Source organism: Lepisosteus platostomus, chromosome 28 (genome assembly GCF_059453375.1).
Source record: "Lepisosteus platostomus isolate fLepPlt1 chromosome 28, fLepPlt1.hap1, whole genome shotgun sequence".
Classification (NCBI taxonomy): Eukaryota; Metazoa; Chordata; class Actinopteri; order Semionotiformes; family Lepisosteidae; genus Lepisosteus; species Lepisosteus platostomus.
Genome location: NC_142638.1, coordinates 118,002 through 168,860, shown reverse-complemented (window position 1 = coordinate 168,860; position 50,859 = coordinate 118,002). Strand labels below are relative to the sequence as shown.

At 40.8% G+C, this 50,859-nt stretch overlaps 1 protein-coding gene across 1 annotated transcript; it reads right to left on the bottom strand.

The window, feature by feature from the left end:
- Positions 1 to 620: 620 nt before the first annotated feature.
- Positions 621 to 49,353, bottom strand: mrc2 (mannose receptor, C-type 2). The gene is made up of 30 exons (XM_088623241.1): positions 48,949 to 49,353; positions 41,293 to 41,691; positions 38,093 to 38,266; positions 33,026 to 33,190; positions 32,743 to 32,856; positions 31,639 to 31,782; positions 30,430 to 30,618; positions 29,542 to 29,696; positions 28,805 to 28,909; positions 23,399 to 23,514; positions 22,939 to 23,087; positions 22,032 to 22,249; positions 18,521 to 18,663; positions 17,502 to 17,598; positions 16,897 to 17,032; positions 16,108 to 16,140; positions 15,484 to 15,650; positions 14,954 to 15,021; positions 13,304 to 13,404; positions 12,618 to 12,754; positions 11,460 to 11,574; positions 10,249 to 10,412; positions 9,882 to 9,990; positions 9,335 to 9,570; positions 8,228 to 8,393; positions 7,691 to 7,840; positions 7,260 to 7,379; positions 6,426 to 6,605; positions 5,312 to 5,335; positions 621 to 4,858 (listed from the first exon to the last, which is right to left on the bottom strand). Exons 1-30 carry the CDS (start codon positions 49,058 to 49,060, stop codon positions 4,638 to 4,640), a joined length of 4,407 nt encoding a protein of 1,468 aa, XP_088479367.1. The 5' UTR covers positions 49,061 to 49,353; the 3' UTR covers positions 621 to 4,637.
- Positions 49,354 to 50,859: the final 1,506 nt, after the last annotated feature.

Sequence of the window (50,859 nt, the reverse complement as noted above, 5' to 3'; positions counted from 1 at the left end):
CCTCAAAATGATATAGGTTGTATGGGATGTGAGTGAACCTCACTTAACCCTGACCTAAAAAACAATTTGGGCATGGAGGTAAATTCTTCAGAATTATGATTTTCAAAGGCCAGTTTTTGGATCATAGTAAGCAGTGACAATTTCATTGTAAAAAAAGGGTTAGGATCACAAAAGTCTTCACATTGATGATAACTGGGGGGCGGTCAGGACAGAAATCCCTAGCAATAGTTTTAATTTGCTGTTTTTTGCAAAGATAAACAGCTGTTTAAGAGTGAAAGAAATTTGAAAACCCAGGCCACAGACCTTGTAATCTCTACCAAGATTGGCTTACAAGCTGCTCCTTTGGTTTGATTAAACATGCTACAGAATAGGAAAAAATATCAACTAGCTTAGTGCTACGTGTCTTGGTGTACACATGTGTTTTCCTGTAATGCACTCTCAATATTTGCCATTTGCCAGGGATACTTGGATTTCCAGAGAAGTCTGAAACCTTCTGAAACTTTAAGCAGTACTTAGATTAATTGACAAAAGGTCCACCTTGAAGCTAAACGAAACATAAAAAAGCATTTGTAAACACTGCTGATCCCATGTGTCCAGAGAAACAAAAACAAGTGCAAATATTTTTAATAAAGCGAATATATTTTAATCATTTATTTAAAAAAAGGTAATTGTTTATCAGTAAATTGACTTTACAGAGACACAAAATGTACAAAAAAGCACCCTGCATTACAGTCCCAGACTGAAGTGCAGGGATGAGCTGGAAACAGTCCAGTACTGCCCCTGAACGAGTAACCTTGGAGTAATGCAGAGTACCAGTCAGGGCTGTACAGCACTGTTCTTGAGCAGAAAAAACTGCAATCTTCACTGCAAATTTCTTTCAGTCCAGTTCTTATTCTAAAGAGTTGGATGTTCCTAGGGAATAGATGCTGCGCAGTAAAGTTAAGTCTTCCAACAATCAGAACCTCACAAACCACTGTGAACACATCCACAAGAGCAATCACAGAAATTACATCTTCCCTTCCAGAGAAACAGTTACCAGATATTCTCGTCCCACCTTGACTGAGTCTGATTTTTCTTTTATCATGAGATGTGCCCTTAAACTTGTAGCATATTTGTATAAAATTACTGTAATCATTCTGAGCAACGGAAATACTTTAGCAAAATAAATCAAGACAACGGCCACCTTCTATTCTGTGGGCCCTTTTCCAGTTTCTTTAATATAACAAAAAATAAAGCCAGTATCAAAATCTTTTTTGGCCTCCATTTAAAAGTCTAAACAGAAAAATCAGAGGAACTAGTGATTAAAGAGAAGAATCTCACGCAAATCCCTTTGGTCCATGTTCAGTTACTAACGAGCTGGACACATTCAAACTATTTCTCACACCAGAGCAGGATCCAATTCAGTGTTTCAAGCATTAGTTATCTGAACGTAGTGTCTTTATTCCCAACTGACAGTACTCCAGCAGTAAGTTCATTTCTTTTTGGGGAACTATAGCTGTCACTGCTTCAACAAAGTCCATCTTTCACACTCCTAAAAATGTTTAAAGGAAAGGAATCCTGAAAAGCTCTACACTGTATTTTCAGATGCAATGCAACCACACAACAACACCAAAGCCCTGTAGAGACTCTGTCTGTCTGACATTTAAAAGGTCTCTTAAAAACCTTCCAAGCTTTCAGAAAATGGACGTTTTGATTCATACCACTGTCTTTTAATAAATTGCATTTATAGTCAATTTTAAAATGATAATTCTTTCCCGGGAGCCCAGAGGAACTGCAGGGGCCATGTGACCAATGTCCAGTGTTGAACCACTGTGACTCTGCCACATCACTCCTAAGCTTCTCTTTTAATGCTTCAAAAGTGCTCCCCAAAAAAACATTCCATTACATTGCAGATTAAAGACTGGCATTTTACATTAGGCTTTGTCTGTGTGAGTGAGTGTACTAGCCACACAGAGTTGCAGCCTAGGCATGTTTCCAGGGGATGTTTTACGTGGAGATGTTTCTAGAGTAACTCTTGATTACAAATTAAACGGCAATTTTATCATACAAAAAGCAAGCATTGTGATATGCCGGAAATTTTTCTACAGGTTAATGGGATTCAATAAGTATAGTGAGTAAACATTTAGCTGGGTAATAAGAGAAATGTCACATTGAACTACAATTACGAGAAGGTTCTGCTATATGTCCGCATGTGTTGAGTGCAAAGGAAAAAGTAAAGAGCCGAAACATTGCATTTTAAATTCCTACTTTAAATTGTGAACTTGACCTTTACTTGTACCAAGTTCAGCTGTTGCACAGAAAAGTGGAATTCTGATTCTAATCAGAACATCCTTTCTAAAATACTCTCAAAAACTCATTTTAATAATGTTACCAATAAACCAATAATATCAGTGGTCATCCCTTCCACTGAAAACAACACATTGCTCACTGCACACCCCCAAAACAGCTGCTACAAGAAACTCAGAAGATTAGGGAGATCAATCCGTTAAATCAGTAATCCCTCCCAGAAAGGTTAAATGATTTCATTTAGCACAATAAAACAAGAACATCTAGTCCTCTCAAGGCTTAACAATATTCAAACAAAATATTTCAAGTATGTCTCACTTTTTTGTTGCATTTTGGAAACTGCCCCAGTTGACAAGATGATCAAGAATGTGCTACTGTCCTGCTCAGATACACACCGACTGCCAGTAAGAATCCTTCATGCCATCTACACTGTCAATAGGAAATACACCACTCAAATTGTTTTAAAAAAGCAATGCATAATGGAAAATCCTTGCAAAAATCCTGTGCATATAAAATGTATAATACTTGGCATGCAGAGGCAAAATCATAGCTCAGATCTGGGTTCTTGTGTTTCATATTTAAATGATTTATTTGTTAGAAATGTGTACCCTTTTACGTACTCTAAGAAATCATTTATTCAGAATTCACTTTTCCTTTCTGCACTATAGTTATTCATGAGATTAATCCAGAGAGATATCCTTTCAAGCTTGAAAGAGCTAACCAGCCTTGAATCTGGAAGAATTTCCACAACACACCCAACACATCAGGAAATCCAGGCAAATCAAGACGTTTTATTTTCAAGGAAGTAATTCTTCATCAGGAGTAGCTGCTTTAGCTAATAGCCGCTTCATGAAAAATGTATTACTCCTCATAACGTCAGAATAGACCCTGAAGTATTCCAACAGGTTCTCCATCACAGGGAACAAGCACAAAGCTCGGCTATCGTTTTCAACTGTATTAAACTTTTCCTCAAGTTACACTGGAAGCCAGCTTCTGTGTGTGCTGAATAAGTTCAGTGTTTTACATCTGTCTGGTAATTGTATGCTCCTGATCTTTTTTCATTACATATCAGAGTTTGCCTCCTACCCACACAGTTTCATTGAATTATTTTCACAGAACTGTAAATCCATTTAAAATTCAAATCCATAACATAGCCCTCTACTTGTAGTACTGCCAGTTCCCCAACCTTTAATAATTTATATTGAATTTGTTGCGAGTATGATCAAACGCAGAGTGTTAATGTCTTGATCTGATTATTTGTAAGAACAAGCAAAACTAAAATAGCTGGTCTTTTTTACAGATTCAACACTTCTATGACAAATATGGAATTTAATTCTTATGTTTCCCCCATCAGGATCAAAGGAGAGTGACAGATATCTGAAATTATATGCTTATCTCACAAATGGATTGCTGTGAAAAAAGTTATTAATTATCTGAGTGAGAAGCTGCAAAGGTATATCATGAAAATGTAGAATACAAGCTCAAGTCTTTGTGCAGCCTTGACCGTAAAGATAACATGACGGGACTTGATGTTTCAGATGGCATTCTGACAGGCATGGTATTCCCAATAACATCCGTAATCCCTACAGCACCTTGTACTAGCACAAACTGCCCCCAGAGCACAAAAAATACAGAGGGTTAATGTCACACGGTAGAACACCGCTAACACTCCACAGGCTTGGTGGTCCTCTGGAATCACAGAACAAACTTTCCACCAAAGGCCTGCATGAATGCTGGGCTTGTACCTCAGCCTCTGAGCACAGTTTTACCTCCAGCAGGTGCTGTACACCCGAGAACCCACACTTCCTTTCCAGTCACAGAGGCAATGGATGCACAGCACATACTACACAATAAAACTGAGCATTAAAATGTGGGCTATTTATGTAACCAGTCAATCCAGATTAGGAACAGGCAACAGTATCGAAATTCACCAAAGCCATAACAAAGCTGCTTCTAAAAAGGAAAGCAAAAGCAAAGCGAAATAACAGAAAAAATACCCTCTAATGTAGAATGCATGTTTAAACATAACAAATTAGAATTTTTTTAAAAAGTTATAAGCAAGTATAACAATATATACATCACGTGTTATACTTGCCATCAAACCTTAAAAAACACTTCAGTACACAACCTGAAATAACACATTATGTTTAGAGCAGAAAGCGAGAGAATTCTGGAGCTGCTCTTGCCCGTGCTGGGGGAGTGTCTGAAAGGGCCGTTTCCCCCTGCTCAGCGCAGGGGTTGGTTCTCGTCCATGTGCCGGCTGTGGGTGAGTTTGTGAAGTTGCTGTGCTCAACACAGCCCTTTAGGCAACTTTAGAAGCCTGTCACACTGGCTGGGTCCCAGCTGCTACCTTACTCTGGCTGCTCGTTCATCTCCATGTCGGACACAAGGATGTTCTTCTCGGCCGCCTCGGCAGGGGCGGAGTTGGTGCGGCTGTAGCGTGCCCCCTCAAAGGCGCCTCGGCCCGCCCCACTCCTGCGCCTGTACAGGTAGATGGCCGCCACGATGAAGAGGCACAGGGCCACGGCCGTCACGATGACGATGACGAAGGTGGGCATGTGGTCCTGCTCTGCTGCAGAGGAAAATATTGCAATGATTAATTTAATTAATTTGGCAAATCTCTTTGTCCCACATACTTCACAGCAATTGAATAAGCACTCTGTGGTATGTTAAACCTGAACAACAGTACTTTGAACGTGATCCTTTATAGAATGAAGAAAGGGGTTCCCCGAGATGTGATTTTGCTCTCTGATGCGTAATGTCATCATCTTTGATGAAGTGCTACCTGTTGGCATGTATTGTATGCCATATGTTACTGCTCCTTGTGCACCCTGTATATTTCTGGCATTTTACATTTTTTTACTCCCTCACCCAAAACTGATAAGCTTGTGATGTTCAGAATCCCATATACTGTACTGACATCTTAATTGTGCAGACGTTTAAGGTTGTTAGAGCTGTGCTATACTTGAATGCAAAGTCCATCACCAAAGTGTGGGGAAATGGAGCAAATAATCCTCATACTTACCAGATACATGGCTTGATTCAGCATCTGTAGAAAGAAAAGGGAGAGGAGATAATTTTTTTATTCAATTTCCAGAGCACAAAAGCTAGGATTGATACTCCATTTAGCTTGAGCATAATTTTAACAGAGGTCCTTGGGGCTCAGGAAAAGTGTGGGAAGAGCATGACCCGATTTCCCTAGGATTTACTGACTTAGTAAATAGACCTGTAATATATGTATAACTCTCAAACCTTAATGGGATAAAGAGATTAGCAAAGCTACTGCATCCAATGATGGACTTTTGCCTCTTTCATTGAAATGAGACACTTTTGTTACTTTCATTAAAATTTTCTGAACCTCAACACTGCAAACCATCAGAGCTTTTAACCCGATGCCTCCCCCATATTGGTCACGCATTACCTTTTCCTGAACACAGGGTCTTGCTTACAGCGCTTTCCAAGTCAGCTGTTAATAGGCCTCCCACTGCTGGTCAAAGACCTCTACAGTGCACAAACTGCAGGATTATAGCTCTCAAGAACCTGAAAACTCAGTGAAGTCACACCCTTATAAACGCCCATGCAATGCCTCCCAGTCATGTTTGTGGAGTTAAAATAGGTGTATGACTCAAAACCCAAAGCAACATAAGCAGTTACATTTTTTTTTCCAGAGAACGACATCACTCTGACCCTCAGCAATGTCACAGGAGAACCAAACTGGTCTCCTCTGTTATGTTGCATTTGTACTGCTTTGGATTCTGAGATACTAGGGATTTATTTTTCTGCCAAGTGACATTACTCAGCCAGTAATGTTGTCCCTCCCCCACCCCAGCTCCAGCATGGTGACTCCAGCAGGATCAAATGCACATGGAATTTGTTTGTACCATTTGTAAGGAGGCCAACTTCACAGTGCCAAGACAGAAAACCTCTGACCCAGACACTCCTCCTCCATTAAAGCCTATTGGCTTTTGCCAGACCCTTCAGGGAGAAGCAGAAATACTGTCTATCATGCTTTGCCTTCTGTAGAACCTATTTGGTTGGAGAAGTGATCCCTAATGCTCAGGCTCCCTTTGTAATCGACTCTTTAGCACAGGCTGTTTCCATCTGTCTTCCCCAGGAGCAGCACAGCGCTCCAGCCTCACCCCGAGGCCTCTTGCAGACGACGCCGTGGCTCTTGTTCTTGCAGGAGCCCAGCTTCCAGACGCCGGTGTTGCTCTGGATCCAGAAGCAGGTGTTGGGGCTCAGCATGCTGAGGTTCGCGTCCTGCACCTCCCAGTTGGTGAACTCCACCGCAGAGCTCTCTGGCCAGACCAGGCTGCCCCCTGGGACACACACAGACCCACCAGTACAGCTCTGAACAGCCATCCTCAAATAACTCACCCCCAAAGTAAATCGCCCAGTTTTCAAAATTTCCACTTGAAGAACTTATTGAATTCACTAATGGAGTCTTATTCCAAAGTTTTAAAGAAACTTTACAAGTTTTTTAATGTCTTTAGAGCACCATCCAAAACTGTCCAACTTAATCTTACACCATCTATACAGTTCTGAAATGCAGCTCTGTAAACTTCCATTTTTCTTTAGTGCTCTAACAGTCTTTAATCATACTGCAGGATAATATTCTTGCAAGTTTTATTACTTTGTATCTTGCAAATACAATTCCAGAACAGAGGAGATCATGTTCATAAAAATTCCAATGTACATATGGCAATAACTACTCTACTTCATGTGCAAACTGGAGCTCCAGAGTAAGTCAGGAACACCCAGCCCATAGCCAACAGCATCAGGACACATACGGGGACATATAGGACATATAGCATAGACATTTAGCTATGACTATGGGGAGCTCATCTCCCAAGGATAAGAGCCAGCCTGACCTTAAGCGACCTCTGACCCGACTATAATAGAATAAGAATGCAGGGCACACAGTGCACCATCTGTTTCCGTCCCATCATACTGGCAGGGTTGTGACCTCTGACCTTTTTGGCTAAAGGTGATACCAAGCCATGCCCCATTGGCCTGGTCCTCGTAGGCCTGAATGTGTTCCCACACAAAGCTGTTCTCCGTCTGGTCCATGATGGACAGCATTTGCGCTCCCACTGGGCCGCCACACGGTTGAGCAAAGAAGGATGCAACACGGCAGAGACAGGAAAGAAAAAAAAAGGTGAAAAGTGATCAATATAAAGGCAAATGAAGCTCCTTAAACAATGGCCTATATGAAGCCTGTAATAAGAACACAAATGGAGAAAGCTCATCTCTTATTTTGGCCACCAAAATCCAGCAGATATGCACCAGATGTTTAGACAACCTTACCCCCAGGGGGCACTCTTATGGTCTAATGGAGAGCAAGGCTAAGGTTACAAACTCCATTGCCTAGCATGTGAAAGTGTTAGCTGGCTGCCAGTCCTACCTTTGCGGCATTTCTGGGCAGCATCTCTATGTGGAAATAGCTTTTCCAGGTGGAAAGAGTAGCAGTGATTCCGGAATGGGATCCAGGAGGAGTCATCCAGAGAATGTGGACAGTGTCCAGAGTAACTCCACTGGTGTTCCTGTGCTGGCTCTGTGGGAAGAGAGCACAACATGCCTAAGAAACAAGCACTGTAACATGCAGACCAGCCCAATACACAGCATAGAAATGTTACTGTGATGCTTTAACCAGATTGTTACATTGAGTGCACAGCTTTTTAAGGACCAGATGTGGAAAAGACACAGTGAAGTCTGTTTGGTCTTTGTGTAAAGAAAATAGGATATTTAAAGGTTTTCTTTTTTCCTTGAAGTGAGAACAGATATCCACTGAACTCTCTTTTATAAAAAAAAAATCTTGTTTACTTTTTAATTTGAAAGGCCCTCATGTTAATCACATCTAATGAGAATCGATTTTCTGATTAAAACATTTCTTCTGTTTTTACCAGATTTAATGAACTGTTAACAGTCCATGGTGCAGTACCTGTATTTATCTGGCAGATGGCAGCCTTGAGTTGTGCTTCACAACTGTTCACAGTCCATTTACCCTGTGCGCCCATGGACACACAGCCAATGGTCTTCTTGGGCTCCCCTTCACCCCAGTCAGTGTAAGTCACCTGATCCACACCCAACCACTGGTAGCTTCGCCCCTGAAGAAGATTTAAGGAAAATCTGGTACAGCAATATCTGCCAGAAGTTGATTCATTATCCACTCATTCACAATCACAATTTTGTTGTACATGATTCAGTATTTGTTGCTGATGCTTCACAAAAGCTTCACACCAATGATCAAGTCATAAGGTAGCATGTGGCACAGAGAAAAACAATGGAACTATATATTGCATTGTAAACAGATTTTTACACTACACTATGTACATTATTGTACTATATTAATCAATATGCAAGTTACGGTGCATAAGCATACTGTTTGTGGAAGCTGAAGTGCAATGCCTTTAATAATCTTGCAGGAAGCAACAGGTGTGTGTATTTACAACTGTGTAGAAGGTTTATGGATTTGTTATCCGTTGATTCCTAAACTGTGTGGATTTTTCAAGAACACATCCCCAGTGTATTCTTTAAACCTAAACCGTTTCTACATACAATGGGTTTCACAAAAGTGAAAGTGGAGTGTCCACACTAGAACCATCCCAAATGGGCGATTTTTAAAGTCCTATGTGTAACCGTTTTGCTTTTCAGGCTGAAATGCACAGAGAACTTAAGAAAAGGCTTGCTAGTTTGGTATCACATGTACAGGGACAGCAGAGCAATGTCAAAACATTGTGGAATCATCTAGTTCTGGTAAAAGTACTTCCAACACTCAAGTATAAAAACAAACCTTTCATGTCCAGCCCTGCACAGAGCACAAAGCAAAGACTACTTTTCTTGTGTTATTTCTAGGTTATCTGTATTAAAGCATCATGTATAAAGTGCAAAACATGTAGTTATAAACTAAATAATCCAAATGTGCTTTACACCTAACGGATAAAGAAGAAAGCAAATCAAGCAAGGTTATGTTAGGTTCCAGTCGTCAGGCTCGGTGTGTATGGCAGACTGTGGCACAGATGCTTCCCGATCTCTTTGGCGATCTTACCCCAGTATTGTAGAGTCCAATCCAAGCGGGCTGATTAAGATCACTCAGCACCTGGGTGAGGTAGGCCTGCTGATAGGGGTCTTGCACAGAGGCGAGGGTGGCGTTCATGGCGTCACACAGGTGCACCGCGCCCTCCCAGTCCAGCGGCTTCTTCGGGATGCGATAGGAGATGTTCAGGAACTCATGGGCTCCAGAGAAAGCGGAAGGAAAGGTATCCACACTTGGGAGCAAAGGATCTAGAGATGCAACATTACAGTGACATTAATTAAATCTCTGTTTAAAAAAACATTACTATTAAAAAGGCCTTAACAGAATTTGTAACAATGGTCTTTACAATAATAAACAGATAAATGACATTTTGGAAGTTTATTTATCATTTTTTTTGGCTTTAAGTGCTTTCCCCCGACTTTGAAGGGAATTATAAGGGAAAAATAAATTAATTTTATTAATGTCTTGACATCATACAAACATTTGCACAGAAGGAAAAATAACCGTGTTTAGAAGGAGAACTTCACACATCTCCATGTTTTGAACAAGTCTTGCGCACCTTTTCTCTTCTGGCACAGGAATCCATGTCTTTCCTCTTCGCAACGCTTTGCCACCCAGTATCCCGTATTCCTCTCAGGGACGCCATGCAAAACCAGCACACAGTTCACCTGGACATGAGCACAGGAGCCAGTGAACAAACGCGCCCTGTTCTGCACATTCATCGCCCCTGCCGCCCTCCGGCCTGCGCACGGCAGCACCTGCCGCCCCTGCTGTGTGAGAGCACGCTGCCCAGCGGGGACAGGAAGAGCGATGGTAGCGAACAGCTTAAAGGTTATTGGCTGCTACAAATGAGCAAGTTTAGGAAGGGGGAAAAATAACTGGAAGTCCAGATTAAGATCTCATCCAGAGTACAGAATATGCCATACCGGAGTCTTAGCCTGGAGGGAGTCCCGGTGCTTCACAGGCTGTCCCGGGGCCCAGTTGACGTACGTCAGCGGTTTCTTCTCCAACCACCCGAACCTCTTTGTGAGATCCGACAGGCCAATCCATAGGCCGAAGCTCAGATTAGGAAGGAGGGTGGTGATGAAAGCTGTGGAAAATGTAATACGTTTCAAGCACGGCTTGATGCAGTGTCTTTCAAAATACATTGGCATTCAATTGCCCTTCGTTCAGGATTGTCACTAGACACGGACAAGAGTAACATTCTTCCACCACTAGAAGTACAGTATAACACTCAGTAGGTACCTATCGCAGGGAGAGACCACTGGAGAGCACTACCTTATCAGTGCTCTGCAGCTTTCGTATCTGAATGGTTGAAGTTACAAATGGGCTTATTATGCTGGTAAAAAACACTTAAGAGAATTGTTACAGCTATAGGTGACTGAAGTATCTCAAAGAATCTAGATACAATGGGTAACACCTGGCTGGTGGGTGGTTGGCCAAGATGTAAGGTGTCCAGATTCAGGTAATTAAATTCCAGGTAAATGATAAAGTGTCAATCAACAGTCCAGAAAGACACCATAGAAGAGAATGGTGAAGCAGAGAGAAAAGAGAAAAAGACCAGACTGGAACAAAGTATCTGAACCTGGTTAAGAGAGCTTGCTATCCTGTTGTTTTTAGGGAACGCCAACTTCCTGTGTAAAAATGGCTCTCCTGGTCAGTGAGTGCATGTTTAGGCTAGGGAGACAAGTTCTCATTCATTCGGTGGCATCTGCACTAACCAAGAGAGAGAGGGTGGCTAGAACATAGGTCTCTGGGACACCTTACTTGTAAACTAGTAGTTTAGTGTGTGTATTGTCACTGGTTAAACATACAGTATATTTATTAACAAATGTGCTTGAATTATTATTTTCACCAAAGCTGTGTCGGAGTACAAAGAATTCATGAGTCTTTAATTTTATCAACTGCTTGGGTATATTTTATACACTCTTTTTCCTTTTACCTCCCTGCACTCTGTTTCACCATCCTCTTGATCATTTTCTGATTTTCTCCCTTTTTGTAACCCCATTTGTACCGGAATTAATGTCCCACATTTACAGTCCATAAACCCACATGTCTTTATTATCCCATTTTTGTGCTATGAACTGCAGCTGAAGGACAGGCATGCTGGAGCAGTGGGCCTGTGTGGAGTTGGTACCTTGCTCAAAGTAATTGGACACAGTGGCCAGACTGGCACCCTGGGTCTCACAGACAGTTTTTGCTGCTCCCCAAGTGATCCTCTTCGACTCCTGATGCCCATACACCTTGAAGCACTGTTGGAACATGAGGGAAGATTCCTCAAAACTTCCATCATATATCAAAACGCATGTCTCCGTGTGAAATATTTTTATCATTAGTAATTTTGTACTTCATTTCATCCGGCAGCTGCGGTAGGAGAACTCTAGACCCAGAAGACAGGCAATGCCATCAGAGTCATAATTCACCAATAGTCTGTGATGAATGACCCACCAACAAGATCATGTGGGAGCCTATGCCATCCTACTTTTACCTGATCAATTTATCTAAATCATTTGGTCAGGTTACTACATAAAACCTAGAAGCAATGGCTTTCTTATCTGGAAAGAGGGCATGAAATTGCAGAGACAGGAGAAAAAACAGAGTTAGGCAAGGGGCCTGTGTGACTCCTACGAGTGACTAGGTAATAGGGGAGTGAGATGAGATCCCATTTTGTGCTTGTAAGCAGTTCAGCTTCAAAGAACTGTATTTAAATAGAGATCCAAAGACCAGTTAAGACTCAAGAGCTTTGTAAATTGTTTGTAAAATCCCTCTACATGCTAACAGAGGCACCGCTTTCACCTTCAGAACCCCACTACAGGTGGCCTTAACTAGGCAGCTAATGAAATGTTATTTTAAGACTATGCTCATTATTAACAGTACTTAAATACTGTGCTCATTGTTAATAGAAGAACACACCCTTAAAGAGTCCGATAGTTTATAATACCCACCAGATGAAGAAAAAAACAAACAAACAAACAAACAAACAAACAAACAAACAAACTACTGTTGAGGAAATCACATAGCCATATACTGTATGATATGCTGTCGTTTTATTCTACATTTCAATCTCATTCAGAGACCTGGCTGCACACTGCTTGTAAGAAACCTTATCTCCAAAGTTACAAATCTTCATCTTCAGTTCAGGGCTGCGTTTCAGAATATACATTCTGAAATGCAAACATTTCAGAGAAAGTATGAATAAATTATCAGGGAAAGATCAGTTTAAAAATGCACAGGGATGCAAAAAGACAGAGTCCATTTAGCTGATTCGTCTTTCAGAGATCAGGGAGCAACTCACCTTGCTGAGGAAGGGGATCCATCCCTCATTACAGCCTCCAGGGGAGGGAGCAGGTTTTGAGGGCGTGGGGAGGGTGCTATTGGCCTTCTTACACACATAGGGCAAGTCAGTGGAGCACTTCTGGTCACTCCATTCGTCTGTAGGAGGACACACAGACTGTGGGATCACAGCAGCTCTCTACACCAACCAGCCTATTCAGGGGTCTTTAAGGGTCAACATAATGAAGCACAGTTTAAAAGGATCTTGCAACTGTAAGCTAAAACCACATTTTTTGAAGCCTGAATAAGGGAGGTTTATGAACTAGAAATTTACATCTATAATACAAAAAGAGAACAAAAGCATTCCGGAGAGCAAAGCTTGACTTTTCATTCTGTTCAACTATTACCAGAAGCCACATATTCCTACAACCTAAAGCATAAATAATTTGATGTATTTTTTGCTTAAAATTGGGAAACACTTTTTCAAGTAACAGCTGAAGGCACTAAATGCAATACTGCATATACCATATAAATTTTACCTGTTTGTTCCTCATTTTTGGGATTAAATTGGGCCTGAGGTTAGATGCAGAGTGCAGGTGTAAGGAGTTAACTATTTATTTTTCCAAGTTTTTGGAAACCACCAATCTTGCTTTCCACACTAGTCCTGGACCCTTCAGCGAAATGCCCCCTCACCTCCACAGTCCTTACCTGTGCTGGCCTTCATGGACACACACTTCTTCTCACGGCTGACTGGGCGGGGGCTCTCTGGGCCCCAGGCCACATAGTCGAGCACGGACCTGTCAGACCATCTGCAACACACGTGCCGATAAAGTTCAGGCAAAACACAAGCTTCTGACACAGAAAGAGCCGAAACTGACAATTAACATCCCCTACGCATAGACTGAGAAAAGCACAGAACAATGCAAAATATCATTTTTTCTTTGTTCAGAAAGGTATACTATGATGAACTGCTGAAAGGTAGCCTGTTTTATGGATATGTAGAGATTAACAGATGATAATTATAGGAACATCTGATAATGTAATTAGGTTTAATAGGTAAGTGTGTTGATTAGCTGCTACAACACTTCATATTGGGCTGTTTATGTATAGTTTACCTTAAGTTGTGATCAGGTTTTTGAATATTCTAACAAAAACAAATATTTTTTCTAGATAGTCTTACCCCTTGAGCTGTCTCCTTTAATATATATGAAAAATGGCTTTCACTGCTTTGTGATAAAAAAACAGCTTACTACCATTTCCTCAGCCTTTTGCTTTTCCGAGGGCTGGGAGTGTTTTGGCCAGTACCACCAGCAATGGAGAGGACATTCTAAACCAACTGATTTATAAAGCAATGCAGCAGAGCAACTGGAGCTGGAGTGTCAAAGCTGGGTCAGGCCGCCAGGGGGGGGAACAGAGACATGTTGGTAAAAGGGAAAAACAACTTCCTCACAATGCTATTAGGGGAGTGGTTTTACCCTTTTGGAAGCAAGGTACCCTATTTACGATAAGATCACTTTATTGGCCATATTCAATTTCTTGTATTAGGACTTTGTCTTTTCACATACCCCTACTTGCTCTCCATGAGTCACACAGACAGGGAGAGAGAAGCTTGGGGTCAGAGCGCAGGGTCAACCATTTATACAGCACCCCTGGAGCAGTTGGGGTTAAGGGCCCTGCTTAGGGGCCCAATGGAGTAGGACTCCTCTGCCGGCCGCGGGATACAAACCGGCAACCTTTTAGCCACAGGCGCAGATCCTGAGCCACAGAGCCACCACAGCACACCATTTAAAGATTCAGAAAGTAGAGGTTGTCCACTCAGGTTCTGGGACAGACCCCCTCCAGTCTTGGACAACATGGACTTGGGTTGGGTAGTTTTAGTTACATCAAAGTTAGTCGGGCAGCTGCCAAATTCACACAAAAAGTTTTTTTTTTAATGAGCAGCTCCCTCAAGCTACACTGCCATCTAAGGAGGATCTAACGCAGGCAAGGAGTGTGAACCTTTGTGAAAGCATGCTGTAATATTTTATTTTCTTTGTTTTTATTGCAAGGGTAATATGAATGGTAGCAAGTAAAAAAAACATTTTCATCCTGCAATTACAGACTGTCATAGTTAAGCTTAATTTGCTTTTGCATACAGTGTCTGCTGTGGCCTCGCCTTTAAAAATGGACTTCAGTTCACTTTGAACCACAACTCTGACAACTGAACTCATTATTTTCTAAATAACCTAACAGTTTTGCCCACCTTGAATTCAAGACTGCACATTCATCACTAGGATTGAGAAATTTCTACAGGCTTTTCCCAACACCTGGAAGAAAGTTTGTCTGGGTCTCACCATAAAGGATAGACGCCTACTGTACCTGAAACGTCCATCGTTGACATTCGTATGCAGCCCAATCCACCACTGCTGATTTTCCACTTTGGACACCTGCATCCAAACCAGACAATCATCCAAGTGTGTGAATACATGTGCAAAAAACTAACGTCTGCACCCTTAAACAATTTCAGATCGTGTCTCATTGAGCTTCCATTCATTCTTCTGGGGTGTGAATCAACAAGAGTTTTATCGCAGCTATTCTTGTCCCGAGGGTGCTCGTGTCTTAAAAGCAGATCAAATATAAGGATTAAACAATCTTACAAATTAGAAAGTAATGATAAACCCATAGCAACAAAGAAACGTCAGAAATCTCATGACACAAAAGTGAAAGTAGGACGAAGCAGCGTTTCAGGTCCACAACTGTGGACTGGCCCAGGGCACTGGAGTAAATGAATTGGAAGGGTGTGTTAGCATGACGGGAGATGGAGTTAGAGAATTAGGGGTTCAGAGAGATAGAGACTTAAACATTTACCAGTTTATAAAGGCAGGTAGGAATTTAGGAGCAGCCCCTACCTTGCCCAGCTGCCGGTAGAGGAAGTCCTGCTCCTCGGGGCTGTGGATGGACACCAGTGAGGACTCAAACCAACTGCAGATGCGCTCCGCCTGCTCCCAGGTGGACTGATGGTCATAGAATTTGTACTCTGCACCATTGAAGGACACCCACTCCTTACTGCTGGAGTCTGAGGAGGCAGAGAATGAGGAAAGAGACCCCATTGCAGGTTAGTTTAATTACACTTCAGGATCTAGAAGTAAAGACATGTACCACTTCTGGAGATAATGGGCGAAAAATACCTTCAATTCTCCAAGTAGGATAAACCAGAGAGCAGCTCTTCGTGCTTATCTTTATGCAAAGCTAACAGATTTTAGAACACTCCCAAAGCTGTCCATTGAAACTGTTCAATAGCCAGTGGACTGTGAGAGCAAATGAGCAAATTACAACCTGGCTAAAGAAAAAAACTGAGCATTAATTTCACATCTGTGAAAGGTGTGGAAACAGAATGGACTTAACTGCTGTTAAATGAGCATTATTACTTGAAACTCCTTGTCAATTAAGTAAACCAATAAGTGAACAGTGGACACTTGCTTAGGAGATCAATTTACAAAAAAGCAAGCCTGAAGAGAATTAAGTGAACATACCCTCCTTTTCCTCTGGCTCTTTAACATCTGTGCCTGCAGAAAAAACAAAATGCTTTGTGTAAATATTTTAGCTTGACGTTATGCCTTCAAAAAGATAGAATCACAGCATAGTTTAACAGCTCTGAAAATGACTCAAATCATTTCAAAGCTTTAGATTAAAGGTGTCAGCTGCAACACCTACATTCATTCTGCAGAGTGCTCAAGAATCCATGTCGTGTAATGTAGAAACCTGCTACACAGTCAAACAATTAGGTCCATCATATCAACGTCTCCCCTTTTTTAAATGCTTCAATGAAAACACTAATATAGTGATGCACATGTACTGCCCAACAGGACTGCAGGAATCAAACATCTCCAGCTATTTTGTCAAATATAGCGAAAACTAAGAAAAAAACATAGGAAAATGGTCAGTCCTGTCAAAGTTAATAGCAATATGCTACCTATAGTCCACATATTAAAGAGCCATGGTTACCTTTCCTCGTTTTTATTCTTTTTAATTTATATCATTACAAAAATGCAATGTCAAAAAGTTTGACAGAATAATTATAACGGGAAATGTAATAAATTATTTCAGGAAAGGCATTAAATCTGAATTTAGGCCCCCATGGCTGATTTGTTTCCTACACATGGCTGAGCAATCAAGTGAATTAGGTGTCTGGTCACTTATCCTCAGGGATAACATGGATCAATCACAGTATAAACGTGACAAAGCACGTTCACTTTTCTCAAATGTTATTTCAAGATGTTGGAAGTGGCAGAAGGAGCAAAGAGCACCTGGGACAGGGATACCTTTGGGAATTTTGCATATCCAGTCCAGCTCCGACTCGCACTGCATGGCCAGCCACTGCATGGTCCCCAGATCTGCAACAGCACACTGCCGGATGTCATACTCGTAGTAATACCGCCCAAAGTTGTGATAGGAGTACTGCATGTTGGAGATGTGGGAAAATAACACATCAGAGCAGTTTACTGTACCAACTTCACAAAAGCAGTAGAACCTAAAAACAACCTGTCACTCTCCTTCACAAATCTAAGTTCTTCAATACACCTATACAGACCACAAAGCTAAGGACCTAACACACAAGACAAGCTCCTTCAGTAGTCCAAAGCCTGCTGAGAGCACTCTACTGGAATTGACGTCACCCTGGAATTCAGGAAAATCCATTAGAAAAAGTGGAACTAAGGAGACAACAGTACTTGCAGGTATTCAGGCAGAACGAGCTGCCAGCCACTTACCGCTTTGCCAACAAGAATACTTCAGCCTCCAACTGAGCATGGAACTGAGAGCCCTTGCTAAATGACAGTGCAATCGCTTTCTTTGCTATTGATGCTGCTCAACTCAAAGACAGGGGAGAGAAGGGGGTAGAGGCATGCAGATTGAAGGACAGGCTCACCCCCAGACCGTCACTCCATTTCCAGCTGCCCTTGTCTGCAGGGTTCCTGCGATTCAGGCCGATCCAGAACCAGTGCTGTTCATGGTCCTCCGACTCCCTGCAAACAGGAATGAATAGAGAGGAGACCCGAGTGATCCGACAGAAAACTGGACTCCATGTTCATTTAGGTAGTGTCATTTAACTGCTTGCACAGGCCAAGTGATGTGCAGAACTCTATTAGCATCTCCCTAATAATTAATTTATTATTTACAATTTAATAGATAGGTGTGTGTGCACATGGTGGCTGCAGAGCAATCTGTTGCAGCCCTTAATTTAATGTTCCACCAGTTCCTACAGTATTTTTCCAGAGGTTAGAAAGGATGGCGTACAAACATTAGGACTTGAGGGGAGATATGCAGTCAGCCCTGCCTGTGAAGTCTAGCCACGCCCGGGGGAGCACTCTCAAAGGAGTCAGGAAAACAGAGAGCCGTGCTCCTCCCCATCCAAAGTCAAAGTCAACTCTCTTGCCAAATCAACCCATAGAGTTGTTAGGAATTTGTGGTGTTCTCTCCTAGATATACTTCACTGTTTTGCATGTTTATCAAACAATATTTATATCACAGCAATTACAAAAACATCCATTTACCTCAAATTAACATTTAAGAATCTGTGCGAGCTTAACAAAATAGATAGCCACAAATATTAACAGTAGATGCTGGTAGCTAGGTGATCTAGGTAAATCACAAAAGCCTTATTAAAATAAATATAAATTCCTTGTGAAGTTCCACATCAACCTGCATTACACTGTTAAAGCCTTTCCTACACAAAGCATCGGAAAACCTCATACTTCACAATCAAAGCCTGAAATTCAACATTCTTTGTCAAAGTTTAGTGCCTTTATAAAAATGACTAAATACTTAATTACTAAAGAATAGGATTTTAAAAACAGTTTAAAGCTACCATGTATCCTTACAATCCTGAATTCACTGTGGTAGTGTGGCACAGAGAAAAGGTCCAGAGGAAGAGTAATGGGGTCTCACCCAAACGTCTCATGGAGGATCTGGGCCACAAACTGCTCTTCATCAAAGCTGCCAATACTGAGGAGCTGAGCTCCATGTTTACGGCAGAACAGGTGGGCCTGCACCCAGCTCAGGCGCTGATGCAGCTGAGGGAAGTGGAACACCTGGGGGAGCAGAGAGGGGACACAAGGCTGTGAGAACTGGGAGATTCAGGAGGGGAGGACTGAAGAAACCTTAATACTTAATACTTCATCCCCGTGGAACCAGTAAGACCTGAGTCTACATTTATTTCCTCCTTTGGCACAACTCATACCTTTACTACCTACAACACACATTTCTTTTACTTCCACTCTAGGCTGCTGGTCTGGCCAGTACTGGATCCTTCACACTCCACAGACCGCGGGCCGGGGATGGGTGTTTTGATAGCACAGCCCAAGAACAAGTCTCTGTTTACTCAAGTGGGAGCTAATCTTGTGGGAGTGAGGCCATGAGTGCTCACCAGCCGCCTCGGGCTTGATTAGAAACACGTGCTAGAACTGGGTGCTTTTCTCTTGGAAGAAACGCCAGCAGAATCGCAGCGTCTCTATGGTCCCTTAGGAAGCTCTGGGCTCAAAGCATCACTTTGCTGCTTGCTGGCAGCTACAGGGTCTGTTACTGATTACTTTCGCAAATACAGAAATTCCTTCTAATATGACGAAATTTGCAAAGCTACCGCAGTTTAGAAGGCCAATGCAATATTTTTTTTTGTCAGGCCAGCCCAAGAACAAATCACTGTTTACCTCAGAAGACCTTTTAGTGTTAAAAGATACTACAGCATATTGCTGGTGATTCTTGCCATATAACATTTCATACTGTTAAAAAGGGCAGTTCAACCCTGTTCAGGGCAAACGGAGAAGTCCTTGAACCCTTGTCACAATCATGCCTTAAAGCACAAATGAGACAAAGCATGTCGTGGATTTGCAATACTGGATAATATATATAACGGCACAGAGCCTTACAAAAAGTTAGAAATACCAGGTGCTCTTTGCAGCAGTGTCAGAGTAGTAGAGTAGAGTAGTAGTTGTTATCAAACTGTATATACATGTATATTGGAATTCAGAAATTTCAATATGGGTATGGAACGGAAACCTGGAGAAACAGGAGAATCAGAGCTGAATGAAGAAGATATTGTACATCCACAAACACTAGGGTTTAATGTATTTCCAGAGCTACAGAGAAAATTAATCTAAATTTGTTTACCTCTCAGGTTATATATAATATAACATTACTTTATTAACCCTTTACAATTTCTTGCATTAGGAACTGGGGTCAGAGCGCAGGGTCTGCCATTGTACAGCGCCCCTGGAGCAGTTGGGGTTAAGGGCCTTTCTCAGGAGCCCAATGGAGTAGGATTCCTCTGCTGGCTGCGGGATTTGAACCGGCAACCTTTCAGCCACAGGCGCAGATCCTGAGCCACAGAGCCACCGCTCCGCTCCAAATTAAGGTCAAATGCATAGATGAAATATCAAAAGAACTGTAATTGTGGTATGTTTGAAGTGGGAAATGTATATATCTCACTTATCCAGCATCACAGTATCACCACTTACACACATTGTGAGAGGTGTTGATGGGGTCTGTTAATTTAGCCTTAAAGGAAAGTTCCACTAAGATACCTTTAGCAGCCCCAGTGGCTTAACGCTACATAATAAAAGACAGGAACAACACCCATAAACAGGATAAAGCAGACCAATGTCTGCTGCATATCAAATGACAGAACCTAGAGCAAGACAGAGTAGGACAAAAGTAATTACATATCAAAGAACAGGACAAGTACTCAGATTGTGAAACAAACTTTCTTCTGACTGTATATAAGAGCTGGGAAACTCTTGCAGTTTGTCTGTTATGAGGGGCAGACCCAGTGCGCGTTGTTAAACTTATAGAGCTCAAATAAACTGAAACCGCACAAGAGTGTGTCCTGCTCCTCTGATGAAGAATTTCCCACAACATGATATTTTGAGAACACCTATAGAACAACAGGCAGTTGTTGTATGGACATACAGCAGGCTGTTCCATAAACATTTTAAAGCCAGTAGCAGTAATTACATTGTAATTTATATTGTGGCAGCTAAGTATAATGTTGGCAAGGCCAACAGGAGGAATTAAGACACACACCATGCTCCTAAGTGTCCACTGAGCCATCTGCCTTTGAACACTGTGAGTCCTTAATGCAACAGTTTGACGCTAAGCACTGAAGGCAGATTAGTGATGTTTGGCAAGTCAAGGACAACCTGGCTGAGTAGAAACCCACCCTCCCTGTCGTACCCTGGCGCTTGGCGGTTCATGTGCCACTGCTTGGAGAATCCCAAGCCCTGCCAGCCAGTGATACATGCCAACACAAACTGCTAATGGCTGGCATACAGGGCTCAGCCTGTGCTCTAGATCAATGCACAGTGAACCACTCAGGGGCTCCCCGACAACTTTTTTCCCTCCACACAAAAAAAAATCAAATGGAAAATTGCCATTTTTCTCACACATTCCATAAAAGTGCTCAAGTTTTTAAAGAAAGAATTAGGATAAACTTAGTTTAAGGGACAAATGAAAGATTTTAGCATTATGAAGAAGGAGAGAACAAAAGTTGCATTATTAGTAAAAACAAACCAACATTTGTTTCAGTACTATAACTTGAAAAAACTAAAAAAGCAGGAGTAAACAGATTTTGATATAATAAGGAATTAATTCTTGAAGATAACAGAAATAGTAAAATACTCATTCTGTATGTTGACAACAGAAAATACCAAAAACATCACCCAATATTGATGGAGCTCGTTCTTTGACATTACCGACACGCTCTACAGGGGCAATTCAACAAAATCACCAGGTCCCAACATTTACCTAGTCAGACCCAAGGAAAAGAGGGATGTTATCCTAGCTTAGACATCTTTATTAACATTTATACATTATAACTATTGTATAACTATTATATATGCTTAACTGCAAGCACAACTTACCAACTGGAGAACTGCTAACGTAACAACAAATTATAAAACATAAAGCATAATATACATCATACGATTTTTGGAAGCCTAATAAAGTCCCTTCTAATAGGCTGATCCTCAAATTAAAAGCCACAAGAATCTGAGGTAATGTATGTGTATTGACTGAGAGCTGGTAACAGGAAATACTGCATCATCTTAAGGAGCACAACATCTATCTGGGCAGATGTAAGCGGTGGTTTGCTGCAGAAATTTTTTTGCCTGATTTAGATCAATGACTCGTATTCCTGTAGTGTTGGCAAACACAGGAATGACAGTGACAGACAGAACCATGGGGCTACACTAAAGGAGTAGAGGACATTACCTTATACCAAAAGCATCTTGAAAAAAGTGACTCACTTTTATAATGGTAAAAAATGAAGTCTGCTCTGTGTCAGATAGAAAAAAAACAGTATGTACTTAAACAGCTGTAGCAGTTTTGGGATCATGTTTCACACTACGCACAATTCTCCAAACTCCTGCCCTGTGCCTTTGTCTTTCCCACAGAGCTGCAGGACTACCTTGTAGCAGTGGTGCAGAGAGCTGCTGGTCTTCCAGCCCTGTGGGCAGGACCCGGTGAGGCTGGGCGTGGGGGCAGGCTGGGGCAGCTCGGGGCTCAGAGCGGTGTCCAGATTCTGCCGACAGATGTACTTGGCCTTTGCAGAACTGCAGTCCTTCACCTCCCACAACCCCGTGGCACTGCCAGTCGCCATGACCACACAGCCACCCTTGCTGAATCCTGAACACAATGCAGAAGACAGCCGGTAAAGGAACAAAAAAGCCTGTATGGGCCAGAGATCGGACCATTAAAACAGGAATGGGGAAGGAGAGAAGACAGGAACGTTAAATTCTACACTTTCATCAGTTATACATCGTAGATCAAGCGATGTTAGAATTGCACCATGCTCTTACGGGTTTGGCCAGTGGAAACTATGTGGTGATTCAATTCAAGTGTCAATCAACCAAAAGGACAGAAGTAAAACCTGCAGGGAAGGGCGTGTAAAACAGAACAGGAGGAATGTCTCTACCTGAAGGCTGTGGGAATATGGAACAAGCTACCCAGCCATGTAGCTGAAGATAATCCTGCCATTTCTTGAAAGCAGCCACAGAATGAGATGTTCTGATCCATTGGCTACTAACTGCCAAGATGTCCAAAATGACCTCGTTTAGAGTCTCTCATGTTCCAACCAGATTTTGGTGTGGAAGGGATCTACAGCAGTGAGCCCAAGCACAGGACGGTGGTATCAAGAACCCAGCTGTAGGTCTAGGTTAACACTGCATGAATGCCTTCAAACAGGTGAGGGCTTCAGTCACCAAGGTCACTGCCCTTTACCTGAACGGGTATGCTTTTGTGAAGAGATCGCGTCCACCAGCTCCCAATCTGACTACTGAAACCCATAATAACAAAGGGGTGGTTTCCCCACTCACCCGGCTGGTCACGGTTCCAGTTGGTGTAAGTGACCTCATCACCACTAAGCCAGTGGAAGGCGCCTGTCCCGTTCTGGTCCTGGAGAGCGGTCCAGAAGTAATCCCCTGACCGACCATAAACCAGGCTGCTCACAAACGCCTGCTCAAACCTGACAGACAAGGAAGACGCCAGTATAAAGGGGTCAGAAAAAATTGGACACATACAGCCTGATATTCAAAATTAATAGTTTGAATTATTTTAACTGTATTGTATTTCTATTATTAGTGTTCAAAGAATGCAGTTTACTTACTCTTATTGTATAAAAACTTGTGCACGAATGGGGATGCATTTCAAGGTGGAAAAGCTAAAGTTATTTAAAATAAATACATGGACTAAAGACACCCAATTGCCCTTCATCGGTAAGATCAACAATAAACGAGTTATCCTCTGCTTTCACTGAGGCTCCTGCGTTCGCAGCACCTGTTCATGATGGTGACCAGGGTGGCCTCGCTGCTTATACAGGTCTTCCGGGCTTCATCAAAAGTCGTGGACTCCTCTCCCAGTAAATAGCAGGAAGGACTGTGCCACTTCCAGCCCTAGAAGAACAGAAGGAGACCAAGAAGCTCCTAAGAAAATTTACTGTAATAATGAATCTTCCTAAACAATCTGGCTGGTGTTTTCTTAAAATAGCTCACAGATGTGTAATGAATTCCTGCCAAAATGCTGAGTGGGCGAATTTATCTACGGGGAGATTTGCAGGGGAAGGTTTTGGCATTTTAGAAATCATGCCGCTTTTACCATAAACAAGTTTTCAATCCGAGCCGAATACATCTCATTACAAACCTTAAATGGTCTTTTGACCTTCAGATCTGACCTAAAGCTCAGTAAAGATAATGAGGCTTAGAAAGATCTGAATCTTCCAGAAGCTCATCTTTACCTCATCTGTAAAACATTTCTCACTCTCTGCAAGTAATCCCACAATTCTTTATTACCTTATCATTCATATCCACGAAATATTTTCTAAAACTTTACAGCAGTTTTCTACAAAGAAAAATGTTACATTGACTCCAAATGCTACAACAGAAAAATGGGGAAAAGGTGCTCCACGGAGCATGTACAGGGAAATCCAGAGATCCCAGTTACATATCTAACACATCTGTGGAAGGTGGAAGGAAACTGGAACACCTACATAGACCTGGAGAGTCCAAACCCCACATAGAAGACTCTCCAGTGTGAAATACCATTGAGCCATGTGGCCCTTCTTCCAGCTTTGGACATGGTCATTATGGAGTAAGGACCAGGGCAATGTAAGCTCCAACATCTGTACCACACAAACTGCACATCTGTAAGCAAGGTAGAAGTAAACAACCATCTAAATAATAACTACACAATGAGCTTTAGAAAACTGGGCAACTGAAAAAACAACAAAATAACTAATTTTCAGAACACGTTACAGCAGTTTTTTTGTGCTTTAGAGTTACATTCCTGTGCATTCAGTCTTTTCACTAACATGAAAACACCACAAAACTCATGACTGCCATTTCTCCTTGAATAATTTCTTTCGTCATGTTACCACTATGCCCTCAAGACAATTTGAATTGAGAAAAACTGCATGAGTGGGGAAAAAAACCCAGCATCAACACTGAAGAGTTTCACATACACATCCCGCCAGTTCAATTCCCTAAACTCAATTTTGCCACCTATTTCACCACTGAAATGGGGTGTAATTCAGTTTATTATTTCCCAGCAATTTATGACTCAATGTAGGTGAAATGTAGAATCACTGTCTCCAGATTTTCTGTAGTATGAAACACTGAAGCGATGGCCTTCACAGCACTGGGAAACTCAATCCCTGGTGGCGTAGATTGGAATTAGATTACATCTTCTCCAGCCAGCTGAACTGTTTCAAAAAACATGGCAAGTATCAGTATACAACTGTAAAGAATATCAATTTTAAGGAAGGAAGAATACATTTCACAATGCATAATTCAGTAAAGAAAGCAACCTTTCAGAAAATTTCACAATTCTATTTCTTCGATGCATAAGTCACACAGGGTGTGATTCAAAAAGTTATTCCTTCCTCTAAAATTAATCTAGAAGCTGAAGGCGTGATCAGGAAACCTGGTTTCTCATCGCAAGCTCTTACACAATCTCAGCCCCTGCCAGAGAGAGAAGTGAAGTAATGCAGCATGTCTGTTGCTCTGGCCTTTTCTCAGTGGAGAAATAAGTCAGTACCAGCCCAACAAGCAAGATGAACCAAAAGGCCTGCTCTCTTCTGTGATTTCTGTTCCTTTTCTTGGATTCTTTCCAGAGACAGCTGGGCTACACCATATGTGTGACCACCTTCATGATGCAGACTGTCCACTTTTCTCTGAATCACATCTCCCCCAGACAAGGTTGGGGTCGGTAGAATTAGCACAGAGGAGGCCTAGAGCCCTGGTTTAATCGCAATACAACTCCATTCTCTGGTCAATGGAATAGACTTGACCACTTCAATGTGGATCTTTGCACTTCCAGTACTGCTTTTTATTATTATTTTAATTGGCAACTTAGTTCAGCATGGTGGCAAAACAACTGAGAGTCAATTTCCCCAAAAAACATTTTATAAACCCCAGCTACAGCATGATGGGGATTCCTCCATGGTAATTATCTTCTACACACTGCAGGAAGAAGCTGATGGTTTTGAAAGCAAAAGAGAAGAAGGGACAAAAAAAAGATAACCCTAACTGTAAAAGCTGTAAAAGATAGCAAAGAGTTTTCCAGTTTTCCAGCACTGAAGAGCGGACAGTCTGGCTGACCTCCAAAGACCGGCAGCAGTGATTAATAAGACAGCGAGAGGTTTCAAATATTTACAATGTACATTCAAATAACCACTGACTGTAAACAGCTGGAGGACAGGCCTCAGTATCAAGTCTGTCTCCACATAATTGGGCAGGACAGTGAATGGGCTTTTTGTATAGGCCATGTGCCAGACTGCAGATTTCAAGTGCAAGATCAAGGTCACTTTCTTTGTACTCTGGAACAGTGCAGCTCATCAGCGACAAAAGTAAGCAACAAATCATGCGACAAGGCTAACACACTAAACACTGAGCAGCAAACCCTGTTTATTTGGAATCCTTCCAAAACTAGCTACACACCGATTTGTGATTTTAAGGCCACCCCTCCATTTTTACTTTTGTTGCTGATGAAGGCCTTTCTACAAACATTTACACATTTTAGTCCACCTTTAGGAGAAAAGGCAAGTAAAAAAATAGATTAAAATGTGATTACTCCAAGTTTAAGAATGATAAAAAAGCTTTATATTAGATTTGAAATTTTGGATTACCACCCAAAACAAACACTTAACAGCACAGGAAGCCTGTTTTAAAGAAATTAAATGGGGCTTGCAGCCTCTACTTTTCTACATCATCTCAGAACTCAGTGCAGTGTTCAGAACAAGCTCCAGGTTTGAAGAAACATATCATATTTACTTCATCCTTGGATTAATTAATAAATTCAATTTGTTTTACATAATAGGAGGTATTTCAGCCCTTCTCATGTTCTAATTCTAGCCAGCAGCCATATCATCCTGCAACTCAACTGGCAACCCACTGAAGCTAAGCAGGTGTGAGCCTGGTCAGTACCTGGATGGAGACCTCCTGGGAAGAGGTGTTACTGGGGCCAGCAGGGGGTGCTCACCCTGCGGTCCATGTGGGTCCTAATGCCCCAGCATAGTGACGGGGACACTATACTGTAAACAGGCGCCATCCTTCGGATGAGACGTAAAACCAAGGTCCTGACTCTCTGTGGTCATTAAAAATCCCAGGGTGTTTCTCGAAAAGCATAGGGGTGTAACCCCAGCGTCCTGGACAAATTTCCCCATTGGCCCTTACCAATCATGGCCTCCTAATAATCCCCTTCTATGAATTGGCTACATTACTCTGCTCTCCTCCCCACTGATAGCTGATGTGTGGTGAGCGTTCTGGCGCACTATGGCTGCCGTCGCATCATCCAGGTGGGGCTGCACACTGGTGGTGGTGGAGTGGAGACCCCATTACCTGTAAAGCGCTTTGAGTGGAGTGTCCAGAAAAGCACTATATAAGTGTAAGCAATTATTATTATTATTAATTGATGATCAACAAATAAAAACACAACAAAAAATTTCAAATACTTTTTTAAAAACGAGTAAAATGTAAACATTTGCTGCAAAACCCTATCCAGATAAACCAACTTTGAATAACACTTTTCCCAAGCGTTCAGCCATCTTACCTCTTTCATATTTACATTTCTATTTTCTGATTATATGCGTAAAGATACTAAAAGATACTATGCATACAGATACTAAAAATATAGAAAGCATTTCTTTTAAGAAAGAAATTGGGACCGCCCAAGCCTTTGGTCACTCATAGCCAAGCTACACAAGAAGCATGGAAGAACATGAAGAACATGAGACATGTGGATTAGCCTATTTCTTAGAGTGTAAGTGCTTGAAGGCAGTTTCAGGTGCAAACAGTTTTCTTCACTTTACTTTGATTTTATCCCAGTTGGTCACACAAATCCGGTTTTGCAAAAGCGCCCTGTGGAAAACTACATCAAAGCGTTGACTGTCCTGATCAGCAAATTGCGGACTGATCAACCAAGCAGACTGGAACACACCAATTGCATACATGATTTCACACATTAATTCCAGCAACACTGCTATGTGTCCCGGTCAGCGATTTTGCAACATCTGTGCAAATTCCAACACAATTTGACCAAGAAAAATCTTGAATTGCATTTCTACCAATATAAATTTCATTTAAACCAAAGCATGGTGCCCAGCAAGCACAGTATACTGCTTGAGGCTTTCCTGACCCGGGTCTGATGCTCAAAGAGCTTTAGTGCCACCATTGGAGTACAATATTTTCTTGCTTACCGAACGCTACAATTATGCCTGTTTTGTGGTTTGTCTGTTTTATTTCCAAGTATCTGTGTAAAAGTCATTTTAAGTGATGGTTCAAAAGCACATTCAAAGTTCTTCACTATAAACCAATTACAACTGAAGCAACCTGTTAGACATCAGACTGTAACAACATTGGATGTAAATGGTGCAAATGTTTTCTGTGCATGAAGTGTTCTCATTGTTAAGTTCAGCAAGTTGGAATTTGTCTTGCGGTAAAAGCAGCTAACGATATTTATGGGAATTTTAAAAAAATGCGTAAAATCTGCCATTTTTCTCCAAGTGCCCCCTGGAGCCAGTTAATGTACTGTACCCCTAGGCACATGTGTACCACAGTAAAGGACAACCAATATAGCTTAAAGTCAAGAGTATTTTAGGCTATACAGTATATCAAAAGTACAGTATGGAATTTAAATTAAAGGATGTTATGTTAAAGCTGTTCAATGCACAGTAAGAGTTAAATTAGAATACAGTGTACAATTTTGGTCACCATGCTATAAAAATGATTGATGCAATGGAATCAGTCCAAAGAAGATCAACAAGATGCATTCCTGGGGTTTAAGAAATGTCCTACACTTACAGGCTAAAGGAACTGAGCCTTTCAGCCTTGAACAGTGAAGACTATGATGGAACCTGATCTAAAAATTTAAATTCAAAGGCATTGACGTCAACCCAGTGGGCTTCTTCTGAATCAATCTGAAACAAACCAGAGAACAGAATGAAAACTATGTGGAAGTGAATTTAAAACCAAGAGGAGGAGATGAGTTTCTATCTCTATCTAGGGTTGAAGGAGTATGGAACAAGCTACCCTTCTAGCAAGGAACTAATCCCACAAACAGTGGTGTTAACTACTACATGTCAAGTGCACCAGATGGGCTGAACGGTTGCACTCTGGTGTTCTTATAAGTGAGCAAGATCTGGTGTGACTGGCAGTCAGCCAGTCAGTCGGACGGGGTCTGGGCTCATACCGGTTTGCAGCCATGGTCCAGTATCTTCCCATCAGTCTTCGTCCCCAGCCTCTTGCAGATAGAAGGCAGGGACTTGTTGCAGGGGTTGTCATTCCAGCGACCCTCCTGGAAACAGACCCACGAAAAATTCACGATGAACTCCAGCTTGAACTTGGGAAAAAAGTACAAGCAGGAGTCCAGACGTGCTTATTGAGGCATGTTAGAAAAGTCAATCACAGCAGGCATTTAACAATTTGCTTCAAAAAGGGAATGTTTATCACACATGGACTTTTGATACAGCATTAAAACGCCGTGAATTTAAATGTAATATTTAAAATCAATAACAAAACTGAAAAGTGTATTTAATGTCCTGCAATGGACTGTTACCCCACCTTATGCCCAGTGCTTTCCAAGATGTGCTCTGGGCCACTGTGACCCTGAATTGAATGAGTGATTATTGAATGTTAAAAGTGTAATCAAACAAGGGCACATAGCATAGTGAGCGGTATTATGCATATCCATGTTTCCTGACCAGGTCTCACATTGAAAGTCTTCATCTGTCTTTACGTTAATGTGGGCGTTGCTCCCATTTGTAAATATGCCCACAGGTAACACCTGATTTAGCTCAATGTCATGAAGTCAATCACTATTCTCATCACATTATTAGAACTAATTTGAAGAGGTAAATGACTAGGAGAAGTGATACAACAGGAAAATTAATAACAATTAAAGAGAAGCCTTGAAATGTGGTCACACACAGGGCCCCAGAGGTTGACACAGTCCTCCTGCGTGTTGTTAAAGTTGTTAGGTTCAGATGGGTGCCAGTAAGTGAAGATGACTGGGGTGCGATCAGACCACTCAAAGTTCATCTGCATCTTGGTGTCGTGGAGACCGATCCACAGTTCGTTCACATCTGAAAACAGAAGGGCAGTTACAGGAAACCCACAGACCAAGCCAGGTCAAAACCAGACAAAATCTGCCCCCCACAAACAACGATCATCCAGAGCCTCACCAAAAGACTTTCTACTGCAACTCAGAAGCCTGGGAATGGATTTAATTAAGAGTAATTAAAATTAATGCAAAGGGAAATGTTGACCACCAGCTGTTTTAAATCTGTGCTCTGAAGACTGTTGAGACACTTTAAAAGCTTGAACTAGCCTAGTCACAAAAGCAAAAAAAAAATTTTATAATGTTTCATTAGGCCACTACTAGTAACAATATGTAAGAGAACTGGAATTTGACCCAACTCACGGATGATGTGAGGAGGGTGGTGCCGAAATCCTACAGATTAAAATTACCCTGTATTACTGTGACTGGATAAGCCCACAGAGGAATCAAGAGGTCTATCTTTCACAAAAATAAGTTCAATACTTTATTGCCATAATAACTAGCTGCAAGGAATTTGGTTTGGCGAGTTCAAATTCAATTTGATTCGATTCAAATACAAACATAAAACCAACAACAGAATGCATCAACAAAACATTCAAAAACCTCCATAAACACACGCCAGTAATAAAATAACAGTGGGATAACATGGAATAACAATGAGCCGTGCAAAATATCAAAAGTTAAAGTGCAGTTCATGCACATCAGGCTTCGGGTACCAATAGGAGTATATCCCTCCCTGCAAGCCAGGGACTTCTTACCTCGCTTCACCGTCTTAATGATGAACTCCAGCTCTGGCAGTGTGTGAATGCTCACGAGGTTGGCCTCCATCTTCTGGCAGGCCTTCTGTGCGTCCTCCCACTCCATCTTCTCTGCATTGAAACGGTAACAGCTGGCCTGGAACTGCTGCCACCCAGCGTCACACTCCCTCTTCTCCTCCGCCCAGGAGTCTGCTCAAACACAAGCATTCTGCCTCAAATCACTCCCCCTGAGAAAGCTCTACCGTGTACTGGGATATTAGCACAGCACAAGGTAGTGAAACACAGTAAGTTGTGGTAAAAGGCATGTTTAACCACAAAACACTGAGGAATGGGGAAAAGCAAAATAAACACTATGATGTAAGTAAAGGAATACAGTTGGAAAAATGAATGCAAGTTACCATGTTAAATTTACAATGGAAACATGGAAATGGATGGCAGATCAAAATCAAGAAGACACTATAAGCTCTCACAACTCTGGGAACAATTGTTTTCCGTCCAAAACCTGAAGTGTGGGATTACCGATAAACAAACCACTCCTCCACTCTGCATCAGCTGCTTAGTCCCCGAGAACATTGAAACTCAAGCAGACAGGTTCCCAAGGTCAGGATGAAACCCAGCACATTCGCTTGAAAGCTACAACACTAATATCATGCTGCTATACTGCCTCACATATTCTGGAAGCACATCAAATGGTAGAAAGTCAGATTGGAAAAGTGCATCTGCAAAGATTACTTCACTTAAAATCTGTACTATTTCCTAGTACATTACAAAACTTACCCCAAAATATCAAACAAAATTAGCAGAGCAAATGTTACAGGATGCTAAGGATTTCCTCATGAGCTCGATCTGACCGACATACAAACAGCAAGTGAAAAACCCCAGGACAGAGCCCATGGGTTTGCCAGAAATGTTTTTCTTTTACTCAGTGGAAAGGGGTCACCAGCTACTGACCAGATCTGTAATTTGAAAACAGCGGTTGGGTTGAAGCTTCACTTTAATTTTGGTCATAGTCTGATGTTTTTCCTTTGTCAAATATTTCTGAATTATTGTTACCATCTGGACTCATATTTGTAACATTGTCCCATGTAACAGCTAAAGCATAACCAATTCAATATGCACACTACCACATACCACACCTCCATGCAGTTTTGTTAAAGCTAAGGAGAAGAGATTCGCTTACAATGACTGGTGGAGTAAACTGTACAGTACCTGTGCTGAAAGGGTCCATGGTGGCATTGGGCCTCTTCTTACACACATACGGGAGAGCCATAGCACAGTCCTTGTTCTGCCAGCGCCCAGAGGACTCTGTCCGGATCACCCCACAGTTCTCCTCATCCACGTGGTCTGGTTGGTCTGGAGTGAAGGCACAGTTTCTTAGGGATAGAAGCAGCCCTCATGTTCACGTAGGGCTCTGTCGTATCGAAACTGGCGACCTCTGACACTGCGGCACAGCCGTGAGCAATGGAGCAGAGAGGCTCATCACTGGACAGCTTGGCTGCATGTTCATGCTGTAGGGCCCGGCAGCAGGGCAGCTGTTTCAGACCGACATTTGCAGGGTTGTGCGTGAGCGGGGACAGTTCTGCCACTCTCACAGAGCTCTGCAGCCCCTGCATTTTCATTGTCTATCCCTACTGCTGTTGTCCCTACACTCCGGTGTCCTTTACCCCTGCCAGCCTTCACTGGAGTAGAGCGAGGAGTTTCAAATGAAAAGCGTTTTGGAAACTGGAGACGCACTTTGGCAGGATCATATCTGTCTACAAGTTACTTTTCATAAGTTTTAAATCATTCCAAAAGCTATTTTACTCACAAAATCAGTACAGATACACAAAAAATAAGGAGCTTATAGTGATAATTCATACATTTCCTTACCCAAAATATAATGAAAAAAATAATTAAGGCCAAGTTGACAGTTTCAGCTTTACTCAAGCACTCTGTCAATGTTTTGGAGTACTTTCCAAACATAGACATGATTCCATTTTCTTGTCACATCAGGTATTGGGATTGTCACTTATGTACACATACAACTTTTGAAAACAGTTAGACAGCAGAAATGGCATTTCATAAATGCCTCAAGCGTCACACTATTGTTACAGGATTGCAAAAGCCACAGAATTATCCTCTACAATATGATCAAAAGGAACAAAGACATGGGGGATATGCAGTATAAATGAAACAGGAAAATAACATTTAAATAATTGTTACAAATAGTTACGTGCACATCCTAAAATCGATTGAAGCTCCCTAGGTAGGTTTTAGGTATTCTATTTTTAAATGGACAACTGCTGATAGGACAGGGGTGGACTAGTCTCTCACCTGCCTCCCAGTTGAGGTATTTGAGAGGAGAGCTGTCTGACCACTGCCAGCCTCCATTGATGTCCAGATCATTGAGGCCAATCCACAGGGAGGAACTGTAACCAGTCAACAGACCTAAGGAGAAAAAAGGAAAACTATTAACAGTTGTATAGGACAGTTACAGAACCTAAGGACAGCCACAGTTCTGTGACAAAGCTTTTTTCTTCAGTACATGACAGTTACTTTTTTGCTGCAAATCATGGTTAGAAGAAAACCAAGCAGTACAAGTGCTGGCTGGACTCACCGTTGATGTAGGTCTGTTCATGCACCTCCGTGATGCTCAGCAGGTCTGCCCCTTGCTGCTGACAGCTGACACGTGCCTCACTCCAGGACAACGTGGACTGAAAATTGAACTGGTAACAGCTGCCAGTCACAGGGTCCATATCCCAAAAGGTCTCGCAGCCAGGACCTGGGTGCCAGTAGGTAAAATCAAGACGCTTAATGTTAAGTCCATATATTTTCTCTACATTTTACACTGATAATTACTAGATGTGCAGTGCTTAAAATATCATTTTTCTGAGGACTATTATTTCAGCAGGTGAATCACAATGTCAGCACAGGGGCACTTTTACAGCATGACATTTGCTGGAGCAGAGAAAAGTACCTTATTCAAGGATACCACAACAGCATCACACCCAGGATTTGAACCCCTAACCCTGTTTCACAGGGTGGAGCACCAAGCACTAATCAACAGAGTTACCTTACCATGGTTTTCGAGATTGTACAAGAAATTAAAAAAATGAAAAACTAAAATGAAAGCTTTCTTTTGCAATTCTTGGCATAAGCACTTTGCACTGGGAAAACACACTGACATGTAATCTATTGGTAGTTAGTAGCCAATAGATCCGAAGATCCCATCCAGTCATTTCCTGTAAGAAGGCAGGGTTGACTTCAATAACATGCCTGGGCAGCTTGTTCCCTACTTCCACAACATTTTGGATAAAGATGTGCACAGTTTCAACTTGTCTGCTGGTTCATGTGCATTCTGAGGACGTCCACAAGGCTGACTAGGTCAGCGTCCATGAGGATTTTTAATACTTGTATTTAAGATTAAAGAGGTCAGGTTCCTTCAGTTTGTTGGTCCCAGACATTCCCTTAAATCCAGGTTTCTACAGTATTTGGTTCCTGTTTTCTGCACTAGTTAAAAAGCAGCTATACAGTATACATAGAAAATAGGATATTTTCTATAACACATATACACCAAAATCGTATACAATATTCTAAATGAGGCCTTACTACTGCATTATCCACATAATGTTCAGCAGTGTTTGTTTTCCCAGCAGTGAAACTACTTTCTAAAAAATAATCAGATTAATGAGAGCACTGACTGCAATAATAAATACACATACAGCACAACGTGAGTTTTTAGCAGCAAAAACAAAACAGAGCAGCAGCAGAAATGTCTTATAGTAAGAAACAACCTCAGCTTGAAAACTGTTTATGTCACCCAGATACAGGAACACAATCTTTTTTTATAACTTCATTTATCGGGAGACAGTTGAGAGATATTCCTTCTAGAAAACCAGACTACGCTAACTATTCCGCAGTAAGCTCAGTCATCTCCTAAAGATCTTCTTTTTCCACACAAGAAGCCCCTTCTGTTGTATTTAATAAGTATTATAACAGACAGACTCACAACACCCTAGGCTTCTCAGTTCTCCATCCCATCCTTTGGGCACTTTCACCTTATTCAAATTATTCTAATTGCCACAAATCACATCAAATCAATTCCTATTAACTTACAGTAGTGCAGTCTTATATTTCATTAAAAAAATGAAGGGCATCATTCTAGCTTGTGAAATTTCTCTAACCAATTTAAAGTTGGTTCACATCACATTTTACGTTACCTTAATAATGTAAATGAAAGTTCACCCCCTGCTCATCTAAAGATGCTTGTTATCGATGCTCTAAACTTTCTGCCTCAAGAACAGCAAAGAAGACCCGTTTATCTCAGGCAGTTATAGATACACTATTTCAAGCTACTGCCTTACAACAGGCCTCACAAGAGCCACTTACCACATCTGCCAAGAAACATTGTCCTCAAACACCCTCTTTCTCAAAGAAACTAACAGCAAAATCAACTAGACCTTTTTCTCTTTCACCTCTATGAAATTCTGCAGAATAGTTCTTTTGGCATTATTTTCAAATAAGTACAGCCTTTACAGTAGACTGACAAGGCATTCCTGATCACCTTTACAAGTTCAGATGCTGGTCTTCAGAAGACTACTCACATTAAAATCAACAGGTATCCAAAAACCATGAATTCTTCCAAATTTGTTTAATTGCAACTTAACCCTTTTGTCTCCAGAGGTTTACATTCTCGCCATTTACCTTCCTTGTTCTACAGCTAGGTGGTCAATCCTCTAGAAAATTCATTTAAAAAATTAAAACCTGATTTATGTGTTCAATCCACTAGGTATTAAACCAAGATGGAAAACAAAAAGCTTCCTTTTTAAAAGAACAATACATACAGAAGTGAGCTCATCTTTCGAGGTTCATGTCATTATATGTAATTTTGGTACAGTTTGAAATTTAGTAGAAATAGTCATTAATTTTTTAGCTGTAACAATTTAAGCATTATCTTCGGTTCATATTTATTGAATTTTTTTAATGGTTTTATGCATTGAACTGATTATTCAGTATACACTTCGTTACTTTAACTGGGGAAATCTCATTAGATCTTAGACTCACATAGTATGTTTCTAGTATGCGTCATAGGATGTCTCTTTTTAGGCAATGATCTGCCTAAAATCTCAGAGACAAGTCTGCATGTCCTGACAAAGGCTTTCATAAGGATAGGGGGTAAGTATGCAGTAACTGTTTTTAAACGTTCCTTATCAGCATTTGTTACACATCCTCAATAACACTGAGGGTTTTTTCCTCTTGCCATAAATTTAATTTGAAGTATTCTTGTTGTTCAGCTGTCAGTTCTGTAAGTTTAAAAGAAACAGAACTAAGAAACGCTCCATATTATATACAACAAAAAAAGGACTTGTTTAAATTTATTAAGATAAATCATGGTCATCAAAATCCCAAAAAAGATATTGCTCTGGAATCAGTAAACAGAAAAGCAACCAGATACATTCCCAGGGTTTACCACAGCAGGCTAAAAGAATAACTGCCATCTTGAACACAGGCAACCTGATTCAAGTACTAAAAATCTCCCCAAGAGCTGACAACAAACCCAATGGACTTCTTCAGAATCACTAAGGGAATTGTAAATAGAGGTTTGGGTATGTATTTGGTCACTCTTCTCTGGACTGGTTCCAGAACAACAATATTTTTTGCAATGCGGTGACCAAAATTACACTCATTCTAAATAACCTCTTACTAGCACATTATCTAAATTTAACATCTCATTATTTAAATGTCACACTCTCCCAGTTTAGAATAGCCAAATATGGGTTTTTCAAGGTCTCACCTCACAGCTCCAGACCTCATGACTGTACACAGTTGAGAAAGACTGTAGGCAGACTCTTTCAACCCTTCCTACCTTCAAGTCATCTGTCTCTTTAAACATCCCAGTTACCACAGCCCTGTACTGGAGCTTCAGCTCCAACCAGAGGAGAGACACAGCACTCAACAGCACCACAAGCACCTTAATGACAACCAGGGTCACCATGTAGCCAAGGGAGCCCAGCCAGCCAGTCCCACTGCCAGAATTCTTCCTTCCAGCTGGGGCTCTCTGGAGACCCTTCAGACCTGAGCAGTGATCTCGATATACTATTTGCCTACAACAGCCAAGAATGTTGACAGTCAATGTTTCTTTTCCTCTACAAGATTGCGTTTCCCATTTTATATTAATAAGTTTGTTTTCGCTACCTGAACATAACTTTGCATTAAACATCCCCCAGTTCTTATGTATTTGGTGTAAATCTAATTTTTATGCAGTGTCTTCTGTGTTAATACTCCTAGTTTGGCATCATCTGCGAACGTGATGGTCATTACATCTTACATCAGTAAATCTTACCGTGTTAAATTTTGGTATCTTTTTATGGATGGTCATAATATATCAACTTTCCAGTCAAAATGCACATAACATCTATAATCACAAAAAAGTAGATAAAAAAAATCTAAAAGATTTAATGCCTTATTCGTTTATCTGGTTGCAACGCCAAAAAGAACATCCTCTATTGCTAAATGCTGTTCTTCCTTTGACTTTCTCTTGCATCTTTACACAATTTATGTTTTTAACTGGATCCTGTACTTTTCTTCAACTTCTTTCATTAAACTTCTTCCTTTATACTTCTTTTAAAATATATTTCAAAGGCTTAGTTCCTGAAATTGTAAAGCTTTCTTTCGAAACAACTCATACTGTTTCAAAGGATACACTATTTCTATCACAGTTCCCTAATGATTCTCTCACCCCTGGTTTCTAACTTGGCCATGATTTAAAAACACTAGATCAATAACGGCATTTCCCGACAAATGGAGTGCGGCAGCAGTTGTTGGAAAGGCCTGCTATTCCAATGCTCATCATTCAGAATTGGGCAGATATTCACACAGCCAGTCCGGGAAAAGACAGCAGGACTTGGCCAGAGAATTGCAGTCAGAATGTGGGTAGAAGGGAAGAGGACTGAAATCCATATCTGTTCAATTAAAACCACTTGCTTATTTTGTGAAAACAAGGATATCAATCTCAATTTTACATATGCACCAGTATTTTCTGACGTAGTACTCATGAAAGTGAGAAACGTTTCCTTTTACCATACAGCTAGCACTTTGCGTTTATTCAGTGATCTCATCTAAAGGAAAAATGAAGCTTTCAAATTCATGGTAAAAACATCTGGGTTTTAATCATTGATCTGTACTCCAGGGGGCCTGCATTCCTGGTCTAACCTCCATCACCCCCTCCTTATCCTGCTTACTGTTTGGCTTGGAACAGGATTACTTCTGGAGCCCCTGAAATAGGATCGCAGCGGTTTCAGACAAAGATACTCTCCCACAGTGGAGCTGTCTTTTGAGTTATGAAAACAAAAGATTCTGAACTTAAAGGGGAAATTTTATTTTACCTTTAATTTTTAAGATAATTTTTTCAACTGTTAATTATATTGGATATAAGGCCCCTAACACAGTTAAGACACATCAAGTTCAGGCTAAATTCCCTATTTAAATATTTCAAGCAATAATTATTCCAGTAAATAACAAAGCTCAGCTGCAATGTGAAATGGAAGAAACAAAACTTCTCCCAGCATAGAGGCCCCAGTCAGCACTGCTATCCCACAATAACCAGCAGTCGTCCCAGGACACAGGGGATAGCAGATTGACCGACTGCAGCACCTCCTAATGGAAAGCACCAAGCTGGACTCACTCTTTACTGGACAGAAGCCCCATCGCTCATCCTTGCCGTAGTCGGTGGTGGTGGCACACCAGAGGTGCCCGTCCTCTCGGCCAGTGCTGGTACACTCGTGGAACCACTGGTTGTCATACATGAAGGGGATGGTGCAGGGACGGCCGTGGGAGTTCCCCTGGATGGTATAGATCTCTAGAAGGGCAGGGAAGATAGGCAGCAGGGTTAGAGAACTTTCCTGTGAACGCTGGATTCCCCAGAAAGATTGCACACACATTCCACTACAGAAAAATCTGACAATGTGTAGCATGGTTCTGATAATTGTTTTTTTTACTTTGGAATTATACCCAGGCATACCATTCTTTACAATACATAACACTATAGTGTCATACATAATGGATACACGTTTATACATAGTGGAGAACTTCATCTCCTTGAGCTTTGTTCACCTATGTTTTATCCAACAAATGGCTCTTAAGATTACTATAAATATTGCTCTTCTACACCCTACTGTGACATGACAGTCACGATCTAGATCTAGGTGCGAAACCTACATAGTTCCATAATAAGGCAGTTAACGCTGATCCTGGTTTCCTTAAGATTTCGGAAGCATTCCCCAGTCAGCACCTCAGGAAGACCTTGACAGCTCATTTGACTTATTCACTTACTTGGTTCAACTGAGTCATGAGTGTCCAATGTGGAAAGAGCACCATTAACATGTAGCACTGGAGCACTAGTGTAGCCTATACCAGCTCCATAAGATGACCATTGGATTGACTGACTGGTATAGCATTTAGGATGAGGTCATTTCTAGTTTCTGTACTATGTGGATAAATAAAACTGGTTAAGAAAGAAAAGTCTGTGCTCATGTTAGTTCTAGGTTTGTGCTCTCCTCAAAGGGCGGTTTACCTTTAAAGAAATGAGGACAACTACCCAGTTCATCGTCTCATGTCCCATCCTCCTGAAAACTAAGTTGTATACTATTTCCATAAAATCATACTTACGATTGTTTGTAAATACCCTTTTGTTCAATACCAGTTTCTACAAAAGTTAAACTTTTTTTCTATGTTATCAGAAGCAAAAAAGTATATTCTAATATGAAGGAAGTTTTTCAAATAAATATCCTGATTATTACGTAAGATCACTTAATACTATACCATAATTTTCTTGATTTGTATTAATTGATATTGTAAAATTGTTAATACACCTGATTCACCAAATTATAGTAAAGATTTTCATTTGTGTCTGGGTGTCATGTACTTACCTACATGGCAGGCAGTGGAAACTCAAGAGCTCTAATATTCAGGTTACTATTACTAATTACTTGCTTAGCGGTTGCCTCTTTCCTAGACAACATACAGTTCAAATTTTTTTCATAGCGGTATGAAAACTCAAGTCAAACTCACTGCAACTGAATAAAAAAGTTAAACTCCAAATCAGACAGTACACTTCTTAATTAATTACGAGTTCTATGAATCCCCTATATATATATATATCTGCTTCTGAATAAAACAAACATGCTGTTCTCTTCCGGTTCTAGACTAGACAGACATTTTACACGTCCAGATTACACAGCCATTTATGTGGCAAAAGGGATCCCGTCAAATGCAAGAGCAAAAGCTGCTCACATTCTTCACGTCTCATTGTGCAAGAAAGCAGGCACAGTTTGGAGCCTTGCTTGCTCAAGCCTCTACTATTTTTCCTCTTTATTGGCTTCATTTCACATTTGCTTTTAAAGTTTTAAACATTTCACGTTGCTCAGATTGTTAAAAACGAAGCAGATTTCTTTCTGCCATAAGAGACTAATTTGCTAAAGTTTCTCAACAGGGAGTTCAGGCTCTAATTCAGTGCAACTGAACTGGAAGCCCTTCATTTACCCTCTGTGGGTTTTAATGTATACACAATAAAACCAGACTACAGTTTAGCAGAATGAATGCTAAAACATGCTCAAATCAGGATTAAGGGGAGATCTTCAACAAAACTTGAGAGAAGCTACTGTTGCCATCCATCTCTGAAAGATCCAGACTGACACACAGCCAATATGTTTTAATTTACATAGGTTTGCATTTTCAACATATAAATTAGAAAACAATTTTCCATAATTAAAACTGCTAGCAATGTCAGTGATGACTGCCATAAAAATTATTATTCTTAGACCCTTTTAGCATAATGCTCTATACTGAGGGTCTTTCATACCCTGACAATAACAGGGGAAAGTATGTGAACTCATCTGGAACGCTGTGGGGAAATTAACTCCAGGTGCTTTTTAGAGTGAGAATTTTATGTACATATTTTAATAATTTGGTTACTGTTCCAACCTACTGAGCCACATGGGCCCATATCATTTGTCACAAATTTTTCATACACTACATTTAAATATTCACAAAAAGGTAAGTCCTTTAAAACAATAACCTTACAAGACTTAAAGTTTTTTTTAAATACACATTTCAATAAATTTTATTCTTATATAGCACCTTTTAATAAAGCGCATTCTCAATGTACTTTACTTTAATTATAGACTACAGAAGCTGAAAATTACAGAAAAAAAAGATAAAACATGAAATTAAAAAGCTGAAGAATTGAAAGGCATTGAAAATGTTGAGATGAGATTAAAAACAAGTAGCAGAGATTGTGTTTTTAATGTGATCAGGAATATTCCAAAGACGAGGGACTACTGAGGAATGGCTCGGTCCACGAACATGCAATGTGAAGTTCCGGGATAGTAAGGACCCTAGAGCCAGCGGAATGGAGCGAGGAAACTGGGACGTGTGGGATAGTAACTCTTGCAGGTACACAGGAGACAGACCACGCAGTGCCGAGGAGGTCAACAAGACGATTTTAAAATTAATTCTAGAAAAAACTGGTAGCCAGTGCATGTTTTTCAGCACAGGACAAATGTTTAGATTTTCTTAAGACTTGGTCAGCACTGGAGCAGCACAGTGCTTTAGATTATGACGTAATTTCTTAGATGACTCAGCCTGAGAAGATGAATTAATTTCTCAGCATCGGTAAGAGAACGAATTGGTCTTAAACGGGATACGTTTTGTAAATGAATGCTACAGACATTTGGAATTAAGTGCTCCAGAAGAAATTATAAAGCCTGAGTGTAAAGTGTAAAGCAAAGCGATTTTGTGGATTTCTGTTCATATAGGACAAATCTTTAAAGGTGACGGGGGACCTGTAGAGTAGCAAGAGAGTAGCCCACCATCCAGATGCCTTACCGCGGTATGATTTGGAGCAGAGGTCCTGATCCGTGCTGTATAGTCTCCACTTATTGCTGTCTGACTGGGAGGGGTCCCTGGATGCCACCTGGGTGTAGTTGGCTCCTAGAGACAATGGGAGGTAGCGATCCAGGGTATCTAGGACTTGCTTGCAGTAAAAACTCCAGCGTATCCTCCCTGGCTCACGGTCACAAGAGTACATGTCCAGGACAGAGTCGCTGGTGTTGCCAGCAGAGAGGCCCAGACACCGGGAGGATCCCAGGTTATACAGGCGGTTGCGAGACACCCACTTCCACTGATGCGAAGTGGCATTGCAGTCGGGCGAAAGGTAAAGACTGGAGGACTTGACTCCCAGGCAGGACTTGAGCTTAGCATTGTAGAAAGCAAAGACATCATTATCTGGAAAAGGACAGAGGACACCAGCAGAAATGAGTTGAATAAGTACACAACCACCTACTTTGTAATTGCCAATTGTGCCTTTATTTAGACTTATGAACCCCAGTGTACACAACAGGATAATGAGAATGGGCAAAAAGGCTCCTCCAAATCAGCCCATCTTAAGACACTCTGACCACTAGAAACCTGTTAGGACCCACAAGGTTGCACAGGTTGCTAACGGACGGGGAGCTGAAAGCACTCCGGCTGACTAACCCTAACCCTCTTTTGGCAGTATTGTGGAACTAGAGCCTCCTGATCACAGCTGGGTAGTTTGAGCCAGGCTCAAACCCACAAATCCTCCGCTTCAATAATTTTCATAAATGGACAAGATTTCGACAGCCACTGGGCAGCACAAAGAGTAAAATAAAGTTTACAAGACCCAGAAAATATCTCATTGCACTTGACCACCAGGAAAACAATCCGATATACACTGGACATAAAAAAAAGCTTATCACCATCTTGGCATAGCTTTGATCCATTGATCATTCACAGTCAGGCAAAAACAGTCAAATCGCCTGTTTAGAGAGTGGATTGGTACAGATACGTACAGATGTGATTTAGCCTGTTGAAAACCAAGTAGAATCACAGGAAGAAAACATCCTCCGCTGATCAATACTTGTTCTTGTCATCCGTATGGTGGAAGCTGAACTACATTTTGAGCATTCAAAATATCTAGTCTGGTAAGATGTTGTACCCAAACAGTCAGCGGCATGTTGCTTTCATGCCAAGAAGATCCAAATCTTCAGAAATGCATTAGCAATTCAAATGTCAGGAGGCAGCTAAACAGTCAGTTTACAGGCCAGACAACCAAAGAGGTTTTATGTCGAACATTGGTGGTCACTGGGCAACACCTAGAGCGGATTTACATCCTCTAGCAATGAAGCAAGATTTTTGGCAGACAGCCCTAATGGACGTCAGTGAATGTGGCACGAAGTACTGTGTATAGCACACCAGTTAAGGGGGTGGAGAAGGTAAAATCAACTTGGTCATGAAGACCATTATACCTTGGACAATCTACATCCCAGACTTCAGTCCCACTGTATGTGGAATAATCTGGACCATCTTGTGGCCTATAGACCAGTCACATGTTTGTTCCAACTCTATAAACTAACATCTGCAACCAGGTACAACACCTGTATCACAGATGTAAATGTATTAATTCCAAAATTCCAGGCATGCTATTAATCTACGACCCCCTGATACTGACAAATGTTAATCAGCAATATGAACATACACATCATATTTGTCCAATAAAATTGGAGTAAACTGGACAAACACCTGGCACTTTAACGTAGAAAATTACAGACTGGGACTGAACTGTATATATTTTTTACATTAAATGTTAAGTGCTAGGTAAAATATATATCACAATAATATATTTTACTTCTAATGTGCTTAATTTTGACTAGTGTACCAGCTTGGACACCATGTTGAAAAAAAAAAATTGTCTAACCAGGGTTCCAATATGGTAGTCTGACACCAAAGGACCTACCCCTGGTGTTTCTCATCCAGCCCCTGTTTCTCAGCAGGTTGGACATATCCCACACTTCCTCACCAAGAAAGAAACATGGTCTGCTGCAGCGGTCTGTGGACCACTAAGTGACAGTTTAGATGGCAAGGTAACCTCCCATATTAAGGCAATGTGGAGAATATGACCAGTCAGTCAACTACTGAGCAACTGACACACAAAGATCCTGAAGAGACCTGCATCTTGAGAATAAGTCCTAATAAAACTCAATTAGTAGGCTTCTTAGGACTCTCTCCTGTGCTAAACTAAGATGATTGACAAATGTCAGGGAAAAACATTGCATTTATTCCAATTCCCTCGCAATGTTCAAAGTAGACTTAACTTTAATCTGTTTTTACCACAGATAAGTATGCAATTACCAACTGCATTTATAAAGTATTTTTTTAGTCTTGGGCATCTACAATATTAATTAACTATTTGTATGATCTCCGAGTGCTACAAAGGTCAACCTTTCAGTCAAAAAATAACATTTTATTTTGGATGGGACTAAATTTTTGCTTCCCAGGCTCTTTTCCTTGAAATACTGCCCATGCCGCCACCATATCACCACATCAACTTCTGCGGATTCAAACAATATGTGTCCCCAGCTTCATAGTTCTGAACTACAAGATGGGATGTTTTGGACAATTTTTAATTAAACTGGAGAATTTTCTTGATTTTAAGTGTAGTTGGTCAACAACCAACTACATTCTACAGAATACAAATGATAAAATATATTCTGACTGTTCTAGCCTCACTTGTAAAAATATCTGTTTATCAAATACCTTAATGGGAAAAATAAGTTAGCTTTTCTAGGTCATGTTCAACTAATTTAGGGGCAGATGCTGTACAAATTTCCACATTTCACACATGTTAATGTAGCTGACAGTGCTAACATTCAACTTGATGAAGGGAAAACAAGTTGTTCCAATGTCTCCTCTTTTTCCCCATTAATTATTTTAAAATACTTAACAATGGCAAAAAAAAGAAGTTGTTTCACAGTAGACCTGCATCAGTGTCAACAGCAAAAGAACATCAATTTCTTAATAAAAACAATAAAATGCATGCAAAATGTTTTGTGCATCTCTGAAATGTTTCTCTTTCCAGTGTAGAATTTATATCTATGAATGCATGTAAGTACATTTAAAAGGACCTGGTTTAAGTTTGCATTATCGCCTGTAACCTGTAGTTGGAAGAAACCAGGTTACTTCCAGCTGGGCCACTGAAATTGAAATTGACTTTCCATGACATTATGGCAAACCACTCTAATAGGTGATTTTTAAATGTAACTGAGGGAGATGACAATAAGCAGCATACAGTATACACTTTTTAGGAAGCATCTTTATTCCCTGTGCTCATAGGCACTCTCCACACCTGAGATACTGTATGTTTTTATACACCTCTCCAGTTTTAATGAGATAGCAAGGGATGGACCCTATGCAGATCCAGGGAACTCAGGAGTTAGAAATACAGAATTAAACAAGGGAATCTAAACAAGCAGTAGGTCAAAAGCCAAAAGGTCTTAGAGCAAAAAATACCTGAGTGAGAATCCAAAAGCTGTGGTCAAAAGCAAGGCAAAATTCCAAAGGCCAAAAGGGCCTGTCTCAAAGTGAACAGGAGATTGTTGCTCTCACAGTAAAAACCTAATAGTGAGCAGGGAAGGGTCAGAGCTGGGCTTAAGTAGGCTGGGAAGGGGAGGTGTGGTGGTAAAAAAGTGCTAGGATTGGTTGACGAGGTCTAGATCTTCTGAGTCTTCCCTGAGTAGCTGAGGTAGGTGCTTTTAGGTTTGAAGCCCCCTGGTGGCTGGATGATGGTACCGTAACATCCAGATAGAAGAGGCAATGCCTCTCAATGCCAGTATCCTGCATTTGATTCTAGGTTGGAACTCCATTAGGGTTATTAACACACAGTTTAGAGCAAGAGGAATATGGTGATAAATGTGAAAAATTATCACACAATCTAGTAGGGTAGTTCTAAAATTAAATGTAATATTTAATATACACTTCAGTCATTGCTGTGTGAAATATGTTGCAGGAGACCTTCATTAAAGCATACTGTAATAACTCAGTCCAGTTCCAGCTTTTCATACTGTTCAGGATTGTAGAAGAGAGCAATGCTGGGTCAAGATTTCTACAAATTACATGATTCAGTCATGCTCCAAAGCAATACTGCTACCCCTGTTTCATTCCAACAAGAAATCTCTAGCCAAAAACAACCTCCACTAAAGCCACAAACATTTCTCCCCAGCCCCCTCCCAGGATAAGCCTCAGTTACATTTGGCTGTTTGTTTAGAGAGCTTCCACATGGCAAATATGCTCAGCCAATGATCTACCATAAATCTTTATCCAGGAAAATAAACCAAGGGCCTTAAAAGATAGAAGCTGCTGGTGGTAGTGTGGGAAGAGAAGCCAGCTAAAACAAGTAAGTTCATAGAAGGCCCTTTATTTGTACAGATGTTTTCACTGGAGTCAAGATCAGATTGCTATATTGTAAATAGCTATACGTAACACCTTTTGTTTTGCTTTTGTTTGCTCTACAGGATGCAGTCTTGTACAGTACATCTTTAGTACAGTACATCTCATCAATTTCCCTTCGGGATCGATAAAGTCTTATCTATCTTTAGAAAACAGAAGAAATCTGAGCTTATGATTTTTTTAAAGATCTTTCTTGAACTGAACAGCCACCCCAGCTTAAATCACTAATATAGCCGACTCTGAATAGGAAGCCTTATGTTTCCAATCCACATTTCAGCTCTGATCAGGGATAGGATCCGCAGAGCCAGCATGGGCAGCAACTGAACTAGTTGTCAGCCTAGTTCACCGACTGGCTGGCTGTATGATGGGGAGGTCTCAGGCTGCTGATCTGTCAGTGGGCGGGCCAGCAGGGTTAGGGCTTTTTCTTGCTTCGGATCTGACAAGCCAATATAATCACACACATCATTCTAAGGGTATGCAGGGGCACACAGGCTAGAACAAAATGTGAAAATACTACATGGCCTATTATTAGTGTATGCCATGCTAACATCCAACAAAATAAAAGTTGTGTTACAAACAATTGCAAATCGTTTAAAATTTACAAAAAACATTAAGCAGTTGCAGGCAGCAGTGTAGAGCAATTGTTAGGGTTTTGGACTCTTGAGGGTCATGGGGTCAAATTTCAAGTGGTTAAAGCTGTATATTAGAGCAATTTCAAGTCCTGATATCCCAGCCATTAGCAGCAATAGAAAAGTATTGGGGATGCAAGGAAATAAAGAATCAGCTCTTCTAAAGATTCATCCCTTTTCACTTCAAACACAAACTTCAGCATCAAAACCTTTGCAGTCAATGATGAAGAGCAACAACTTTGCAGACAATTTCTAAGAAAAGCACACACATTGTATGACCATTTAATAGAACGTAACATACAGTAGGGTGGCTAGACTTATTTATTAAGAAAAAAATGTAATACTAATGCCACTAAGTGCAATGTCAAAATAAAGCACAGACATGCTTCTGCCAACGAAGACTGTTAAGGTAACAGTAGTAAACTATCCCTCATGGTCTGGGGGGAAATTAATCTACTGTGCATGCTTACAGCAAATCCACAAAGTTACTACATTGATTAATCTGACAAATGGATTAAAAACTGGAGGGGTTTCAACAAAAGCTGTGGCTGCCTGTTATAGTTTAGAAAAAGGCTACAGTAGATGCAATCATAGTAACAGGGCCACATGACCTCTCACTGGGCCTCCCCTGTGCTTGCCTGTTGTTCCATGTGTGAGAGTTCACTGCTGTGACTGTACCTCCACCGCGGGAGTAGGCAGCTCACTCCATAAATTAATAGCTTTGTGTGAAGAATGACTTCTGTTTCAAGTGCCAAAATTAGTTTTCCTTACCTTCCACTTATGCCCTCTGATCCTGGGTTTTTAGTGTAAATTAAATATCTAGTTTGCTTCTCAGTCTTGTTTAAAGTTTTGAAAGCCTCAGTTGGATCTTGGGTAAGTGCTCACTGCTGTAGGCTAAAACGTCTCATCTGATGCAGGTTATGTTGCAGATCAGTGACTTTCTAGATGCCTTTCTGTGCACTTTTACTATATCCTGTCCTTAGATGTGGTGACTAGAAGTAAATAATACTCAGTGGAGCTCTTTTCATCTCCCCTGGCTCCTTAGGCAAAGACAGGCCTCCACAGTTCTGCTCATTATTCTAACCTGCTTTCTGAAATTCACCATATCTTAGACTAGATTTGGCTCTCCCTTGCTTTACTCCTCTAGTTTTGTGCTGCATTGTTGATAGGATTTATTTACACAGGTTAAAAAAGCAGCAGAAAAGCATATTTCTCCTTATTGATTTTTTAAAAATGGACACAATTAAAGAGAAGTACAAGCACAACTGAAGATAGACAAAAGAGACCAAAATATTGTAATATAAACAAAAAAGAGTCCATTCCAAAACAGTGTAGAATGAATATACAGAATATTACGTACAATCTTAGTCAACACATTACAAAACACATATTTTCTTCTTTTTGCCTGTTTGCATTTCATTCTTCAAGCCTAGACATCTATCTGGCTGCTCATCTCTGGACAAAGTCCAGGGTAACTATTTTTTACTTAAGCAGAGAAAACTAAGTTAACCGAAATATTTAGGGGCAACCCAATGTACTTTTTGAATCAGTGAAACACAAACCAGAAGACATAAGAAGAAACAAGGGAAAAGGGCATTTTAAAATTAAGAACAGGAGACACTTTACACAAAGGTTTGTGGGAGTCAGTCAGATATCACCCAGCCATGCAACCTTTCTCAAAGAAATCACAGGACGAGATACACGTAGGAAGAGGCCACATATCCTTCCTCAGTCTTTTAATGTGCTATAATTGTGTACATAAATGCCACTCCAAATGCAACAGTACACTTGAGCAAATACCCAGATCGTGATTGTGTCGTTGAATGGATTGTGCATGAACATGGTCCATCATATTCTTATATACTGGTGGCCAGCGTCTTAAAATCCATAAAATTACACTTCTAGTTAGATCTAGGAAGTGACCTTAAACCTTTACTTCATACTTTCCAATATTATCACTGCTGCTCGTAGTAGATCCCCAACACAGAAAACGCTTTTTTCCCTGTAAGAGGGGGTCTTAAAGCAGACTTAACTGTCTCAGAAGCTTCTATTGGTATATAGTTTAGAATACATAAATGAAGGCTTTTTGAAAAAGTCTCCGTTTAATACTCGATTTTCACTTTTCCTCAAGAAAATTTAGTTAAGTGTTACAGGATACAATACCGTGTGAAAAGGAAAATATCGAAAATTGGAAAGGGAAAATTACGTAACAGGGTTATACTAAATGTCACATCTGGGTGCCATATAATTCCTTGCAAAAAATGTAAACTCGTTTAAAAAAAAAGTTGTGAAAAAATCAAAGACAGTTTAAACCGTATTTATTATCCTGCGACGCAACTCTTTTTAGGGAGAAAATCCTTTCAACATGAAAGCACGTCCCTTCCCCCCTTCGAATACTTCGCTCTCTCGGCACATCTGTTTTTACTCAGTTTCTGGACTTTCGTGGCATTCCTCTGCATCAGCTACTCCACAGCAAAACTATACTTGCCACGATTCCCCGATACCAAATCCGCATAAAACATTTTAAACATTTTAAAACGAACACGGCGCACTGCTTAACAGGCACGCTAACTTTTAAAAAGCAATAAGATGAAAGAGCTATTCTTACCTGAGATGGCAGACCTTAGTTCCAGACTAAGAATAAATAAATATAAAGTGCATGTGTAAAAGCAGCGGCAGCGAGTCCATGGAGAAAGCTTCTGACGGTCGCTACGTTGCATGCCCAGAGTTACGGAGAGGTGGGCTGTCGTGCCTGTGCCGGGGTGCAGTGATGAGCAGAGAGGCGCTGGGTGAGGAGTCTGCTCTTCTGTGAGCGCGGCCGGACTGGAGGAGCCGCAGACGCTGCGTCACCAAGCGCCCCTCGCAGTTCCTGCTGGAGGAGGCAGAGCTCGCCACCGCCAGGGCTTGCTGAACGGCTAGACCCCCTCACCTGAAACAACTAGTACGCAGTGCAAGAGTAAGGCTAGACCACCTGCCCGGGTTTACTCGGCTTGGAAGGACTGGCCTCCCACTCCTCAATTAGCACGATTGCTGGACCCACATGAACAGGTCGCGATTAGTTCTCGTCAAATCTATTATTGCCACTGGAGAGGCGGGTTCGGCGTCTTGGGTCTGGCTCTCCATTTCCATAAACTCATTTACCGTGTAATTTACAATCTAGATATTTTGAACCACGTATGTTACAATACTTTTTAAAAATAATTTTACCAACTAAATTATTTCATTATTTCACCTAATAGACGTTTTGTTATCCCCCTCTTCTTCCACGTGAAGACACAAAATAAATACGTGAACTGCCAGCACTTAGTTGGTAAAATCCGTAGCACTGTCCTAGTAATGGGCCCTAGTAATGTATAGTAGTAGTAGTAGTAATAATAATAATAGACTTTGAGGTATATGGCACCTTTCATGGTACATCATGGTGCCATCATCTCAAAGAGCTGTACCATAAAACAAAAGAGATGTATAATCACATTTGAATTGTAAATTAAACAAGAAAACATTAGAGCATAAATGTGAATTTAAGAGAATTTGGCAGTGTTGACTGATATGTAGGACGTGATACAAGATGGGACATCATTCCACAGTCTTGGAGAAGAGCTGAACAGGGATATCTATCTCCTGGTGTTTCCCAGGAACCTCATAATGTGATCAGAAAGAAGGAGCAAACCGGTCACTGGTGTAGTCAAGAATTAAACTATTCAAACCTTTAAAGGAGAACAGTAGAAATTATCAGTTTTGTTCTGAAAAGCACACTTAGCCAGTTCAAGGACACTAACACAGATGATATGTCCTAATGCATTTTAGTTTTAGTTAAAATCAACTCAATAGTTCAATAGTTTTGAATATACTGCAATTTCTTAATGTATGAGTATGGTAATATGAACTGCATTACAATAATTAAGTCTGGAAAAGACAAAAAATGAAACAGGGGGAGATGTCTACTGATGCCATGTTACAGAAATGATCAAAGATACCTTAACTACAATGTGAATATGAGCTTCACATTCAAGGCCAAATAACCCCAGGACTCCTTACCTAAGTACTTGTACTGATTCCATGATCATCAATACAGTAGATATACTAAGACCTGTTTGTGGAGTTGATATAAAGAGCCAGGAACGTAACTTTGGTCTTGTGCAAGTTCACAAGTTCACATGTGAAACATTGTATAAGCATTTGTAAGAAGAAAGAGATCATTTGGTTAGATTTTGTGTAAATTAGTGTAACCTCAGTGTGGAAATGAAGGCTGATACTGTACCATACCTACAGTATGAAGAATTTGACCTAAAGGTTTTGAAAGATTTTGTCCTAAATATAGATATTAGAAATAACTATGGAGTTACTGCTAGATGTGCCAAATGGCCTCTTCTGTTTGTACCTTTTCTAATAGTCATTCAGATTAATTTAAAACACAAATATAAAGTACCTGGCAGAAACTCTGATTAAAATAGCAGCCTCTTTCAGAGATTTGAATGGATTTTGTTATTTCTTAATAAAATTCTTAAAATAAAGCAAT

Bases quoted from the DNA above. Each gene is read 5' to 3' on its own strand.
- mrc2 (XM_088623241.1), bottom strand. From the start codon at position 49,060: ATGCAACGTAGCGACCGTCAGAAGCTTTCTCCATGGACTCGCTGCCGC. The intron at 28,910-29,541 runs GTGTGTGACCAC...GTCTGTTTCCAG, and splicing joins GTGTCAACCTCTGGGGCCCT to GAGGGTCGCTGGAATGACAA. The intron at 4,859-5,311 runs GTAAGTATGAGG...TTTCCTCTGCAG, and splicing joins TGAATCAAGCCATGTATCTG to CAGAGCAGGACCACATGCCC.